Consider the following 72,089-nt stretch of genomic DNA (forward strand, 5'->3'; position numbering starts at 1 on the left):
AGTGTTATGTCTTGCTTGACAACGGTATAAGGATCTATACCGAAACGTCGCCTTTACTGTATTAAAGAAGTGTTATGTCTTGCTTGACAATGGTATAAGGATCTATACCGAAACGTCGCCTTTACTATATTAAAGAAGTGTTTTGTCTTGCTTGACAATGGTATAAGGATCTATACCGAAACGTCGCCTTTACTATATTAAAGAAGTGTTATGTCTTGCTTGACAGCGGTATAAGGATCTATACCGAAACGTCGCCTTTACTGTATTAAAGAAGTGTTATGTCTTGCTTGATAATGGTATAAGGATCTATACCGAAACGTCGCCTTTACTGTATTAAAGAAGTGTTTTGTCTTGCTTGACAATGGTATAAGGATCTATACCGAAACGTCGCCTTTACTGTATTAAAGAAGTGTTATGTCTTGCTTGACAACGGTATAAGGATCTATACCGAAACGTCGCCTTTACTGTATTAAAGAAGTGTTATGTCTTGCTTGACAATGGTATAAGGATCTATACCGAAACGTCGCCTTTACTGTATTAAAGAAGTGTTTTGTCTTGCTTGACAATGGTATAAGGATCTATACCGAAACGTCGCCTTTACTGTATTAAAGAAGTGTTATGTCTTGCTTGACAACGGTATAAGGATCTATACCGAAACGTCGCCTTTACTGTATTAAAGAAGTGTTATGTCTTGCTTGACAATGGTATAAGGATCTATACCGAAACGTCGCCTTTACTATATTAAAGAAGTGTTTTGTCTTGCTTGACAATGGTATAAGGATCTATACCGAAACGTCGCCTTTACTATATTAAAGAAGTGTTATGTCTTGCTTGACAGCGGTATGAGGATCCATACCGAAAAGTGGCCTTTACAGTATTAAAGAAGTTGTTATACAAAAAATTGTGTCTACTTTGACATGAAGTCCTAGAGTCGATTCCTCATATGGGAATAATGTGTGACGTCAATTCGGTATCCCCACCGTATGGCTGAAATGTTGCTTAGAGCGGTTGAAACCTTCCTCCTTCCCTCACTCACTCATGTTTATTTATACGATGTCTTGCTATTAATGGTGGACATGGGGGCCCCGTCGTCAAAAAACGCCGTAATTCGAGGCCCAGAGTTCCGTCACTTGGGCACGCTCAAAACCTATGATCGTGAGTTTGTATGCTGGTTCGACCTGATTACGTTTCGAGGTTTGCTCGTGGGTTTCACGCTCGAGGGCTGACGCGCCGTGATAAAAATGGAATACTGTTCAGAGCGGCGTTAAACCAAACTCACGTACTTACTCACTCATTCACTCACTCATAATATCAATGTCAATATGGAAATAGATTGCTTGTTTGTTGTTTAACGCCGCATTCAGCAATATTCTAACTATATGACAACGGCCTTTTAATAATCGAATCTGGACACGACATCGGACTTCAGTAACCCATGCTGGCCGCGCCCGGAAACTATGCTTGTCGTAAAAGGCGACTAACGGGATCGAGTGGTTAGGCTCCCTGACTTGATTGATGCATGTCATCGCATCCCAATTGCGTGGATCGATGCTCATGATGTCAATCTCTAGAATGCCTGGTCAAGACTCGATAATATACTGACCGCCGTCATATAGCTGGAATATTTCAAACAAAAAACAAACAAACAATAAAAGCGAGATCAAAATCCTCGCTTAACAATAAACATTCAAAAAGTGGGAAACTGATTACCACAATTAAAATCATTTACAGATCCCCGTCATACAGCTGGAATATTGCTGAAAGTGGCGTTAAACAACAAACAAACAACTGTCCGTTCATAATTAAATTGAGGCCATAGTGGGGTCACCCAAAAATTGTGTATCGGGATATGTCAATCTCTATTTGTCGTTTTTTATCATAAAAACCTGATCCTCAGCAAACTTCAAGTAGTATCTATTACCATACACACTTTGCCTGAATGTGTTGTCAGACAATGAGTTTATGATAATGTTCATATCTTCTCTGAACCTTTAAGGACAATTTCTAACCACCTGATTTTAGCATATTTGAAAGAAATCAGACTCTGTTGTTTACCTGGGAATGTGATATTTGACTAGAATTTGGTGATTTTCAACATCAATTTATTTTGTTTGCTAACATACAGTCAAATTGTTTTATTCATTGTAAACTGAAAGGCCATAGACCCATAGTTCAACGTATTTACAAGGTATGCGTGTTTCTTCCAACTAACAATTCATGATGTATGTACAATGCAATATTTTGTAATAAAGTAATATTTGAAGTTGACATGAGTATGCAAAACAAATAAATATTAGGGAAAGTTATAAACTTCTTTGGAGTATACGTGTTTCTTAATTGACGATGGAGTTTACACACAAACATAAAATGATACTCATTTTCTACAACATTAAGGTTACAAGATGTACAGATATTGTTAGACTTTTTAAATATACCTTTATAGATCTTTAAATCATAATATCCTGCTCTGAGCTGCGCTAGCGATACTCGATTTTTGTTATATATATTGTAACAGATATAAGATATTCTTCGAGTATAAATTGTTGTTTGAAGAGAGAATAGGTATATGTACATTTGATATTTCTTAGTTTTTCTCTCCACATTTGCTGAAAACAATCTTTAGCTCTTTGGAGTAATAATGACATAAACATCTTGACATTTCCAACACCCTGATCCATCCATGCGTATCCAAGGCCTAAACTGAAAAGGGTGATTTTGATATTTGTTGCCCAATTATTTTTATTGCGTGAGTGACATACAGTAAGATATATATAAATTATGATATAATAAAGTGTAAAGCAATATTCACTTGAGTGAGTGAGTGAGTGAGTTTGGTTTTACGCTGCTTTTAGCAATATTCCAGCAATATCACGGTGGGGGACACCAGAAATGGGCTTCACACATTGTACCCATGTCGGGATTCGAACCCGGGTCTTCGGCGTGACGAGCGAACACTTTCACCACTAGGCTACCCGACCGCCCTCTGAACACTTGAACCACTTGGCTGATTAAATTATGTTGATAGGCTTCCAACACATTCCTGATATTCTTCAAACATTAAACGAATTGTTGACATACACATCTGACATGAGTAATTGTGTTACATAGACAGGCATGTTTTAATCTTTCAAAGGAAATAAAAGCGACAAAATCATTTCCACAATCATAAGAAATTAACACCAAAAGCGGAGTCCACAAACGATTCCGAGTACATCATGTGTCAAACATTGAAGCTAAACGAAACAATATAGCGAGTAGTGAGATAAATGGAGTTTAACGTCGTGTTCAAGATCATTTCACTCATACAGTGACGTTTGTTTGTTTGTTTGTTGTTTAACGCCGCACTCAGCAGTATTCCAGCTATATGACGGCGGTCTGTAAATAATCGAGTCTGGACCAGACAATCCAGTGATTTATATCATGAGCATCGATCCGCACAATTGGGATACGATGACATGTATCAACCAAGTCAGCGAGCCTGACCACCCCATCCCGTTAGTCGCCTTTTACGACAAGCATAGTCGCCTTTTACGGCAAGTATGGGTTGCTGAAAACCTATTCTACCCCGGAATTTTCACGGGTGTGTCTGACTGATTATACTGGTACGGACTGGTCACTGTGATACCATGCCGCAGTCTAACATGAATTGCCCACTCAGACACAGTATACTGACTCCGAGTCGACCACTTCTTGTTTTATCCCCTTACTTCCGAGCGCCAGGCAGGGTAACAACAAGTCCCATCTTGGAACGTCTCTTAACCTGACCAGGGGATTGAAACCTTCCACTCTCTACACACCCTCTATTCACCAAACCATGGGGCCGGAGTAGTTAGCCAGTCTATGGGATGAATCTATGTAACTTTTGTTTGTTGTTTAACAGCCACAGTTACATTTGTGACGTCGGCCTGTAAATAATCGATATTGGAGCATACAAACCAGTGATTGATATCATGAGTAACTTCCTACGAACTCGGGGAAGAATTAAAAACAATTAATCAAGTCTGGTCACAAAGCCTGGTCACCCAATGAAAACTTGACATGTAAAACAACTGACTCCTATATATAAAACTCATTCGTGTCCGTGGTTGGTCCCATCTTGTTCAGTGGAGTTAAACATTGCACATCATCATCTAAAACTCTGTCCTTTCAAATAATCAAAATCGTACAAATTCTTTAATATACAATATTTAAAACAACTTTCAAGCTTCATCTATAGGCGTGGGTGCAAGAATTTAATGTATCAGGACAAAGACGACTTTAACTTCTTTTTTTTTATCAGAAGCCAACCTGGAACATTTATAAATGCCACTGCAAGTAAATAATGAGACAAAACCCTTTCCTTTTCCAGTAGAAATTTCTGAAAAAAAGCAGAGTCGGACTATACCATGAGCATGTGTTTATGGGACACAATCAAATAGTCATGATACATGGTGTTCGCGAAAAGGTGAGCGTATCCTTGCCCCACTGATGCCACCTTTACCGACATTGCATTGCAAAGTGTTTGTTAAAAAGTTTTCACTTAAAAACGAGTCCATTTCCTGTTTCGCTGCTGGTTCTATGATTATGTTATACAGCTTTTAAATTCTTGATTGTGCGACAATGAGGTACCTCCCTGGAGTATTACTGTCATCCCAATCCTTTGGCTCAAAGTCGTGCTGTGTTCCAGGTCCAAGTGAAATGGTGAATGCTCTCAAGATTCCCGCCAGAACGAGGGGAAGCTCAGGTATGGCGATAGACGCGTCGAGACAAACTCTCCTTCCGGCAGAGAATGGAAACCAGCTTTCTGGCGTGGGTCCCATCTTCCCCTCTGAGTCAAGGAATCGTTCAGGTTTGAACGTATTGACGTCCTCCCATTGGTCAGGGTCAAAGTGCAAAGCGGTGTAGTTGATGTAAACCAATGATCCCTCGAAAACATCGTATCCACCTGCAAAGACACGACTTCGTCATCATTTACCTCCTCTTTGATATACATACATATCTGGTATCATGACATTAGTTTTCTATGATAATATTTCCTCAGTTATATTCGTCAACAACAACATCATTACTTCTTTTTCTTTTACCAGCATTTGTTGGCTGGTTTGTTGTTTAACGCCGCACTCAGCAATATTCCAGCTATATAACGGCGGTCTGTAAATAATCCAGTCTGGACCAGACAAACCAGTGATTGATATCATGAGGATCGAACCGCGCCATTTGGATCGATGACATGCATCAACCAAGTCAGCGAGCCTGACCACACGATCCGGTTAGTCGCAACTTACGACAAGCACAGTCGTCTTTTACGGCAAGCATGGGTCAGTTGTTTAATCCGAAATCTAAGTTTGATGAAATACTATAATCAACACTCAAACAATTTATAGAACCGGATCACGGGTGGCTCAGTCGTCTAGGGTCGCTGTGCAGAATTGGGCACGCCAGTAACCTATGATTTTGGTTTCGAATCCCGGTTCGTCCAGAATGTCTCGCCATAGCCGTGCTCGTTGGTTTCAACGTGGTAAACGTCTCAGCCCTGCATCACTTTGGGCTTTCCTCTCACATCGGGCTGACGCGCCGCGATATAACTGCAGTACTGTTCAAAGCAGCGTCAGAACTCACTCTCTCACTTTATGGAACACACTTTAATACCAACCAATTGTGGTTCTGCGAAGGGTAACGTGGGGAACGCCCATGGGAGTTTCTGTCCTCATCCTCATGACCTCGTGTATCACTGCATCTGTGTATGGCAGTCTGTCCCTGTCCGAAACGTGGACGTTCAGATCAGGACCTGTAGCCATAGCAAGTCCATATTTATCAATATGCAAGGAAGCGAATTCATTCCACTTATCAATAGTATGAAAAACCCTTTCAAATTATATTTTCCTGTTATAAGTAGTATTTCCACAACAGCAAGAGAATCTAACTTTCACATGAATAATTGGTCAGCATCTGAGCACACCTTCATTTGGATGGTTGTCTGTCTTGTATCCAACTCTGATTTCAGTGCTATTTCATCTTGTTTTCATAAACGTTTGAAAAACATATATACCAAAAGGAATTAATTGACTACTTGGTCGATCTGCATCATGCAGGATATTTTCATATGATCCTGAAAAGGGGAAAACGGTGAAAAGATATAGCTGGGAGACGGGCAGGGTTTATAAAAAAAACACATCTACATACAGGTAAGAACGGTGAAAGGTCCAATATAAGCTTCTCAGCATTATCAGGTGAGGGTGGGATATCTGACACGATTAGAAAAGGGTTAAACAATATTCTTAAAACGCACCAACAACAGTGTCCACCTCATTCTGCACTTTCGTTTGTATGTCCGGGTAGAGAGCCATCGCTAGAAGACACCAATGGAGCGTATCCCTTGTGGTGTTTGTACCTGCTGAAATATTGAATGATTGAGCCCTAATTATTTGTGAATAATCTGTGAACCATTATATAACATTTACCATTTACTATTCTAATACTGTGGTGCTGCGAGCACCAGATGAAGTATTTGGGAGCATGAAAAAAATTGAACACTTGAAACCTTTTAATAGATATTATTAACAAGCTATTTATTGTTTGTGACATAGTGACTTCTTGTTTCAACTGATGGAGGAGCAAAAGGTAGCTTCGAAATGTCACTACAAATAATGAAGAAGTTGTTTTCCATAAAACAAAGTTTCTTGTCTTCGTGTATATAACTTCTACGTGCCCAACAAAGCATGTGATGAAAGTTCATATATATGACAGTTGTCGAGGGCTTAAAATATTACCAGCCATCACAAGGAGGATCCTACTGAGAGATAAGGCGTCTGTACCAGATTGTTGCCAATAATGGGATTCATGACCGGTCATCGCCAGGACAAGCCTACTGAGAGATGAGGCGTATGTACCAGATTGTTGCCAAGTATGGGATTCTTGACCGGTCATCGCCAGGACAGGCCTACTGAGAGATGAGGTGTATGTACCAGATTGTTGCCAAGTATGGGATTCATGACCGGTCATCGCCAGGTCAAGCCAACTGAGAGATGAGGTGTATGTACCAGACTGTTGCCAAGTATGGGATTCATGACCGGTCATAGTCAGGACAAGCCTACTGAGAGATGAGGTGTATGTACCAGATTGTTGCCAAGTATGGGATTCATGACCGGTCATCGCCAGGACAAGCCTACTGAGGTGTCTGTGTCAGATGGTTGTTAATTATGAGATTCATAACCAATCATCACCAGGGGAATGATACTGAGGCATGAGAGTGTCTGTGCATGACTATTATCAAGTAAGGGATTCTTGATAAATCATCACCAGGAGACTTCTACTGAGGAATGAAGAGGTGTCCGAACCAGTTTGTTGTCAAGTATGGGATTTATGACCAGCGATCACCAGCCCCTCGGGACGCGATTACACACAGACACGTTGTAACAACAAGCAAGAGCAACTGAGGACTCATCCTGTCCACGAATCCTAGGAAGAATCCTGTATAAAATGATGGTCAAGTACGACTTTCATGTACCTCACCAGGAGAAGCCTAGAGATGTACCTGAATCAGAATTTCACGATACGTGTTTTGTAGTATACATTATTCAAACTGTTCTAGCCTTGCCATGGCTCAATTTAGCACTCACCGAGGACCAGGTCAAATATTGCCTGAAGTAGGTGGGTGTCTGTGATCTGTGACGTGAGGGTCGGGTCGTCCTCCACTTCAACCTCTTTCTGAGCCAGTATCAAGGCGTCCGTGAAGTCCCGCATCTTATCTGTAATGATAGCATTTACATTTAATGTTACATTCCCATCAGCTTTAAGTCGTACTATTGTATTTATTTCATCGTCCTGATCTGCAATAGAGCTGGAAAATTGCCGATGCGACATTAAATCTTAACTCAATCACTAATCTAGATTTTCAATAATCCAACGTTGGGTATCTTTATAAATCTTGCTTACCGTCGAACATGATCACAGCCCATGCTTTAAACTGATATCAACTGTAAATCGTTAACCTTTGGGTTCCTAGAAAAATGCCCTTTTCTACACTGGTTTGGATGTTACTTCACATCTGGTATCACGTTTCAACCTTTTTGAAACACATCAATCTATATATTTCTCTTATTCCGTGATTAGTATGTAACAATTGTGTTCTTGGGGGCTCTTCATGGTGTGATAGTGAATATATAATATGTCTCAATAATCTTGTAATTTTTATCAAACATCGCTGGGAAAGTAACGATCATGCATATGTGCTTGTTCTCCTCATCCTTGGTACCGTCAATTAGGAGGGTTACTCAAAACTGCCAACCTTTTGCTTTTTCGATGAAAGGAACCCTAATGATTGTGGGTATGTGATTATTCTTGTTTCTTGTCTGCACTGAAACAGCTATTAAACAGCGAGGGAAGGCGTATGGTAAGGGCCTGTTTTTGCTGACTATAGATATGCGTAATTTAAACCGTAGTATTAGAAATCTTAGGGATTTTTACAGATGTGATCCGACGTTTTTGCTGATTAGAGTGTTCACTTGAGTCGACCTCCTATGGATCTGTTCTCGGGTCTTCACACAGAGAGGTATCATACTCTGTTTTTAATAAGATTGATTGTTGCTAAGTATAGGGTCACAATGGCATGTGTACGTGACGTTTCAGTATATGTCAACAATATTTAGTTTCATCAATCTATGCTTTCTGCCTACACTGGTGCAGTGACTCAGCTGAGTTTTACGCCCCTTTCAGCAATATTCCAGCAATATCACGGCGGGGACTCAAGCATTTGCCCATGTGGGAAATAGAACCCGGAATTTCGGCGTGACTAGCGAGATCTCAACTACGAGGCTACCCCCACCTGTAACTGCAGTAAACAGTGTTATTGAGTCTACCGTCGACACTTACTTTTGTCGAACGTATCTCTATGGGCTGCAATTTCTGTCCTGATGGCGTCTGCCATATCAGTGGCATAACCTTGAGCACGGTAGAGACGAGGCAATGGACACAGATGCAGCAGGGGAATTAGATCTTCGAAAAACGACTTTCCGCCATAAAAACATATTCTATCAAAGTTGTTAACATATGTTTGGTAGTTTTCCGAGTCTTCCGTTTGGCTGGAATAGGCGATATTGGTACAATATCAATAACGTTGAATCCCAGGGTTCAACCAAAGAAATCTTAAGTTCAGATAAAAAATAACGTATTTTTCTATTTAAAAAAAATCCTATTTATAAAACACCAGGAGTAAAATGTGTTAATTTTGCCAAAGTTTCATCACATCCAATTCCTTCCCTATTTATGCACGATTGTTTTCGCGATACACGTTCATTTCTGTTATGCCCAAAGTGAGTGAGAGGATTGTCAACTTGATGTAAAAGGAAGCCAAAAGTGATATGGGTCTCATACGTTGACCACTTTTATCCACGAGCACGGGCATGGTGCTGAAAACATCCAGAGACATCATTGGGTCGAATCAAGACAGATATCGTCTATCGTCACAGATAGATTGTATCTTTATCCAATGTTTGTATTAATTTGTTCAATAATCGAAATGCAGTGCCCTTGAAGAAAGAGAATATTGCAGAATAATTTTTGTGTTCAGGTACATGCTTCATGTGAACAAAATCGGTCGCACAGTTACATTCAATTATAACACTTTACTGTAAAAGTCCTAACTCTCAGGCACAATGATTATTCCGGAAAATTATCCCGCAAAGCTAATTGAAGATAGCATACAAAGGCGCTAAGTATTGAGCATCTAAAACTGAGAGAAAAGTCTGAAGAAAACAATATGGGGAATAATCTAACTCCAGTATCTACCTTCAACCCTAATCATGAAAAAAACATTATCCATGGTTCAACGATACCAGCCTATTGTGAATCAAAGTATTAAAATGGAGACGATATTGCGCAAATACATAATTATCAACAGCCAGAAGAATGAATCTTTACTCAGTGAACATTTAGATACGTGTGGAAGCAACATCTTTTTAGTTTTCCCACTACATAAGCTAAATTTCTATCATGAACCTGCATTGTTTCAAAAAGAGTGAGTGAGTGAGTGAGTTGGGTTTAACGCCACTTTTAACTGTATTCCAGTTATATCGCAGCGTGTCAGCTTAATGTGGGAGGAAAGCCCGAAGTGACGCAGGTCTAAGACGTTTACCACTTCGGTGAAACCCATGAGCACGGGTATGGTGCTGACAAACCTAGAAACATAATAATTGGGGCGAACCGGGATTCGAACCCACAATGATAGGTTTCTGGCGTGTCCAGGGGACGCAACTCTGCACAGCGAATCGCGGCGCCTTAGACGACTGGGCCACCCGTGCCCCCTGTTTCAAAAAGAGCAACATGAAACAAATACAGCTGGTTAAGAGACAGAAACAGAACAACGTGCCCATGACTTGGCAGCATGGCAAACATAATTACCTGATTTTATCAAACAACATTCCTGTCATCATGTTGGAGACCCCAAGTGATATAGAGTAGAAAGGGTTAAAGGCTTCTCGTTCCTCTCTCATCTGTTTCGTTATAATGTCGAGAGTTTGTGAAACTATCCAGCTGAGGTGATCTCCCATTAGATACTGCCTGAAATATAAATACATATGTTTTTGAAACAACATACCATTTTCAAACGCCATGGGGAATATGCTATGATGTATTTTCCTTTATCATCCAAAACTGGCTCCCACAGGAGACATCGCTTGGGTGAGATCAGGCGATATCTGGCACTCGTGAAGAGCAACCTCCCCCGTGGTGAGTGCTGGGTAACGCTAATAGCTCTTCCCCCGTGTGGACCCGGGGCAGAATGTGTCCTCAGCACCCCACTGCTGGTCGTAAAGGGCGACCGAATTGGGCAACCTGTTTGCCGTGGGTTGCGCCCCTGTGCCCCAGCTACATTGGAAAATAGTTCAAGATACGACCTTTATAAAACATTTAAATCCTGCTTATCTCCAGAACAGTACTTAACAGAAATAACAGACAGAAAACTTAGAGTGTGTTTTACACGTCTTAGATTAGGTTTGAACAATTTAGTACGTAATATGGGTCGTTTTTCCTCAGTTTAAAAAAATATGCGTTTTTGTCCTTTATTCATTGAAAATGAATACCATTTTATGCTTATCTGTCCATGTTATGAATCGCTCAGAACAAAATATTCCAAGGTTTACCCCAAAACATCAATACACTAATCAAGCTCCTCCGTTTTGATGAAATATCTAACGAGCAACAAAAGAATACTGTCCTATACATTAATAATGGTTTACAACTTCGCAACCGTCTTTGTACAAATTATGTTTAATTATTCTTGAGGTTATTTGCCTTTATTAATCAAATGCTTTAATCTCTTCTTGTTGTATTGTGATGTGATATATTTTTCACAAAACCACGTGCACATCTCTGTGCATTTAAGTCTGCATGTTTATACTTGTACGTGTACAAAATTGTATAAATATAATATTATTGTATGTATATGGGCCTTTGGCCTGAATACAATAAATGATGATGATGATGATGATGTGTCGGTGGAGGACGGGAATGTGGTGGTTGAGAGCACTGGAGCCAGGAACTGGTGTTCCTTTTGGCCAACACACCACTTTGACCTTTACTTCACCTAGACGGGGGGTAGAATTGGCCCGATTCTATCAATCGGCAGGTCACGCCATGCCCTGTGCACAGAATTTTTTCAATACATTTTCATCATGACAATGACTTTTCGATATGAAACAATAATTTTGATGTCATAAATTTTGCATAGAGTCCTATGCCAGAAGGCGGTGGCTCATGGGCCAATCTGGTTGTATAGACCTCTGATTTCTGTGCTCTTAGGAACTGTGTCATGGGCCGAACCAGCCTGGCACTTCTTCTTTAAGATATCATGGCTTTTCAAATCTGTATTTTCTGGAGTATGACACCTTTGTAGCCCTGATGTTGCAGACTGGCTTCCGCTGCAACATCGTCCTTGTTGACACTCGATGGCGGGTGGGGAGCAGGGGTGTTGAATTTTATTATTACACCATGTCTCTACAAACACAACCTGGTTCATCAAAGAATAACAAACGTAGACACATTGTCGGCATTTCATCTGACGATGAAGCTGCCTCTTCAAATACTGTTTCTTGGCCTCGGTTTATAGTCATTGCATCTGCTGATGGCAATCCATTGAAATTAAACCCATTTGCTGTCTCCAAGGGCATTGAAGGTGCCTGTGGAGTAGTAAAAAATGTTACACGCCTTCGTGGCGGTTCACTCCTGGTTGAATATGAACACAGACAGCAATCTGTTAACTTACTGCGATTACAGCAGTTTGTTAACATCAGTGTTATTGTCTCTGCGCACAGGACACTTAACTCCTGTCAAGGTATCATTAGGGATTATGCTCGTTGTCTTGCTGACATGAGCGGAGAAGAGATTGTGGCTGAACTTAAAGACCAAGGTGTTACTGCTGTCAAGCGTTTCACCAAAAAAACAAAATGACAAAATTCATAAAACTAACACTTGCTTTTTCACCTTTGATCTGCAAAAGACTCCAAAGTCTCTCAAAGCTGGCTACTTTAACATCAGAGTGGAGGTATACATGCCAAATCCACTCCGATGCTTCAAGTGTCAGAAATTTGGACATGGTTCTAAGTTCTGCACTCGCAACAATGTATGCATACTTGTGGCGGAGCTCATGAGAGCTCCGACTGCACGACTGACTCCATCAAATGTGCAAACTGTGAAGGTGATCATGTTGCTTCATCAAATGTTTACGCAATCTATGCACATGAATAAAAGATTCCTAATATAAAATACAAACAAAACTGTCATATTATGAGGCAAAACAATTTGTTCAAACTTTATCCCAAACTGATAAAAAAAAAAGCTAAAAAAACTATTCTGCCACAGTCCCTTCGTCAGCGCCTGTCAACAAAGTCTCTACAGTTTCAACGTGTTGCCAGACAAACTTATCTTGGGTGACTGACAAACAGATCACCCAAGATGATATCCCTAAATCACATCAATCACAGTCACAAATCTCAGCGTGTGCTTCTCAGACCGAGATTACACATTGTAAAGAACCAGAAAAAAATGAAAGAGTCCAGGTCAATGCCCACTTGACAAAAGAGAAAAAACAAATTAAGAAAAGGGCCAGGGCCCTCTAACATCTTCTTTGACATCCCCCGTGGAGGTTCAGAATCCGTTTGGACCTCTTGAGATATAGTTTTCACATTCACCTCATTCAAGATCACCAGTTGAGCCACCATGAACTTCTGTAATATAATTCAGTGGAACTGCAGAGGACTCAAAAATAATGTCAATGATTTACAGTTATTAATTCAAGATATTCAGCCGTCAGCACTTTGTATTCAGGAAACATATATAAAAAGTACCGATCAGTTTGATATTAGACTGTATAATTCATGTAATTTCTTCTCGACCCTCGGGCACTGTATGGCCATCTCACCAAGCCCTGTATCAGTATGGGCGACTTGAAGGGGCATAATCCCCTTTGGAGTAGTGCCAGTACAAACAGTAAAGGGAACACGTTAGAAGATTTCCTTTATAACAACGATTTATGTATTTTTAATAATAATTCTAAAACCTATTTACATCCTGGAACAGGTACCTACTCATCTCTTGACATTTCTCTCACAGACTCTGATCTTCTTAACGAATTTGAATGGTCGGTCCACTATGACCTCTGTGGAAGTGACCATTTTACCGGCGATATTAAAACCTGTTACCCCGTCTGACGTTCCTCCGTTCACAAGCTGGAACTTTTCCAAAGCTAACTGGCCATTATTTGAAATACTGTCTTCAAACAAATTATCACCTGCTATTTTTACTGACTCAATACAAATATTCTCAGATGGACTGACTACAGTCCGTTTGACTCCAAATGAGAACGATGAATTGCAAAATAACTCGAAATCCAGAAAAGTGTATGAAACATCAATACGGTACTTGACCATGAATACCCTGTACCCAACAAAATCTGATTTTTTTTTTATTTTAAGACCCATGACGGATGAAGTTCTTTAAGAAACTATCATGTAATTTTGTATAGAAATGTGTACATGACACGTAGGGGGACAAACCGTGGAAGGAACAGCGCAAGCACGGTCTGCACTGCAACCTGGGTCCCACTTCTTTTGCATTGGATCTCTGAATTTTTTCAGATTCACTTTCGTGCCTTCAGGCTATTAAAAATATGTCTTGTAAGTATCCACTTATACTAAAAAATCGTTGAATTAAACAATGATCTTGCCACTGGCCAATACGACATTGTATTTTGTTGGTTACCGAGCCGTGTTGGAATCATTGGTAACACAATGGCCGATGCTGCTGCAAAAGCAGCACTCAACAAATCTGTGACACAACTTCTGATCCCATACAATGATTATTAGCCAGTTATTAGATGTTACATCAGAGATCTAATGCAAAAGAAGTGGGACACCCAGGTTGGTATCAATAAATTACATTGAATTAAACCAAATATCGGTTATAAGAGGTCATAATACGACGCTGTCGTATTGGCCATATCAGGTACACACAAAATATTTATTGAAAGGTTAGGATCCTCCATTGTGTATCCCTTGTGATGAAAGAATCACTGTCAAGCATGTCTTGCTTGACTGTGTTGATTTTTCCATCACAAGGGATAAATATTTCAAAGTGTCATCAATAATGGATCTTTTTTTAATCAAATACATGCTCCTTTATCATCGGTTTTTTATAGGAAATAAAATTAATTCATTCATTTTGATGTACAAAGATATATATTTAATAAATTGGTAGTATATGATCATTAACTGAGATTGTTAGTGGCTATATCCTCGAAGGGGAATGAAGTAGCGAAAAATTATTGTCCCCTTGAGAGGATATGTAAGCCCACATTTCATGTTCGTAAAAGTACCATGATCTTAACATAATAAATCAAAATTTACCTCAGTGCTTTGGATGCAATTTTCCTGTGTATCTTCCATGCTGGGCCATACGGTGAATGGATTATTCTTTTCCCTCCTTCAGATAGTGTATGTGCTATGGACCATAAAAAGGGTTTATAATAGATCGAATATACTTTTTGCTCATGCTCGACAACAGTAGCATACCCTACATGCTTCGAAGAATATCGGGTTATCTGTACTGGATATGCTGCGACGTCATTAACGATTAATGACATTTATCGCATCACGTCATGTTGTGAGGTGTCGCTTCCAAAACAAAGAAACCAATGAAACAAAGAAAATACCTTATTAATGATTATCAAGTGAGACTTACTGAAACACCGATTTCAATGACCCCCTGGGCAAAATACGAAAATAATGTACTGGTCAATATTTCGATGTTTGGTTTCCAATGAAGACGTTTAAGCTCTGGTTTTCAGTATGCTGTTGCACACCTTTTCCCTGTAATGATTTCTTACCAGCAAATGCATCAGGTCTCCCTTCAAAGTCTGCTTGTCTTGTGATGAGAGCTTCTCTTACAACGTCGATTCGACTCAAAACAATTATTTCCTGATAATCTGTAATATTTCATAAACCTTCAAAAATAGGGATGTTTTAATTCTTAACACCATTAGTTTGACATGGTATGTTGGAGAATACCTGCATCGCATTATTTTCCTGGCAAATTACAGCCAACGCCATCTAATTCCCAGATCGTCTAATATCACTTGACAAAAGAGCATCATTGGACGGGGATGATTTCATTACGAGACATCCGCTTTATCTCAACTGATTATTTATTCTTAAAACAAGTTAAACACATAGTAATGACGGAATACGTTTTTAAATTAGTGAAATTATGAGGGTGACATAGAAGAGAATGATCTGCAACAATTGTGTGATAACAATAGTTAAGCAACTGTGTGACATTTACATAGTGACATAGCAACATTCCAGCTTGATGATTAGCATGTTACTCGGCGTATGGTAAGCTCCTTGACATAAGGTCACATTTACTTTGTCAAAGGGAGCTGAAACAATTTGCAGTGTTCACATGCAGCTGCCATGATCAAATCAACTTCATTAAGGATCCAATAACTTATTAATCAAATTACATGGGAATGGCTACTGTATTTTACATATAACTGGAATACTGATCAAACCGCCACACATTAACTGAAGAATCACACATTACCACTGTTAACACAACAACCACAAACAATCACTGTTAACTGAACAATCACACTCTACCACTGTTAACTCAACAACCACAAACAATCACTGTTAACTGAACAATCACAATCTACCACTGTTAACTCAACAACCACAATCACTGTTAACTGAACAATCACACTCTACCACTGTTAACTCAACAACCACAAACAATCACTGTTAACTGAACAATCACACACTATCACTGTTAACTCAACCAAATGCTTACCAATATGAACCAACATAACTGGGCCATACTTTTTGCTCCAATCACGGATGAACCTGAAGAACAGCCCTCCTCGTAATTCTTGAAAACCAAATAAAACAAGATTAATGCCGAATATTTAAAAGATAATATTTGTGTTGCAGACATGCTGCTCAGAAACGCTAACCGAAAATACTGGTGCAATCAAAGTCACCCATATTAGATACGATATTCCCGTATCGACTTAAATTCGTGTCACGTGACTATGCAAGTCAAGTATATTTGATATCGACGGATCCTGTTGCGGACGTCAATCTTTATATATGAAATACGTGCAGCCAGATAAAATGTTTCCCTCATAATTTTATAAAACGATATGCCCGATATGCCATATCGATTTCAAGGTGTCTTAAAATATTTATTTTTGTCTTTTATAACAATTATTCCATATACATGCCGGCAGACATAAGTTGGAGGATGTGTACAGAGATAGCCACAAGAACGTCAAGGGCAGCGACTCGGGGTTTTGCTATTTTAAACACGAAAGTGTTTTTTCACGCGCTATATCAAGAAATGTCCAACATTAGATACATTAATCCGATATTTGAGGTCTTTTTGAAATTGAGAAGGGGCGTCACAGCACAAAAAGGTAATAGTGTGACATTTAGTAATTCAAATGAAACCTTTACGGCAACCCTTTGTATAAAATACATGTTAACTCACGACTTAAGGTTGTATTTGCGTGAACTCTCAAACTTCAGCGTTACATCTTACAAAATGTTAATTAATAAATATTTAGAAGCATAGACTATAGGTAGATATCAAGCGTTAATTCCAAGAAACGAGGCTTACAAGTACAGTATCGTGCTATTTTCAGCGTAATTTGATTTTTTTTGGCTGGTCAAAACGTTCTAAGCCTATAAAACCTACAATTGTGGAAGTGTTTTTTAATTTTATTTTCAACATAATCTCCCTGCTTTTCAATACACTTCTCAAAATAGGAGATATCTTATTCATCTGAATATGTTCATGAATAATACTTTCAATAGATCCATGGCTTAGACCTGTGTCTTCCTCAAGTTCAGCAATGGTATAACGTCTATCTGACAGTATAGGTTTTTCTATCTCCTTGATTGAATCTTCATTGATAGAAAGTGACGGACGTCCTGACCTGACGTTCACCACCAAGGCTTGTTCTCCCAGGTTTAAACGCAGCTGCCCAAACGTATAAACAGTGGAATAGCTAGGACTTTCATCCCCGTACATTTGTGACATGCGGTCATGAATTTCTTGGGGAGTTCTTTTCTCTGAAGAAAAAAAACTTGATGACTCGTTCTTTTTCCATTTCTGTGTCCATTTGGACCCCCATCGCGTTCAACTGGCTGTCACTTATATACAAACGGTCTCAACGGACCAAATACAAGTGCAATGAATTATTCAAACAATGTACTAAAGTGACCAGATCATTTTGTTATGACCCATAGTTGAAAAATAGTCAGCCCTCGTATGTCCCAACTGGTACGTTTAACGATAGTGTCGTTTGTAGAAAGGGAATTTCATTGTGACTGATCAGGAAACGTGTTACTTCCTTCTTTTTTCGCTGGATGGTCTGTTTTAATCTCTTCACAATCCTCACGCAGCCGCTTATGTCAATCGAACCCTGGGTGACCATAAGGAAATGCTATTGTTCGAAAACGGGTGAATTTGCCTGGTGTGGCAAGTATTTGGAAATATATTGTCAACATCTCAATGGTTAACTTCTTTCAGTGGCATTTAGAAGTCGGTGTGATGAAGTAAGACCAGTTCTATGGATCAACAACTTCTTTATTACCATTAGTCCGACGTTTCGGTGGAAAGGGCTTCGTCTCTGGTTAAATTTGTGAAAAGATCTACCAGATCATAGCTGACGAGTGTGCATGGCTCGGTGATGGTGCTTATCTTTCTGCAGAATTCTGTGGAGTCGGTGATGAATGATTTGGCTGTTTTCCCAGTGGGGTAAGAAGGCGGGCTAGGTACTGAGCAGTGTTGTAATGAACAGTGTTTCTTGAGCAGACTAGGAGGCGGGCTTTGACTGGCTGTTTGTGGACCTTGATTGTCGCTCTGGCATAGGGTGGCTTGGGGTGAGGGACAGTCATCTGCTTGTGGAGGGTTGGGCCAATTTTTTTTCTAGGAGCTCTTTCAGCAAGGTTTTATGTTCTCTCTGGAGTCGGGGGGTGGGGTCTTTCTTCAGCTCTTGGTATGTGGTCTGGTCATCTAGGAGATTGCTGGTGATGGCATTGAAGTCACTGGTGTCCATGATGACAGTTGCTCTGCCTTTATCTGCTGGGGCTATGGTGATGGATGGGTCAGCTTTCAAAGTTTTAAGAGTTTTCCTTTCAGCAATGTTTAAGTTATCTTCTTGTAGTTTATTGTTTTCTAAAATGTTTGCGATCTGATGTCTCAAATAGTCAACTTTCAGCCTTTCAAAATCAGCCATCTCCGACCACACCCATACCCACCCCGACCACAACATCCAGTGGAACAACAACAAGACCCTGGCCAACAATCAATCAGACTACAAAATCAGGAAACTCCTAGAAGCCATCTACATCAACAGGATCCAGCAAGCAATGAACAGAGACCAAGGCTATTACATCCATTGTACCATTTACACTCAAGATACGAATTACTTCTGTAAACACACTGCCGAAACCTCGATACTGATATGCTTTGTATATCTATCAACTCATCTTGATATATTTGGTCTCGGATGAGATCCTATATTTATACCACGGCGTGTTAGCTTGATTTTGGAGGGAAAATGTCATCCAACTCTTACACGTTTATCACATGGTTTAACCAACGAGCACGTGAATGGTGTCGATAAACCTAGAACCTTGGATTCGAACCCGCGAGCATAAATGTCTGACACGCTTTGGGACGCAACTGTGCCCTGCGATTTCTGGCACCTTTGACGACTGGACAAACCGTGTCTCCTTTATTCATGTAAATACAATCCATTACCTGCAATAGTTCCGATCAGTGACCATCTTTTGGGTCCCGGCGGAGAGTTGGGTAGTTTTTTAAAGAGAAAAAAGCCGACCAAACCAATCACACCCCCAACAGCAAGAGCCAGGGATACCAAAGACTTGGGCCATAACTGCATTGCACCCTCCATCATCGTCCCTGTATTGTTGTATCTTTATGTGAACTTGTTTCTGAAACAAAGATCAAATTCTTCAAATATATAACTGGAGCAGTCGGGTAGCCTAGTGGTTAAAGCGTTCGCTCCTTACGCCGAAGACCCGGGATCGATTCCCGGCATGGGTACAATTTTGGTGTCCCCCGCCGTGATATTGCTGGCATATTCCTTAAAGTGGCGTAAAACCATACTCACTCACTCACTGAAATATATAACTATACATGGGTCGCTGTGAAACAAAGTGTGTATAAACTACATGCGTCGCTGTGAAACAAACTAGGTATAAACAACATACGTCGGTGTGAAACAACTGTGTATAAACTACATACGTCGCTGTAAAACAAACTAGGTATAATTTACATAAGTCGCTGTGAAACAAACTATGTATAAACTACATACCTCCTTGTGAAACAAACTAGGTATAAACTACGTGCGTCGCTGTGAAACAAAACTGTGTATAATCTACGTGCGTTGCTGTGAAACAAACAAGGTATAAACTACATATGTCGCTATGAAACAAAGTGTGTATAAACTACATGCGTCGCTGTGAAACAAACTGTGTATAAACTGCATGCCTCCTTGTGAAACAAACTAGGTATGAACTACATACGTCTGTTTGAAACAAATTTTGTATAAACTACATATGACGCTGTGAAACATACTGTGAATAAACTACATACGTCGCTGTGAAACAAACTGTGTATAAACTACATATGTCGCTGTGAAAAAAACCAGGTATAATCTACGTGCGTCTCTGTGAAACATACTGTGTATAAACTACATACGTCACTGTGAAACAAATTTTGTATAAACTACATATGACGCTGTGAAACAAACTGTGTATAAACTACATACGTCACTGTGAACATTCTGTGTATAAACTTATACGTCGATGTGAAACATACTGGGTGTAAACTACATATGTCGCTGTGAAACAAAGTGTGTATAAACTACATACCACCTTGTGAAACAAACTGTGTACAAACTACATACCACCTTGTGAAACAAACTGTGTATAAACTACATACCACCTTGTGAAACAAACTGTGTATAAACTACATACCACCTTGTGAAACAAACTGTGTATAAACCACATACGTCGCTGTGAAACAAACTGTGTATAAACTACATACGTCGCTGTGAAACATTCTATGTATAAACTTATCCGTCTCTGTGAAACAAACTGTGTATAAACTGCATACGTCGCTGTGAAACAAACTGTAAAAACTACATATGTCGCGGTGAAACATACTGTGTATAAACTACATACGTCGCTGTGAAACAAACTGTGTATAAACTACATACCACCTTGTGAAACAAACTATGTATAAACTACAAACGTCGCGGTGAAACATACTGTGTATAAACGACATACGTCGCTGTGAAACAAACTGTGTATAAACGACATACGTCGCTGTGAAACAAACTATGCACAAACTACATTCATCGCTGTGAAACAAACTATGTATAACCTACATATGTCGCTGTGGAACAAACTATGTATAAACTACATACATCGCTGTGAAACAAACTGTGCATCAACTACATACGTCGCTGTGAAACAAACTATGTATAAACTATATACGTCGCTGTGAAACAAACTGTGTATAAACTACATGCGTCGCTGTGAAACAAACTGTGTATAAACTACATACGTCGCTGTGAAACAAACTATGTACAAACTACATACCACCTTGTGAAACAAACTGTGTATAAACTACATACCACCTTGTGAAACAAACTGTGTATAAACTACATACCACCTTGTGACACAAACTGTGTATAAACTACATACCACCTTGTGACACAAACTGTGTATAAACCACATACGTCGCTGTGAAACAAACTGTGTATAAACTACATACCACCTTGTGAAACAAACTGTGTATAAACCACATACGTCGCTGTGAAACAAACTGTGTATAAACTACATACCTCCTTGTGAAACAAACTGTGTATAAACTACATACGTAGCTGTGAAATAAACTGTGTATAAACTACATACCACCTTGTGACACAAACTGTGTGTAAACTACATACCACCTTGTGACACAAACTGTGTATAAACTACCCGCATCAGTAATCCACATGGCGTCTCAAGCCTGTTTTGTGGGACAGGGTCAACCCCACTCCCACATAATCAGTGAACTCACCGCACATCACTGTGGAAAGTCAAGCAGTAGACTTGATAAAGTGTACCTTTGGTCGACTGACCTTGTACCTTTGGGCGATTGAGCTGATATCACGTTGGGCTTGTGCAATACCGGCTGTTCACTGTGTGCATGTACTTTCTAACACAAGGCGTGTTCATTATGCTTGTCCCAGACGAGTGAGTGAGTTTGTTGTTGGGTGGGTGAGTGAGTTTTTGGTGGGTTCGTGGGTGAGTGAATGTTGTAGTTAAAGGGTCCTGGTTAAAGGCTGGGAGTTACAGGGTTGTTATTAAATAATTGGAGTTAAAGGGTACGTAGTAGTTGCCAGGATGTAGTAACATTGATCTATAACTATTTGCACAATCAAACAGGGGATGGTTTTGTAATAGATAATCCACGTCCTGCTTCTCGTGCTCAGCGTGTTATTATCTTTGTTTGTTTGTTGTTTAACGCCGCACTCAGTAATCGTCCAGCTATATGGCGGATGTCTGTAAATAATCGAGTCTGAACAAGTGACAGACATGAGCATCGATTCACACAATTGGAAAACGATGACATGCATCAACCAAGTCAGCGAGCCTGACCACCCGATCCCGTTAGTCGCCTCTTATGACAAGCATAGTCACCTTTTACGGCAAGCATTGGTTGGTGAAGTCATGCATACATGCATTAACATTTGACAGATTACTTCCCGTTTAAAAAGTTTGCAGCCTTACACACATCAGGACATGTGCGCTGATTGTTTTCAACTTGCTAGAATGCCGCCCTGAGAAAATAGCAGAAAAAATAAATATTGTCATGTTTTGCAAATGCTAGAAATTGTTATTGGCAGTTTGTATTGGATGTGTGGTCGTTTATAAATCTTAAACAGATACTTGCAGCGCCATCTGAATAAGTAACAGATACACATTGCATTCTTCATCATTTAAAGATACAGATGCGTGATCCTTGGTGACACGAGAAAATCGTGCAGCAGGTGCGAAATCGCCAAGAACCGGACGAGTCTTCTTTTTATAGTGTATGGGACAGACAATTCAAATTGTCCACACTTGACTGTTAAATGTGATCGTTACTTTGCTGGATTAGACGCCTCCTCGCTTATATTTGGGATTGTTTACCCTCGAGATGAGAGCATCGGGAGTAAAAGATAAATGGGGAGGAAAATATATCATCTTCTCAACACACATTCCTCCTCCCACTCTCACATTCGATCCTTTAGCAGGGTATGTATTTGGTGATAGCACGTTACATTTAGCGCGGTTAGATCTACAGCTTACCTTGCTATGCATTGAAAACGAAACTCACTGTCGTCCCAAAAAATTGTAATACGCTCCCTCAGTCAATTCCTATATTGTTGGGACCGAAACTCTCCGTTTTCGTACCCGAAATTGTACAACTCATTAATTCAAAATGCCTGTGAGATTGAGAATGAATGAGAAAGAAGTTATTTTCCATAAATAGTAGCTTCCGCAGTGATGCAGTCGTCAATCAGCGTTTTGAATCAGAGGTTTTATTATTGTGATTTGAAACCTCTGACTGACCAATCAGAATCGAGCATTTTCCAAATTTATGGTGTAATCATAATATGATTCTTTGGCGAAATTATGTAAGTGCAAGAAACAATAGAATATATCAGAATTCCAATGAGAATGTTTTTTATATTGTGTATTGATTTTAAGTCAGCACAGTTGATGGATCTTGCAAATCTTAATGACTGACACTGATTGTTGATGACTTGTGTTATTTGACGAAAACTGCACGTGCATGTTCACATGGGCCACCATTTTGCACATTGTGTCTGGTGACAAGAGCTTCTCCAGACTTCTATATATCTCAATGAATACATTGTAAGAAGAAGAAATTACCATAAAGTAGTCCTTTGACTGGATTCCATGGCAAACTTACCACTCCATGTTGTGAAAAGGACATTGTTCAAATCATACTGAAATCCTTGAACGGGTTGAATTGTTCCATCTCACAGATAAAATGGAAGAAAAAGAAACACGAAAAATAACTGCGTTCCAAATTTTATTAATTTGATGTTATTGAGTGAAGCACCGCTTGGAGCGGGTACAATGCAGCGAGACGTGTCCCGACCTGACGCGTCGATATTAATCGGGGAAGTAGTATAAGGTGGAGCAGTGGAACATGGGATCTGGTCGCAGTGGATGAGCTTATCCTCTGTACCAGATTGTCCACCATCTCATGGAGGTCATCGCTGGTCCTCTTCAACAGAAATTATTTTCATCTGCGTCTTGTTACTATAAATATATACTTGTGCGAAATGTAACTGTGCTTAATATAAAGCGTTAATTTTATGTTATTGAAAATAACAACATAATTTGTGGTCATCCGTCTGGTCGAAGTTTTATCATAACAAATTCACAGACAAAACCCACACCTGGTAACAGGAGACAGAGCGACACGCCCTACAAAAAAGGTAGCGTGTAACAAGTTGTGTTCTCGCATGCGTTGTGATCCACCCTATACCATTTGACTTCCACCCCGAAATTGACGATGTTGAGTAACGCAAGCGTCACTAAAAGGTTCTCCTTGACGCCTGGACGTCAAAGCTGTTCAGATGAAACCTGGACTCATCTATGAACAGTATACAGTCCCAGACTTGTCTTCTGATCCTCAGATACTGTCTACACCAAGGTAGGCGTGCCTGACGGTGACGTGAAAGCACAAGTGGGCGTATGGCTGGACGTCGAGACCGGGTGTTGTGCTCCCTCAACCAGTTGCGTGCGGGTCTGCCCCTAATTGGTGAGTCAGGAGTGTTGCTTGCTGTAGATGACGTCTCCATAGATATGATAAGGTGTTTCGATAAAAATTATGTCTGGCAACTTCGTTTTTCACCACATGTATTTTTATTGAACGTTATGTGAAGCACAGTTATTGTTTCCCCGTTAGTGTATGTATGTATGTATGTATGTATGCATATTGCATGTGTGCGGTGTGCGGTGTGCGTGTGCGTGTGCGTGTGCGTGTGCGTGTGTGTATGCGACAGCACATAGAACTAGCACAAGCAGCCAAACACCGACACACACACACATACACGTGCATGCACGTCGCTATATAAGTGCAATAATCTTGAACGCCACATTAAACCCAATTACACCTCACCTCTGACTGATGTGTTTGGTGCTTAGTGTATTTTTTCAAATGGTTTTGAAAGGGGATCGTAAAAGTTTGGTGAAAAAAAGTATGCACAAGATATGTTGTTTACAGTTTCAATAAAGACTTTGCATATATTTTACATATGTTGTCACGCAGTGCATTGCATTATGGCTGTTTATTCATGTTCTGTATCATGTCATACGATTTGGTTGGTTGGTTTGTTGTTAAACGCCGCACTCAGCAATATTCCAGCTATATGACGGCGGTCGATCTATGTCACAAAAAATGAAACTTTGATAATCTCCTGTCTTATTATTACCATTATTTACATAACAAATTGACAGATTTAATGTCATAGTTCCTACCTTTAGAAGATAAAATATATATATACTTATTTCGTTCGGAGTGTAATATTCACTGTTGTAATTTCATATAAACGGTTAAAGGAATAGTCATTTCATCTGAACTTTTAAGGGCGGTCGGGTAGCCTAGTGGTTAAAGCCTTTCGCTCGTACCGCTGAAGACCCGGGTTCGATTCACGATATGGGTACAATGTGTGAAGCCCATTTCAGGTGTCCAGCGCCTTGATATTGCTTTAAGCGGCGTAAAACAATATAGCTCACTCACTCACTCTTATCTTTTAACTAAAACTATATGTACTGAACAAAAAAAAGTTCCTGTGACATACGGGGCGGTCGGGTCGACATGGGTACAATGTGTGAAGCCCATTTGTGGTGTTGCCCGACGTGATATTGCTGGAATATTGCTAAAAGCGGCGTAAAACCATACACAATCACTCACTCCCTCACTCACCCCTGTGACATACGATTTAATGCAAACTCTGTAAGTGTTCAAATGGTTTATTTTGCTATACTGACTTCAGAAAATGCGTGATTTCATATTCTACATCTCTACGTACTTTAATAGTTAGAGGTAGGCCCAGAGCTGCGCGACCGCAACTCAACCACAAGGCGACACAACGTTCACATTTCAGAATTTATTAAAATGTGCGTCATAAGAATAACTCTGCATCCCGTGGATTAACCCAACTGAAGTACTCAATTAATAGTTACCTTGTGAATTCTTTCCATATTGGTGTAGCCAAGTCGTAAAAGCGTTTGTTTGTCGATTCCCTGCCTTGGTATAATGGTTCTACTACACCAAATCAGAACCAGTTTGGACAGTGCGGTTTTCGTAGGGAGCCTTCAGTGCAGATAGAGAGATTTCTGCAGGCTGTGATTGGAGGATATTCTGTAAGATTTTTACGTCTTTCAAATGTACATCCATCCAGTTATTAAAACTGACCATGTTTTTCTATATTTAGTACTGTCTTTTTCAACACGATGACTTATGCTGGATGTGACCACAGCTATTTTCAAGTAGGTGACATTTGGTGCGAAACTGGGGGTGGTGTGTTTAGCTTCCTGTACTCGGAAAAGGAGCTGACTAAGCTAGTCATTTTTTTATTTTTTTATTGCTGCTCTAAGGCCAAACTGTGCACACACATACAGGTAATAGCTGTTGAATGCTTAGTTATTTTAAAAAAAATAATATAACGTTACTATAGAAGTCTATGGGAAATCATTTGGTTGTTTGTAACCTAATGTGTTGGGTCATTTCTAATGTGTCCCAACGTGATATTGCTGACATATTCATAAAAGTGTTGCACATGTTTCATATTTAGACTTTAATGAAGACCTTCCATCCATCTTCATCAATGGGATCTTTGGGTCTTGGTGTGTCCCTGTTTACAGAATGCACCTCTTGTCTGTTCCGTAGGCGTTGGCATGAAGCAACACATCCCAGAGATGACCTGGTGGACAGAGTGTGGAACACTGGTCGTGATATCCTCTTGTCATTAGCCTTATGTTTGAAGTGGGCACAGTTTGATGGATTGTCTTCTACAAACATAAAGGAATGCAGTGGTGGGAGAGATTCAAAATTTCTCTTCCGACGCTGTCGGGAATATTGTGACTTATAAACCTTTGTACCTTTGCTTCTCTGAGAAGTCTAATAGTGAAACAAAGTGTGAAAATCTGCAACCTTTTAAAGTTTGTATTGCTCTTTCTTTCAAAAACAGAACGCACGCTATCTGACCTCAATTACAAAATGGCCGCCATTGAAAACCATATTTTGCAATTGCTCCGCTCTCAGGACACAAAATGTCTAGATTTAAGTTCCCAATCTCATGTCTTCATGCCTACGAAATTCAACAGAAATAGTAAAAATACTCCATCTTAAATTTTTGTACTTCAAAATCTAACATGGTAGTCATCAGATAAAAACATATTGAAAACCCCTAATTTGGCATCCCTTAGCCCATGAAGTACACATTTGAAGATTTTTAGGTATTGATGATATTTGACTATGATCATAAATTAGCAGCTTTAAGATTGTACAGCCCATGATAAATGATGTTATCAATGTTGCTTTCTTCTAGAATATGTTATTAGTAAACAATCACATATGTTACCGCCCATGGCTGACACTCTGAGGATAAGACACTGTTCCCTGACCCCTGAAATTTCTACTCTTGCAAATAGTTATGTGTTCAATTTGAAAGACATGGTTATGTTTGACCTTCTGCATTGAAGGGTGTGTATTTATGTTCACTGTTTGGCCTGTGGAAAATATTGTCCACAACTCCCCTCCTAGGAATGCCTAGGATTAGTTTCACGGGACATTCATATCTGTGCTCCAGTTTCCAACAAAAGACAAGCCAGAGACTGACAGAGATTCAATATACTGAGTAATAGCACAGACATTGCCGATAAAACGACAGTGTCTCTATTGCCAGCATTCGGAAATAATCCCAACTGCATTGCCTCAGGCAGAATTATTCCGTCGTACGTCTTTATGACAGGACAAGTCGATACACCCAGGTCAACCAGGTAAGAAAAGTTTTGTTTCCCCAAGGGCAAATCATATACCATCACAGAGGCTGTTCAACTGAGCATATTAAGAGGACTACACATACATGTACCAAGGCGGCCATATCTTAAATCATTCACTGGACGCTAAACAACAAAGAACCAATTTAGGGATTCTGATAACTTGCATATTTGATTTTAGAGTTCACACATTAAAGAAAGAGTATTTTTACTACTTCTATTGAATTCCTTGGAGATGAAAACATTGGATTATAGCAACTTAAATCACGTCTTTATGTGTCCTGAGAGCTGAGAAATTCAAGATTCAAGCGGTCGTAATTGAGTGTCCTGTGGTTTTTAACGGAAAGAGCATTAAAGTGCATGCAAATTTTCAAACGTGTTTTACATTTTAAACGAATCAGGTAGAAATTTGATCAATTAGACTGAACCTCTTCGCTAAATACGTGCCTGTCACAACCATACCATGTTTCAGCGTTTTGGAATCACTTGGAAGATGGGGATTACAAACTATAACGACCATCAAGCAGTTCAGCATTTTTACCTTTAGCACAGTATTGATACGAGATAACTGATCACATGGGCTTGTTTCCGGATGCTCCTGGTAGAACTAAGGCCATAGTGTTAGACGTGTACGTGGGCGACGCCAAGCAAGGTCAAGCAGCATCCAACTCAACCCTCACAAGAGAGCCTTTCTGAAGATGGAGATCGACACCATGCTTCCACAAGGAGTGATCGAGCCCAGCGTGTCTGTGCCGACCTGAGACAGGCGAATGCTCACGTGAGCGACGACTCACATCCTCTGCCACGCATCTACGACTGCATACACAGCATTGGTCACACCACCGATATAACGAAGCTTGGCCTCAATAAGGATATTACCAGATACCACCCTCTCAACATGTGAAGAGGATACTCTCAATAGCCACCCCAGCCGGTCAATACCAGTATCGCATGATGCCCATCGGCCTGAGGACAGTGGCATCGCTTCCCACTTCTGAAAAGATCACAAAGCCACTCTACGCCAGGTGTTGGATTGGCTCCAACTAGCTAACTTCTCGGTGAACTTAGAAAAGTGCAAGTCTGGCTATGCTAAGGTGACATTCTTAGGTAACAGGAATGGGAGATGGGACTGTCGCGCCTGAGACAGCTAACGTGGAAGCCATCAGGAACTTTCCCAAGCCACAGACAAGTGCTCCTGGGTATAGCAAGATATGACCGTCATTTCTGTCCAAACATCACCCATTCAAACTTTCTGAACACGCCATCAACACAGGATGTGGCACTGTCCCTATTTCAAGAGGACGTTAATGTTTTGACCAACCGGTCAGTTATTTCTCCAAGAAGCTCAACCCGCACCAGGTCAACTATTCAAAAGTGGAGAAGGAATCCTTAGGCTTAGTGCTGGCCCTGAAACACTTTGAGATCTACCTGAAAAAACTAACAGTTCTGTAACTGTGTTCACAGAACATAGCCCTCTGACGTTTATACACCGTATGAAATACACCAATCAACGTGTGATGCGTTGGAACTTAATTCTTTACGAGTACAATCTCGAGATCAAGCATCTCAAAGGAACGGACAATATGTCAGCTGACTCTCTGTCACGGATGTGAATTCCTAGGTATGAACATTCTCATGGATATAGGTAGTGGTTGCGCCTCTTACTCCACTCCTGAACAAAACACGAAGTTCGAGCGAACTGAGCCGTGTGACATTGCTTGTCAAAATTCTAAGAACATTGTTGTCATCGAAACCAGTTCTAGCAACATCAACCATTCAAGTTCACTGAACACGCTAGCAACAAGGGATGCGGCGCTCTCCTATCTTAAATGGATGTTAATGGTTTTGACCAAACGGTCAGTTATTCCTCCAAGAAGTTCAACCGGCACCAGGGTCCCGTTCCACAAAGCGATCTAAGGGCTAAGTTGATTGTAACTCACTAAGTACGCGATCTTAAATTTTTGTTACGATCTATCGCCCGTTCCGCAAAGCAATCTTAACTAAGAGAGTTGTAAGTCGAAATCAAAATGCTAAGTTGCTCCGGACCAACTTAGGATCGCTAAAATCGATCTTAAATATTGACTTTTATTATGATGTGCAAGCTAATGGATCGTGTCTTGCACAAAGAAAGGCAGCTGGATACGTTATCTGACGATGAACTGCATGCGCGATATCGTATGCCACGACACGCCCTCTTGAAACTGCTGGAAGCAGTCTCTCCGTCCATTACACCAGCAACCCAGCGTTTGCATTCCCTGTCCCCAGAAACGAATTTACTCCTGACTTTGAGATATTTAAGCAAGGGTGTTTTTTCCGTTGAGTTTGGCTACCTTCACGGGACTGTGAAGTCTAGTGTGTCCCGGGTGTATCGACTTGCCGGATTCCCCTGTGTCATCGGAGCCATAGACGGGATAATTGTGCCATCAGGAGGCTAGCTACCGATGAGGAAGCAGCGTGCGTAAGCCAAAAGGGCTTCCATACCATTAATGTGCAAGCCATTTGCGATGCAAACCTGCGGTAATTCATGCAGTGCCCCCTCCCCCATACCAGAGAATATAAAGAACAAGCAGATGTATAAGAATAAAGACAAATGTGGCGATCAAACCTTAGCCTATTTCTACTAATTTACTTCCTGTTTACATTAGATACGACCTTGGTATTGTACCTGTCAGTAGACATGCCCATGATATCTATAAGCCAATAGGCAATAAGCATTTGTTTAGAGGGGTACGTTTTGGGTTACTTGAGGATATCACACATGTAAAAGTCATACTTAGAAATAGCATTTGGAGTTCCAAAGTCTAGGTTCATGTTGCAAAAATATTCATAAATTGAATTCAGTTTTGAATAAGTTCACGTATACTCTTGACTACTGTAATGTTTCAATAATTTAAAATTTATTGATGATGAAGTTGAAGATTCATATGTAGTGTTTTCGGTATGAATTTCTGCTCAGGTCATCAAAAATAAATTAATTTAGACACAACTACATTTTCATGTCTTTCTTCAAGTTCGTTAAAACTATCTCTTTTATGTAAAACAGGTGTCTTCAAAAATCTACCAGCAAGAACTGTAAAGTGATCATAGCTGCATTTAAGTTGCATAATTTCTGCATGGATCAGAAAGTGCCATTGCCACAACTGCTAGAAGACCAGGAAGCCCACGTCATCTATCAGGGCAATGTTCAAGATGGACATCAGGCCAGAGCTCAGTTGATTGCTCATTATTTCTCACAGTCATGAGTGAGTGAGTGAGTGAGTGAGTTAGTGAGTATGGTTTTACGCCGCTTTTAGCAATATTCCAGCAACATCACGACGGGTGACACCAGAAATGGGCTTCACACATTGTACCCATGTCGGGAATTGAACCCGGGTCTTTGGCGTGAAGAGCGAACGCTTTAACATCTAGGCTACCCGACCGCCCCTCACACTCCTGAACTGTCTCTGATTCATAATTCTTAAGAACATAACAATAATGACAAGAGCAAGTGACTATCTTGTATGTAACTGATTTAATACAACTGATAAAAACATTTGAATTTCAAACTGTGTGTACTTGTACAATTACAATTTTCGTTCATAATTTAACAGATCTTTTTTTATAATATATGTACACTGTCCATTCATTATTGTTTAAATGGATTGTCTAACACTATTACAATACTACAAAAATAAATAATTTGTTTCCAAGAAAGGAGACAGTCCAATAATAGTACCTACCTTCCAAATATTACATGGTTATCATATCATGTTGTCTCCACTCTCCCTCCACACACTATTTTAGTTAACATTTTAGGATGTGAATTGTTGGTTTCATGACATCAGTGTCTTGTGGCATATTACGAGGGGCGTTAAATAAGTTTTGCAACGTCAATATAAGACCAAGTCGCAGAAAATCTTTTGCACTTTTATTTTTCAATATAATCTCCATTCAACTCAAAACACTTATTCCATTTGTCCTTCAAGATTTCAATACAACTTTTATAGAAATCCACAGATTGCCTCTCTAACTTCGCCTCTGTGGCAGCCTTAATGTCCTCGTCATCCTGGAAGCGTCTTCCACGTACGGCAGATTTCATTTGCTGGAACAGGAAATAGTCACTAAATCACCCACCCTACAGCCCAGACTTAGCCCCCAGTGACTGTTTCCTGTTCATTCTCTCTCCAATGCCAACCCCTCTCTCTCTCCACCTAACACCTGTGTTGCTGGATTGAAACAAGCTCCCTTATTGCAGATAACTAGTTGGTCTCCAGATCAACAATTGTAAGGACTTGGTAAGGACGCGGTCGGGGATCGAACCCCGGACCTTCCGCTCTCCGGGTGGACGCTCTACCACTAGACCACGGAGGCGGTCCGATACAAAGAAACCTGCGAGGCTTTGCCGAGACGGTTACCTTCTATCGGACGCGATGAATCTGAAATTCATTGCAAATGTACATGTCTGATGAAAACAATTCACCTTGACAATTATTGAACATCTCATATCACATCTGTCGACATTGAACAGTTTCATCAAAACGAAAGAGGAAGTGAATTTCGTGACTTTTTGTGGTATTAACATGTTTGTTTGTTTGTTGTTTAACGCCGCACTCAGCAATATTCCAGCTGTATGACGGCGGTCTGTAAATAATCGAGTCTGAACAAGACAACCGTGTGATTAATATCCTTAGCATCATGACATGCGTCAACCATGACAGCAAGCCTGACCACCCGATCCCGTTAGTCGCCTCTGACGACACGCATGGGTTGCTGAAGGCCAATTCTAACCCGTATAACGTGTACACACCAGCTTGACGTTTGTAGCTCTGGATAAGTGACTACCGCGAGGGTGCTGAGATGGTTTCATGACATTGCATCAGACCGAGGTACTGGGTCAATATATTGATTTCTTTTCTTGAATCATGCAGACACCAAAAGTTTTTTTCGCAGCTTATAAAGATTCGTCGATTGTAGCTAACTAACGAGAAAAGGTGATATAAATAATTTAAAACTATTACTATATACTCGCCTCCGTCTGATACTATTTTTATGCCAACGCTTATATTTTAAAACTTATATAAAAAGACTCAGTTTCCCTCGTTAGAAAAACTCTGTGTCATAAAAACCAGTATCTTAACGGGACTCGTTCAGTATATGAGTCATTATCAGATTGAAGAATAATTCTTTTCCTCGTATGGTTAATTTATCAAATCTTGTTCAGATTTTATGGGGGCGGTTGGGTAGCCTAGTGGTTTAAGCGTTCGCTTGTCACGCCGAAGGCCCTGGTTCGATGGGTACAATGTGTAAAGCCCATTTCAGGTGTCCCCCGCCGTGATATTGCTGGAATATTGCTAAAAGCGGCGTAAAACCGTACTCAGTCACTCACTCCAGTCTGCTGGATTCAATGGAAATTTTATTCAATTTTGTTGTTATATCTGACCAATTATTATTTGGGTGATTATCTGTATATAATGGTATATGTATTAGAGCCCATAAATGTTGAAATACAATTAATTAATCTTTAGGGTATGTGACAGCATCTCGCCCCGATTATGTTTCTAGGTTTGTCAGCACCATACCCGTACTCGTGGGTTTCACCGAAGTGGTAAACGTCTGAGACCTGCATCACTTCGGGCTTTCCTCCCACATCAAGATGACCCGCCGTGATATAACTGGAATACTGTTAAAAGCGGCGTTTAACCCAACTCACTCACTCACTCATTTCATTAGTTCCCCGTGGGGACCCAGTGAAGATAAACAAGAATGTGTCCTAAGAAACATTATACAGATGGTTCTAATCACTGCAGACTAATTACTTTTATAAGTAGTTTTGGAAAAAGGTGATAAATGTGCTAGATCTGATTTCCGTTATCGTTTTGAACAGGGATGTCGAACTGTAGATGCTATATTTATTTGGTTAGATAAAAAAACGAAAAACTTGAATGTCCTTTTAACAACAGCCAACATGCATTTGATAGAGTTTATCGGAATGGTATATGGTGAAAGCGAATTAAACTTATTATGGAGGGGGGAGGGGATACTTTTGACGCGCAACATATAATAACAGTGTAACAGTGCCCTGCGGAGAAAATTTATGTTTTAACCATTTATTCTTATACGACACTACACTCTCTTTGCTCAACCATTCCCTTATTATTCCTAATAATCTTATTCACTATCAGTTCCACCTTGACATTTTGAATTGTGAAGACGTATTTTGCAATTTGAAGTGAGAATCGATCGCAGTCGTCTAGAAGGTCTGCCTCCCAAAGACAACTACAAACAAGATGCTGCCTCTAACAAGAGTTGGAACACTCATTGCGATATATATGACAGGTTAGTAAATATATACGAGTTTCATCCGCCAAATATTTTGACTTACAAGTGTACATTGTAGTATGTTGTACGTTGGTGGATGGATGGTGCGGTTAGATAAGGGTCTTTTTGCCCACTAGAAATGTGAGACAACAAGCCCAATGTGTTTATCATAGTTGCCAGTTTCAAACTTTTAAAATGATCACATACCCAAGTATAGACATAACGGGAACGACGCCTAAGACGGGATCGCCTCTGGGTACTCGAGGATACATGGATTGCATTTAGTTGTTGATTCTTTGCGTGAATGCTTAATGGACATATTTTCCTAATTGTCTCTGATCAATTGAGTATATATATATACTGAACCAAATTAAAAACTTCACAATCCTAAAATTTTAACATTTTGACCAGTTATCATTGTGGGCCCTTATTGTGTATTTAAACAGTAATGGCCACGTATTGTCTTCAGATAACACCAGTTTTTGTGCAGGTGAATCGATCAAAATCATGTGCACAGCATTATAGTGGCAAAAGTGGTTTTTCACGTGCAACTGGTCACGTGGAAATAATACCGCACGTGTTTTCAGCCATACTTGTTAGCAGTCATTAACAAAAAAAAAGAAAAACACAAGAAAACAAAAGTCTTTCAGGCCATTAGTCATGCCACGCCTTTCAAATGTGCAACGTGAACCTGCCATCGGCATGTTGCAGACGGGAACGTCCGTAGCTGAAGTCGCAAGAACGATGGGTTGTAGTCGACGGACTGTTTATGATTTGCAGACGCGTCTTCAGCAAACGGGTAACAGCGCTGATCGCCCTCGGCAAGGTCGACCACGTGTGACTTCACATGCAGAGGATCGTCAGATTGTCTTACGTCAGCTCCGTAACCGAATTTTGACGGCTACATCAATCAGAAATGAACTGTTTAGGGGTAGACTGAGTGCGCAAACTGTTCGAAACCGCCTGAGAACTGCTCACCTTCAAGCACGACGGCCATACTACGGGCCGATTCTGACTCAATTACACAGACGTCAACGTCAATTGTGGGCACAGAGACACTTACGATGGACTCAGAGCAATTGGAATCAAGTCGTCTTCAGTGATGAATCCCGATTTAATCTTCGATTTGCTGATGGTAGGGCGAGGGTGTGGAGGCGCCGTCATGAACGTTACGCCCAGTGTTGTGTACAGGAAGTTGACTGATTTCGAGGCGGAAGTGTCATGTTGTGGGGTGCTTTCTGTGGCAATGCACGTTCCAGGCTTCTTGTCATCCGTGGCAACCTTAACGCTGCTGCTTACCGCGACCAGGTACTGGCACCAGAACTTCTGCCTTTTATGGCAGCACATGGACCCGGTTTGATCTTCCAACACGACAATGCCAGACCCCACACAGCAATTTTGACAAAGAATTTCCTTCAGAATGCGGGAGTCAACGTCATGGACTGGCAAAAGGTCTCCCAACCTTAATCCCATCGAACACGTCTGGGATGCTCTTTGCAGAAGTCTGCGCACTCTCCAGGCGTTGAGTGGCAGTTGTCAACACACATGGTGGCCATACACGCTACTGAACTTGTGTGCCATCAGATTTTCGTGCTTGGGACTTATGATTTAAACTGTTGATGTTATTACCGAATACCGTAGGTGCTTGGAACAAATTAGGGTTACCACCGTTAATTAAAGTCCTTCTTTGGACATTAATGATTAAAAATTACCTTCTCTGATACATTTGCATTTGTCCGTTGTATATCATATATGGGATTACTTTTAAAAATATGAAGTTTTTAATTTGACTCAGTATATATACCGAGTGATTATTATAATCATATTTCTTAATGTTACGTGATCTTAGGTGATCATAATTATTTTGGACATTTAATTACAAAATGCAACTCATCTTCTAAATCCTTGTCCTTACAATTTGTATACAGCCTTTCCGCTTGAGGAATCCTGTTGTTATCATGTCTACTGTTCATAGTGCATGGTGCATTAGATGGTAGTCTTAAGATTGTGATAGCAACTCTATGTTTATGAACTTAAATTATTTCTACTAACACGTCTCATTTATATTCTGGAAACACATTTGTCCAGAAACTCTCCATACTGTGGTCAGTCTCTGTCAAAGGCATTTTCAAAATTTAACATGTTGTTCGCATGAGTACATAAAAAAAAGAAGAACAAACTTTTTTTGATAACTCAATTTATTTTCACCATTTTCCCTATACCATTCCATGCATGTTTTTGTTGCTTAATCTTATTGCTCATGTTCCCAAGTATTATAAAACGCTTTAATGTTTCTCCTTCCTAATTTAATGTTATAACATTTCAGGTCATTACCATTATCTAATGAACAAGAGATGATACCAAGACATATTATATTCGCTTCTATGGTCTATGCGGTCTTAAAATTAATTTTATTAGTCTTTAGATCTGGTGAATATTTTCAACAACAGTGCCGTTAGCTGATATAAGGAATGTAACATCCAGTTGGTTTTTCCAGTTAACGTAATTACTATCCAATGGCATCATCAAGATTATACAACAGGCCATATACAATTATTGAGAAGGCGAAAATGATCATAAATACTGAAAAAATATCTTTCAGTACTAGATAAACTTTAAATATTTGAAAACCATAGTCACAAAAAACATTTTCAACACATGAATAAGGCAGTAAACATATATGAGATAACATACATCAAGTCAATTCATGTTAAGAGTGTGCCAATAAAGAATGCAATGACACTGTACAATGATGAGCGCGGCTTTTGCCGAATGGTCGGAAATAAGGCGGTTAAGGCTGGGGAGTGGTGCGGTCACTAGTCCGTGACAAGAATGGTTCTATGATACGATGACACGACTCCCCACCCCTTAACTCTAAGACAATTGGCTACATAAAGACACATGTAGAAATCGACTGAATAATATATGAAACATATATACACAGTACACTATTTCCACATGGTCATGAGAATGTTCATGAATGACACAGTTCGATAGAAGGCTGGATAAGTTCATACCTAGGAATTCACATCCGTGACAGAGAGTCAGCTGACAGATTGTCCGTTCCTTTGAGATGCTTGATCTCGAGATTGTACTCGTAAAGAATTAAGTTCCAACGCAACACACGTTGATTGGTGCATTCCATACGGTGTATAAACGTCAGAGGGCTATGGTCTGTGAACACAGTTACAGAACTGTTAGTTTTTTTCAGGTAGATCTCAAAGTGTTTCAGGGCCAGCACTAAGCCTAAGGCTTCCTTCTCGACTTTTGAATAGTTGACCTGGTGCAGGTTGAGCTTCTTGGAGAAATAACTGACCGGTTGGTCAAAAACATTAACATCCTCTTGAAATAGGACAGTGCCACATCCCGTTTTGATTGCGTGTTCAGAAAGTTTGAATGGGTGATGTTTGGACAGAAATGACGGTCATATCTTGCTATACCCAGGAGCACTTGTCTGTGGCTTGGAAAAGTTCCTGATGGCTTCCACGTTAGCTGTCTCAGGCGCGACAGTCCCATCTCCGACCCTGTTACCTAAGAATGTCACCTTAGCATAGCCAGACTTGCACTTTTCTAAGTTCACCAAGAAGTTAGCTAGTTGGAGCCAATCCAACACCTGGCGTAGAGTGGCTATGTGATGAAACGGATGCTCTAGTAATGATAAAAATTGAAACATGTTAAATCAACCATAATGAGAATTTAAAAATCTGGACAGTGGACAGTGGACAGTGTACTGTAAAAGTCAGTAACATCAACATCGTTTCAGTTTTGGCGCTACTGAGCATGTCGATACTTATTTAGTCAGGGGTAATGAATTTGTATCAGTAGATACACAGATCAGTCACTTCTTCACGCTTTTAAAACATTTATTTATTTGGGTTAGGTACAGGTGAGTTACACATTGTCTGTATGGACGGATGTATAGAGAAGGATATGTTTAGTGTACTGCTCCAAGATACCAGTATACAATTAAATTACGTTTTACTTTTCTCGCAATTTTGGGAGCAATCATCTTCAATCCTAGGCACCCCCAATTCACACCAAACAGAAACTACATCCCCCCAAGAGCATATAATCAAATGGTCCGTCTGTTTCGTTTCTCACTTTTTGGTTTCTCTTTCCAGCGATGTGTCAATGATCATTTCCAAATTTATTTTCTTCTTTCAGCAACATGGCAATTATCAGGTATGGTAACCATAAAAACACCCGGCAAATTTAAGCACATAAATACCGCAGAATACGGCATTGACATCCTTGGTACGGAATGGCAATATATCCGGGTTCGTTGCTGTATGGATGCCTTAGTGCTCCTATTTTCACAAGACCGAAGCAAGAAGGCAGAGATATGTCTTGGAGTAAACACTAATTCAATCAGCAAATTGAAAGCATGCAGGAATTGTGTTTTATTTAGTTCAAAGTTTCATCGATACCTCAGCTGTGTTGAGAAAAGGCCATTCTGGATCAGTTGGATCGGCGGGACTTTCAAACTAGGTCGCGGACACTATGTTGGCGAGGGGGCAATCCTAACCTCTTCTGAAAGGGAAATGACCTTCATGCCATCATCAATGGTGTTCATTTCCGGATTTGGAATTGGTTATTGGGATATTGGTAAGTACATGTATGTCATTTTGTAAATCCTCATTTTACAGTTATGTGTGGTTCTCAATATACAGCTCTGCACGATGCAGGCAACGTATGCTGGTCATAAAAGGCGACTAAATTGCTCGGATAGTCAGCCTGTCGTGACTTGGTTCATCATGTGTCATCGTAACCAGTAAGCGTTGCTCGTTGCTCACACAATCAATCACTGGATTGTCTGTTCAAGACTAACTTATTTACAGGCCTCCGTCATTTAGCCGACTGTTGATGAGTGTGTTAGACAACAAACTCACGTGTCGATACTGTGCCTAAGTTAAGTCAAAATGCTGAAAGTCAGTTGAGCTTAGGTTCTGAACTGCTTTTCCGTCGTTGTAGTTTGTAATCTCCCAAGTGAATCCAACACACTGAAACATGGCATCTCTTTCTAATTGAACACATAAACACATAAAGAGTCGAAATTTCGTATTGTGTCTTATCCTGAGAGTGTCAGCCATGCGTTGAACCATGTGTGATTGTTTACAAAGTACAGCTAATTACATCTCATTCCAGAGGAAAGCAACATTGGCACATCAGTTGTCATTGCCCGTACGTTCTTATAGATGCTAATTTATGATCATAGTCAAATATCATCAATACCTTAAAATCTTCAAATGTGAACTTAATGGGCGAAGAGAAGCCAAATAAGGGGTTTTCCATATGTTTCTATCTCATGACTACTAAGTTTGATTTTGAAATACAAAGCTATAAGATAGAGAATTTCTCAGGCATGAAGACATGAGATTGGGTTTTCAATGGCGTCCATTTTGTAATTGAGGTCGGAAAGCGTGTGTTTAGTTTTTGAAAGAAAAGCAATAAAAACAGTAAAAGTTTGCAGATTTTCACACTTTATTTCACATTCTGAACGAAGTTTACCTGATCGACTGTACTATTATTCTTCTCTGAGAAGCAAAGGTACAAAGGTTTGTTTGCCAGAATAATTCCGACAGCGGCATAAGAGAAATTTGAATCTCTCTCTCCACTGCATTCCTTTATGTTTGTAGAAGACAATCCATCAAACTGTGCCTACTTCAAACATAAGGCTAATGACAAGAGGATATCACGACCAGTGTTCCACACTCTGTCCACCAGGTCATCTCTGGGATGCGTTGCTTCATGCCAACGCCTACGGATGTGCAAGAGTGCTAACTACAAAGGGACAGACAAGAGGTGCATTCTGTACACAGACACGCCAAGACCCAAAGATCTCATTGATGAAGATGAATGGAAGGTCTTCATTAAAGTCTAAATATGAATAGATTGAGTGAGTGAGTATGGCTTTACAAATCTTCTATGAATATGTCAGCAATATCACGTCGGGACACACCAGAAATGACCCAACACATTATACCAAGGTGGGGAATCGAAATCGAACCCGGGCGTACCGCGTGACAAGCAAACGCTTTAATGACTTGGCTACACGAGAGAATTCAATTAGTGAACAGAGTTATTAATCTGACACACATTTTAATAAATTCTGAAAAGTGAACGTTGTGTGGGAATTGCAGTCGCGCAGCACTGGGCCTACTTCTACCAATAAAAGAATGCAGAGATGTAGAATATGACATTTCCTATCTGCTGGTGAAATCTGGTTTGGAATGCACACAGTGATAAGTGTCGTCCATATGTATTCATCAGAGGGGGTTAAAAGAACTGTGCGACTATTTTTTATATATTTGACACCTTTATATAAACTGTTATCGAACACAATACTACCTAATAACATTATAATATATCAAATGGATATATTACACTTTTAAATATATGAAGCACATTTTCTATTTTTACGCAAGTAACAGGAAGCAGATGAAAATATTTTCTGTAAGCAAAGGTACAAGAGGACGAGCGATGACCTCTATGAGATGGTGGACAGAAAATAAGCTCCACCCCGGCATCATCCACCGCGACCATGTTCCATTGCTCCACCTTATACTACTTTCCCGATTAATATCAACGCATCAGGTCGACGTCGGGACACGTCTCAATAATATCAAGTTAATAAAATTTGGAAGGCAGTTATTTTTCGAGTGTCTTTTTCTTCCAATTTATCTGTTAGATGAAACAATTCAGCCGATCTCAGATTTCAGTATTATTTCAACAATGTGCTTTTCACATCACGGAGTGGCACGTTTGCCATGGAATCCACATGAGGTTCTATGTTATATATACACATGCACAAAAGTTAAGCGCCACCATATTCATAGTCTCTTGATTTCACGTGTGGGAATCAGAAATACGAAATATGATGATGTATGACTGAATTAGGCTTCCATAGTTTCATGAACCCATCTTGTCCAGATACCTCAAAGAAAGCGTGCTTTACGTGTTGCTGCAGTTCCCCTACCCTATAAATAGTGAAATTCAAGTTTCAGACACATGGGGGGCGGTCGGGTAGCCTAGTGGTTTAAGCGTTCGCTCGTCACGCCAAAGACCCGGGTTCGATTCCCGACATGGGTACAATGTGTGAAGCCGATTTCTGGGGTCCCCCGCCGTGATATTGCTGGAATATTGCTAAAAGCGGCGTAAAACCATACTCACTCACTCATTTTGCTCCAGTGTGAGATTCCCCTTACAATAGAGGTTGAAAATCAGCCATGGTGATTAGAAAGTTAACGAACCCTGGAAGATTGCAAGTGATAGGCATGACAAATGCTGGCATGTCACGCAGGGCCATTGCAATACAATGCGTCGTCATCATAGTGTTATCACTCGTTTGATTGTCAAACATGGTCAAACCAATGATGTCAATGACAGGCACAGGTCTGGTAGACCAAGAAAGACCTCTAACAGAGAGGATAGACGTCTTTTCAGGATAGTCAGACGAAATCCATTTGCCACTTCAGCAGATTTAAGACTGCAATAGATTACCCATCACAGTCTCTGGACCGTAAGGCGTCGCCTCAGAGCGGCTGGTTATAACGCCAGAAGAACAGTAAAACGTCCTCAACTGACTGAGAGGCACATGCAGAATCGTCTGATATGGTGTCGTGCCCGTAGTCGATTGAACGTGGCCAACTGGAGAAGGATACGTGGAGGCAAAGTAACACTCGTTTTGCACCAAGGAACATCCAGAAGGGGGGGGGGGGGGCGGGGTGTCTGTCATGATATGGTGTTGTGTTTCCTACGGCTGCAAACTTCCGCTGGTGACAATTCGTGGAAAACTGATCTCGGGCAGTTTTGGCTTATTTGCGTCAAGAAGCTATTGCCACCTTGGCCGGCCTGTAGTCCGGATCTTAATCCGATTGAGCTTCTCTGGGACATTCTTGGCGGGAAAATCAAACATCCTGATCCCCCAGTTCAAAATCTCGGTGGACTTGAAGCCGCACTTCATGAAGAATGGATCCGTTTGCGCCAGAGAAGCATTCAACGACTTGTAATGAGTATGAGGCGTAGGGTTGAAGTTGATATCATGACAGTTACGGGACAAAAAAGGTTTTTCAATCTTTTCTAATCCTTCAATTTCTGGTCTTCGGTAAAATTCCTTTCTGCTTATATTCTTTTGGGGCACAAGATAAACTTGCTTTGGGACAACTTTTGCATCACATGACGTTTACATATACGGCTTATAACAATCGTACATCTCGTTATAATAGTCATCATCAAGTGCCAAAAGTAACAGCTAACCTTATTACAATGGTCTGGACAAAGTCAAAGTTTGTTTTCCAACGCCGCACTCTGCAATATTCAAGCAATATGAGGACGGTCTGTAAATAACCGAGTCTGGACCAGACAATCCAGTGATTGACATGAACATTGATCTACGCGATTGAGATGCGATGACATGGATCAACCAAGTCAGCGAGCCTGACTAACCGATCCCGTTCGTCGCCTTTTACCACAAGCATTGTCACCTTTTACGGCAAGCATGTTTTGCTGAAGACCTATCCTGACAGGGATCTTCTTGGGTCGTCTGGACAAAGACTGTTAGCGGGTTCTTTTATGCGGAGAAGGGTATCCCTTTAAACAAACTAAAACAGAAAATAAAATTCCTCCCTTAAATTTTCAAATAATTTTGATAAAAATCTAATCATTTATTATGGATTTCAAAGAGAGGTTTGGCGCTTGCACAACATCAGAAAGGACAATGTTTCCTTTCGGTCATCTTCCTTTGACAGCTATGGGGAATTTCGAAATGGATTATGACTCAATCTAATTTAAATCAGGTCGGAGTTCTCGCTATCGCTGAACAAATATCTCAGGACATCTCATTACGGGTCACGTCAGAACGACCTTTCATCCGACTAATCTAAGCGTCGCTTACCAGATCATGAAAGTGACAGTCGGAAAGCGTTTTCTCATCATGCAACCTCGAACACGTTACACGATGTATTCCGAACGACAGTTACGGCCCGTACGACTGATTCCGTTCAAATTATTGTCAACCCCTCTCTTCCGTGGAATAAACATTTGGACGGAGGAGGCGTTGCACAGTACGTGGAAAGCACTTCCATACAATCTCAACCATGTATTAGACATTCCGGAATGTTCGTTTGTTCAGTTTTCAGTATTTAAATCGAGAACTGTTTCAACATGTTTTTCAAGCGTAGTCTGAAATGGAAGTCGCCAGGTGTAAACGAGTGCCGTAAAGCTCGAGAAAGCTGCTTTGTTATTGGCTGATGTCGACTTCTTGTTAGTCATTTCAATGGTCGGTCAAAGTTCGCGAAAGGTGAAAGTGACAGTCGGGAAGCGTTTTCTCATCATACAACCTCGAACGCGTTACACGGTCGGTAAAAGTTCGCGAAAGGTCGTTCTGACGTGACCTGTAAGGGGATGTCCTCAGATCTTTGTTTAGCGATAGCGAGAACTTAGATCTGATTTTATGTGGCATAAAATTTCATTGTGGCATTAGTATCTACATTGTTGATATCGGTGCAGTGAAATTGCCTATCAATGCTTTGCAGACCATTGTTACATCATTGTTACCCTGACGTCACAATCAAATGACATCCCAAATGGCTCTTCTACTGACGCTGTTAGCAGTACTTTTTACACGTAAGACGCTCCCTATTACTGTCTACAAACTGAAAAAGTTGGAAGAATGATGTTGGATGATAAATAAAATCTCATCCTCGCGATCGTATCTTTTGATAACAAATATATCAACACTTTTGATATCAAAAGACACGAGGGTGAGATGGTTTGTTTTTTTGTTTTTCTGTCCCTTGTTGATGCTTCTGGTTATTGGGTCCTTCTCGACACCGTAGGGATTTCGGGTTACAATGGTCGACTTAATGGACAGGGTGGTCAGGCTCGGTGACTTAGTTGATAGTGTGGCATTTTACATCATAATATACATCACTACTTTGTCTGGATTGTCTGATCCAGACGCGATTTATATGAGATCGTCATAGCTGGAATATTCCCGAGTGCGACGCTGAACAAAAAACACGCACAATCATTAACCCTCTTATTTAAGATCGGGCGATACCTTGGATCATTGCTCATTTTATCAATCACTTGTTTGCACGTTTGCCATGTGTATACTCATGTGGTAGCTGGAATATTGCTGTCCAAGAGGGGCATTATTTTGTTCTCTTGCTCTCGAACCCTCGCTTTGAAGTCGAATAAAATTTAAAATACATAACGCACAAATATACACTAAACAGTTTTGTGAAGACGAACGCTGTGCTCGGAAAACTGCACTTTATATTCATTATTGTATTTACATATAAACTGGTTAATGAATAGCCATTTCATTCTATTTTAAAAATAAAACTGAATATATTACTTCAAACAAAATGGATAAAATGTTTGTTAAATATATATGAACACATTTTAGGAAGTAATTGTCTTGTTCTTGTTATTTATGTCGTTCGTTTTGATTAACAGAATAGTGATGACTATTAATTCGCCAGATACGCGTTAGGCACAAACGATACATTTTCGAATTACTCCCCTTGTATTGTATGATATAATCATTTGGTTCATCACTTTTTTACAATTTTGTTATCACATGTTTACTTCATTTCTCCAAGAATTTTGAGATATGAAAATAAAGCGTGCAATGTACTCCGTTGGTCGAACCATGTCCGATCTTCCTGATAACTCCATACATATGGTGCTGACAAACCTAGAAACATAATCGGGACGAACCGGGATTCGAACCCACAATCAAAGGTTTCTGACGTGCCCAAGGGACGCAACTCTGCACAGCGAATCGCGGCGCCTTAGACGCCTGGGCCACCCGTGCCCCCTAATGAACAATACATGTCCAATATTGATTCGTTTTGTTTGTTTTGAAATATTCTTTTGGCTATTTGATTTATATAAAATGAATGCTAAACAGGTGCGTATCTTGTCCAAGTGTGTTGAATAAATGCGCCATCCATTTCGCTGTCTCTTCCTTTGTTATGCAGTACAATTTCATCATTTCTCTGCGTTATACCTAAACGTATATATGCTAGGGCTGGGACAAGTCCAAAGTTACTACCCGGGTACCCCCCCCCCCCCCCCTAACATTACCCTACCCCCTACCCTACCCCCGCGTACCCACTGTAGGTCTCAGGGGATGTCTCAAAATGTCCGCTTGGGAACTATTTTAGCACAGTCCTGGCAAAACCTATTTAGATACATGTATTAAACAATCTGGTAGTGCATACACTGAAGTTGACATAAGTTTTATCTTTATTCATCCATATGACAAATCAGAAGGAATGGGTGCATAGTCAGAAGGAAAAGCGAACATTAATGTTTTGTAGTGTAACCATAGAGTTCCAGATAATTTTAGTCGTTAGACAATATATCACGTGACTAGCCACGGGTCCGGTAATCCTGTGGGTACCCGGTTCCTACTCAGTACCCACCCGACCCTGGTACCCGAGTTACACGTCCCAGCTCTAACATATACAGTTTCAAAATTGACATTTGAGCTGGAATAGTTTTGTTCTTCGTAAGCAGTACATCAAGAAACGATATTTTCCTTATCAACAGTAAAAAATTGACAAGTGCAAAGCGGAGTTATGCCCCATTTTGTTTGTTTGTGTGTAACCTCTCTGTCGTCGTTTTTTCGTATTGAATGTATAATGTTATACATAAGCATACAGATCCATTTGATATATAATTATATCGTATATAGATTAGGCCGTATTTTGTTCGTACACAGTTTCCATAAAGCTGTTAAATGACAAAAATCGTCGAACAGTACTTTTATCGATGTAAGATAAAAAGTGGCGACATTTCCTGTATCTGGACGCAAAGTTTCGGACAACGCATAGCAATGTCTGTTTTTAAACCAGTTTGATATTTGCAGTTAATTTTACACCATCAGACAGGAAAATTAATATTCTACATTCTTGCATAAATTTATAGCCGGAGGTTGACCCTGTGTCGCGCGAGTGCAATTTCCCATCATTCTAAACTAATTATTATTAAAAATCAACATAATCTAAAATAAGCGTGAAGATGAGGGACAGAAAGGGTAATGGAAGATACATGTAAACTCCAGTATCTAATGTCATTGTTCGGACACGTTGTTGGGAAAGACTGTAGACTGACATGGTTATAGACTAACACTCAATGTTAATGCATTACTTTTCACTAAAATCCTAGGCAAGTCAAGATCAAACTAAACAATGACTAATTCCTTAGATTTTTTTAATCCAAAATAGCAGAGGAGGAAATGTTCTTTTGAAAAAACCCAAAACAATAGTTATAAAGCAATGATTTCATAGACTAGTCTATAGTCTATAAACATATGCTTCTAGATTTCAATGTTTTTCCCTGAAGGGAGCAGAAAATAACAAAACCGGACAACGCATTTTTATATACATCCAGCGAAAATGTTAATTATTGCAAAGGCAGATCAAGCATTTTCTGAAAGAAATGATGTCTTTTATATTTTATGAAATGATGTAACATCACCCCACCCACATACACAATATGAAATGATCGGTTTTCCTTAAGGTGTCACTTTTGACAACTGTTTTCAGACCAAAAACCTTTGTAATTATGGTAACAATTAAAATTAAAAATAATTAAGACATAAATTGAACAAAGAAAAACTACCTAAACACCATTTTAGGGGTCTATTAACATGATTGTCCAGATACATGTTCCATATATATATATATTAGTCACCTGGGGATCTTATTCCGTATTAAAAATGAAACCCTGTTCAAAATGGCATTAAATCCAAAGCACTGATTTATACTCTCGATTTCACCACAATTTTGTATGTCCCTGGACTATTAACCAACCCCGAACTCCGTGGCTCAAAGTCGTGCTGTGTTCCTGGGGCAAGTGAAATGGTGAATACTCTCAGGATTCCAGCGAGAAAGAGGTGGATCTCGGGTTTGGCGACAGTCTCGCCGAGACAAACTCTCCTTCCGGCAGAGAATGGAAGCCAGCTTTCTGGCTTGGGTCCCATCTTCCCCTCCGAGTCTAGGAATCGTTCAGGTTTGAACGTATTGACGTCCTCCCATTGGTCAGGATCAAAGTGCAAAGCGTCGTGGTTGATCATCACCATTGTTCCCTTGGGAACATCGTATCCACCTGGAATGACAGAAGCATCAAAACGCCATCCATGATGCCGTAGGCGCACGAGATACATGTAGCCGCAGCAAACATTTATCCACGACCCAAGAGCAGACAAGCTTTTTAAGTATAGATGCCAAAATAAAACATAATAAAGTTACTAAAAAATGAGAGACGTATTTGATTGAATACTTTTAAAAGAAACACAACTCTTACACATCAACACATCACCATCCATATTAACACCCTCTTCCATTAAGAAACCTCACTGGTATGAAGAAATTACTTTTCTCTGATGCTATCGTCAGTCCTATTCTTCATCAATAACATGTCCACTCATCAACACTGTTGTAACAATCTTGCCAACAGACAAAATCCTCACACTGTCATACTCACCATACACGTGGATACGTGACACAGCCAAATGCATCTCAACTATTTAATCCGAAATCTTACTTTCATCAAATACTATGATCAATAGTATCAAGTGTTTTGTGCAACATGCTGTAATACCTACCAACTGTGGTATCACGAAGGGCGGAATGAGGAACGCCTAATGGAACCACTGTCCTCATCCTCATGACCTCGTGTATCACTGCATCTGTGTATGGCAGTCTGTCCCTGTCCGAAACGTGGACGTTCAGATCAGGATCTGTAAGCATAGCAAATACCATCATCAAGGAAACATCGACAATATTCCCCTCAATGCCCCCCTGTTGGTTATAGCGTGACTGTCCCTGACATATTAATTTCCTATCATTTGAACTTGAAAGAAATTTGAAGGCACCATGGCACCACATGTTCAATATGTATGCACATGTAGAATAATGCCATCTTCAACATTTTCTGAATCAAGAAAGGATGTGGCAGACAGCTATTTTTATTCATCCCATGTAGCGTCGGTGAATTTTTCTGTGTGTATCGGATATTGCACAGTGTCCTTCATCAAACCCCTCTTCGCCATTGGCAAGAAACTGATCATACATATCTGACAGTATTTGAAGAACTCTTATGCACACATCATTTTCAGTCTCATCATGTTCTTCTTTGGTTTACTGAGCCGTACATATTCCTTTTTATATATGTAGGTATGGTGTACACTTCAGCTGTTATGTTAAATATTTCTTTCAGTATATGCATTCTTAGAATTCCGGGGCGGTCGGGTAGCCTAGTGGTTAAAGCATTCGCTCGTCACGCTGAAGACCCGGGTTCGATTCCCGACACGGGTACAATGTGTGAAGCCCATTTCTGGTGTCACCCGCCGTGATATTGCTGGAATATTGCTAAAAGCGGCGTAAAACCATACTCACTCACTCACTCTTAGAATTCCGGAGGTGCATTAAAATTGAATTTTCAATTAATGTCAAGACAATGTGCCAACTGTCCTGTCCAAACCTTTAATAAGTACTGTATGTTTGATGCCGTTATTATATTAGATGTGAAACGAGGACTGATCAATAAGTTCTGAGGCTAACATAGAAAGACTTGACCTAACGACATTAAAATGATTTATTTTTCAACGTCATTCCTTACTTGGCGGATGATCAAGACTGATTTTTTTCTGGTGTTTTATATTATTTCTATGTGAGGCTCAGAAGTTATCAGTCAACCCTCGTATGTAAACATGCCATTAAATATCACGTTGACTCGACTCGTACGGAGCCAGCTACAATATTTATTTTAAGAAGCATCATGAAAAGATATTAAACAGGTTTCTAGTTTTGGAAATAGTGCAACTGCCTTTCCTAAAACGCACCGATAACAGAGTCCACCTCTTTCTGAACTTTCTTTTGAATGTCAGGATGGAGAGCCATCGCCAGGAGACACCAGCGGAGAGTGCCCCTGGATGTGTCTGTACCAGCTGAAATGTTAGATAAATTAACCAAATTAAATTAATATATGTCTCTACCACAGCAATGCAAAAGGAAGCATATGTGGGTGTGATACGTTTTCTGTAACTTAACGGCGAGAATTGTGTGTAACAAGAACGTGAGTCAAGACCTTCTATGACAAGATTAGTCCTACTGTATCGTGTGTTATGTCTGTTCAGAAAGACTGCTTTCATCGGTGAACACTTGCTAATGTAGAGGTATCTGTGTCTGAAGGTAGATAATTTACATTTTCATTCCCATCTATCACAAGGAGAAATCCCACTGATTCGTGAGTGGTGTCTGTTCCAGTTGTTAATTAGGTATGAACTTCTTGACAAACTGAGAAAACAACTGAGATCAATGCATTTAGTTTGTTGATTTAGGACAGGGAATTTTCTCCAAATGATGAACTACATTGCCAATTTCCTTGTTAATATGATAAAAATATTGCGTTTTAACCAGGGAATTGGAACGTTTGTTCTGCTACCCCCTAACAACATTGGAATTGGCCTTATAATGGGGTGACATTATAACAGGGAATCTTGCACTGCAGAAATCCGTTCTGAAAAATAACCAGGGTGGCATCATATCCAGGGGCATTATAACCATGTATTACTGTACATATAAAGAGGTCGGAACCATGGACTTATCTTCACATGGTGTTGCCATATATGGTGTATGCCATGTTCTCAGCCAGTAACCATTGTCTTTTGATGGTTATAATAACATTTACTATTTGCTGTAGTAACATGACTAAATAAACTTTCCTTGTTTGCTAACGTCTCACTCTTGCACAAACTCGACGACTCACCGAAAACTAAGTCAAAGATTGTCATGACCATGTGTGTGTTCGTTATCTGTGACATGAGGATCGGGTCATCCCCTTCTTCTGCCTCTTGCTGAGCCAGTATCAAACCATCTGTGAAGTCCCGCATCTCACCTGTAATAGTTCCAGCAATCAGTCAGCCTGTGACTTAGTCTATATTCGAGTAAGCGTACTTTTCCAGGAAATCATTATGCATCAGCCAACAATGTCCGCAGATTATGCTTTTGAATGGCGTTTCTATTTAATCATAAACATGACCAGTCATCTGGAAATTGACTGAACATATCTATTGATAATCCATGGTCTCAACTCAAATGAAACAATGATGTCCATGTATATTTGTTCTGTTTTCATCAAATTCAACATCTTGTTGTGCAAAAATGTTTATAATGGGGTTCCAGAGTGACTCGGTATTGGCTATTATATAATTGTAGTATCATCGAACCTACACTCTTAGATGTATTTACCTTGGTTGAACGTTTTTCTGTGGGCTGCGATTTCTTTCCTGATTGCATCTGTCATTTGAGCAGAGAGTCGCATAACACGCCTGAATCTAGGCGTTGGGCACAGTTGAAGCAGGGGAATGGCATCTTCTAGAAAACCGTCTCCAAAATCTTTCATCATGTTGTCTATGCCGACGACGTACTCCTTATAGTATTCAGAGTCTGTAGTTTGGCTAAAATTTAATAGAACTCTGGATGAGTTTGCCGCTTTAAATGGTATTTTAGTTGACGCTTTGATGAAACCTACGAGCATGTGTATGATGGTGAGAATCTTAGCAAAATACTCAGGGCGAATGTGGAATTTGTAAACAATGATCATAGGTATCTGGCACGTCTAAGGGACGCAACTCTGTGTGACTAAATAGAAGATCATGTCATACATGTCAAAACGACCAAACCCAAGGGTTATTCTGTTATACATATAACTTAATCAAATGATGTTCCATAATCTACTTTATTACTTGCCCGTGAAGAGATCACCCGTTTAATAAACATACAGCTTTATTACACATTGTGTAATACCAAAACGCGTGCTTATGTACTCTCGGAACACGTTTCACGAACAAATATTGAAAGCTCTCAACATCCCCTGGCGTATTCAACGACATTGTATGTGGAGATGATAGATCACTGGGAGGAGCTTATGCACACTCGATGACCCCAGCAACCTTGTTGCTAGGCTGACGTCACATGGCATTGTTTCGCCGATGGATCGTGCAACAAAATTCCACAAATTACGTCATCGGGTATTGTGACGTCAATGTAAACTTTGAGGTGCAAGGCCCCGTTCCACAAGGCGATCGTGCGGTAGCGCAACGACAGTCGTTGGTCTAAGTTAAATTATGTGAGTTGTGATAGCCTTAGCGCTACGATACGTTTGTGGGACGAACGCCTGAATCCTAAAGGTGGACCATTGTATGATATTAAATTCATACGTTTCAACTTTTGACGTGTTTGAAGTATTATTCTGTTAAACTCAATTGGATTATGCCATTAGGATCGTGTAGGTGTCAGCCTATTTACACTCAACAGTATAATTCTAAAAACATTATAAATGACAAGTAATAAATAAAATACTAAACTCGCTCTCGTGTAAAACCAATTTTATGAAACTCGTGAATAGTTGTGGTATCTGACTCGCTTTCGCTCGTCAGATACCAGAACTATTCACTCGTTTCATAAAATTGGTATTACACGGGAGCTCGTTTAGTATTCTATATTTACTGACGTAAAAAGATATGTGAACACATGAATGTATTGCAGAGGAGAGTTAATTGGTGTGTTCAGTAAAACCAGTAAATTTAAATACATGAGGGAAAGTTTAGTAATTGTCCTGTTTACTGCATCACCAAGAATTCTCGGGAGTGTCTTTGAGACACATTTAACATTTTCAAAGAAATGACCAAGGAACAGACTGTGTAAGGTGAGAGAATTATCTTGCATCGGTATCGACCTATCCATATTCTCATAGTAAAAGTTGAAACAAATTTAAAACAAGTACAGGGAAATGAAAAGGTTATGTTCCGACTGAATTTTCAAATATCGCAAACAACAATGTTACTTTTTGTATAAAAAACATGCATATTTTTAAAAACACAGCAAACATAATTACCTGGTTTTATTGAACAACATTCCTGTCATCATGTTGGAGATCCCGAGTGAAAGGTAGGGGAAAGGATCAAAGGCACCTGGTTCCTTACTCATCAGCTTTGTAGAGGTTTTGAGAGATTGCGACACTTTCAAGCTGAGTTTCTCTCCCATTAGATAGTGCCTGATACATAAATTAAATAATACTTTACAAAAAACTATATTAATTTTTTTTTAAATTTAGCTCCGACAGATTTTTCATTTTACAAAAACTGATTCCCTGGACCATGGTCCCAGTATTGAATGATAGTGTTCCAGCTCATTTCAAATCAGTTTAAAACACTTTTAACATTTTACAGACTATATTATCTATTAAAACATGCGTTTTATGCGTTCTTAAATTTTCCTGTAGGATGACTTCAAATATTTCAGTTTTTGTATAACTTCTAAACAGAATAAGCAGTTGTTTGTAAGTTACAATTCAAGTTTGTAGAAAGGTATCTTATTTGGCATCTTAACGATTACACGTAAATTTTACATAATAAGTCACATTTTACCTGAGAGCTTTGGATGCAATTTTCCTGTGCATCTTCCATGTGGGGCCGTACGATCCTTGGACAATGTCTTTTCCTCCCTCGCTTATTGTTGTTGCTATGACACATACAGAGTGTTAATTGACTAAATATATGCACAGCTACAGTAACATTTGCTCAAGTTGAAAACATTTCCTTGCTTTACACAACTACCACTCATGATAAAATGAAAGAGGAATTCTATTCTCTAAAGAATAGGGGTCTTTAAACCTGACGTTGTTGCACTTTTTAAAGGGTGTGGTCAATTACAGAAGACTACAAATAACTCTGGATAGAAATATTTAGATACTCATTTGTGTGAGGTGTTGGATTTCCTGATTTACAATATCTTTATCATTTTGTGAGGTATCATTTCGAAAACAATGAAACCAATAAAACAAGCACGAAGCACATAATAATTAGGAAAAAAACCTACTGGTTTTTGTATAGTTTAATGTAGTCCCACTGTAGCTTAGACACATTCTATTTTGATTTGAAACCATGCACTTTAGGGTGAGGTTTCAAATGATTATTAATGGCATTTACTTACACCGATTTCAAAGTCCCTTTCGTTAATATTCAAGTGTAATGTAGTGGTCACTCAAATATCTCAATTTGAAAGTTCAATATTTGGATGCGAATAAAAATTGTAATGTCTTTGTTTTAAGTATGTTGGTGGACACCTTTTGAATTGAATAACGTTACATCTTACCAACAAATGTATCGGGCCTTCCTGCTAAGTCCGCTTGTCGTGTAAGGAGAGCTTCCGTTACAACATCAATTCGACTCAGAACAATTGCAAGTCGATTGCCTGTAAAATCATTATGTCCACTTCTATATTTGAAAATGAAAATATGTCTCTTCTTTTCGGGAAATAGATATGCATATATGTGTTAACTATGGGGGACAGTGTTACTGATCCAATACTCGTTGGAAACCACCCAATGCACACAACCCAAATCAAGAATGACCATCACAGGAGTCCACTATACGACTGTACTATATCAGAAGCATGTGTATATGAATCCCTATTAAGTAGTGTTTTCGAAAAGTTGAGCTTGTCCTGCCCCACAGGTGACACCCGTCACAAACATATGCAGTCAAAAGACAAGGAAATTGTTCACATGAAAAAATCACATAGTACAAGACAAAATAGGAAATTGCATTAGATTTAATATTGGTCACTGATGCCCTAAACTTAGAAATGTCCTCGGTGCACATCGGCTGCAGCGTGAATCAGGCAACCTTACCTATCTGAATCTTCATAACTGGACCATACGTTTTGCTCCAATCACGGAATTTTCGGAACAGGAGACCTCCTCGTATGGCTGGAGAAAATAAGAACCATCCAAATGTGAAGTGGTGTAAAATGGGGTTCAACGTCGTGTTCACGATTACTGCACTTCCATAAGGACGCACATGGCACAAAGTTCAGTGACATGTCCTTTATTTGTTGACATTGTAAATTGATGAATTATTTCATATTTTGATGACCTGTTTGAGTTGCGTCTCTCCTTAAGGATGTCAGATTTGAAATCATAACCTTTGTTTTGATATGACATGACAGGCAAAGTGTGTTTTGGTATTTTAGCACTAAAATTCGTTTTTATTAACGAGATCGCTAATCATGGGTATTTTTCTTAAATCAGGTAAATCATTAACAAAAAATGAGTTTTAATATCAAATAAAGTACAGAATCACCTCGGTTAGATGTGAATATTTAATAATCATGGTTCGCTGAGATTTGATCTCAAATTGTGAACATGTATAATAAAATGCTGCAAAATGGTTGAACGTTCAATGTAGTAGTTTCAGGGTAATGGTAACAGGACAATTCAGGGCTAGTTTCATACAGTCTAGTAGTTCGGGGTTCTAGTTACAGGGTATTAGCCGCGGGGTTGTAGTTTGAGGTTTGTAATTAAAGGACTTTACTTATGCGGTAGATATTTGGTGGTTGTTACGGGGTAGTAGTTACAGGGTGGTTGTTACAGGGTAGTAGTTACAGAGTGGTTGTTACAGGGTAGTAGTTACAGGTTGGTAGATACATGGTAGTAGTTACAGGGTGGTTGTTACAGGGTAGTAGTTACAGGGTAGTAGTTACAGGGTAGTAGTTACAGGATGGTAGATACAGGATGGTAGTTACAGGCTGGTTGTTACAGGATAGTAGTTACAGGATGGTAGATACAGGATGGTAGTTACAGGATGGTTGTTACAGGGCAGTAGTTACAGGGTAGTACTTACAGGGTGGTAGATACAGGGTAGTACTTACAGGGTGGTAGATACAGGGTAGTAGTTACAGGGTGGTAGATACAGGGTAGTACTTACAGGGTGGTAGATACAGGGCGGTAGATAGAGGGTAGTAGTTACAGGGTGGTAGGTGCAGGGTAGTAGTTACAGGGTGGTAGATACAGGGTAGTTACCAGGTAGTTAAATTGAAGGAGTAACATGGTAGCGGTAAAACGGCTGTAGTTGCAGGGTAATGATTACAGGGTATTATAGCTAAAATGGATAGAATTATCATTAAACCGCCTGCATTTTATAAGAAATGAGCGGGCCACTGTCACTTGATAATGCTCTCATATTGCTTGACGACGGGCCATTATCACGCACGTTGTTAGGTTACGTCATAGGGATAGGAATAGATGACGTCACGTTTAATAGTGACGTCATCTGGTTTGTTCTATGACGTTTCCATATTTTGTTAAAGTGGGTCAGTGACATTTCTTGTGTGTTGATTGCAGTAAACGTTTCAAAGCCGATATTGTTGTTTATTTATATTGGATAACAAATCCATTTTAGCTGTAACAAGGGTAACGCTAGTTTCCAGGGCATTATCATTTGCAGAAGCCCTCGGTCTTTTGAATGGAAGACCTCGGGCTTCTGCAAATGATAATGCCCTGAAAAATAGCGTTACCCTTATAGTATACTGGAGCGCAAAAGAAACGTCACCATGGATAGATATATGAGAAACCATATTTGTCTAAACACTGTAAACATACTTTGAGACATATTAAATGATGAAACTTGGCAAATGATCATCATGGTTGAAATTAAATTGTCAAATGTTCTTAAGGTGAAACACAACACTAGCCTCTGAGAAAATGGCATCACATTTTTGTTGTGATACAGTAATGGCTCTCGTCTGAGAAGAGGACTCTTTTCCACTGCTGCTGGCGCCATGGTGCCACTGAAGACGGTCCCGGCGATGACGTGGTGTCAGAATTGGTCCTCGGTGTGGCCTGTGACAGTGGAGGTGTCTGCTCGTCAATCGTCGACGCACGGCCTCCACACCAATGTGTCGCTGGTGTGTCCCCATGGTCTGTCGAACAGTTTCCGCAGCAGCAACAAAGCGATCTTGAAGATGCTGTCGCGCAATCTGACGATCCTGACGTCGGGTGGTGACCCTTGGTCTTCCGTTACCTGGTCGGTCATCTGTAGTGTTGGTGGTCTTGGTCCTTACGTTGGCTTGAAATGCATTGGCAACTTGCCGGGCGGTTTGTCCACCCGATCTGGGTGGATTTTTATAGGGCAAGAAATGGGGGAACGCATGTGCATTTCAATTTGCACGGAACTCACGTGCATCGGATTATCATGGCGTTTGGGCGATCGGTTTTATTGTCATCTGCTCTGCATCTCAACTTTGACAAAAAATACCCAGATATTTAAATGACATTTGTTTATGCAATGTGTCTTATGGTGACGTTTCTTTTGCGGTTCAGTATAGTTAATTAGTTACAGAGTGGTAGTCAGTGGAAGTAGTTATAGGGAAGTTGTTACAAGGTTGTAGCTTCAGGGTAGTTACAGGGCTAGATTCATACACTCGAGTAGTTAAAGGATTTTTGTTACAGGGTATTAGCTGCAGGGTTGTAGTTCGAGGTTTGTAATCACAAGATTTAGTTAGGGGGTTAGAGGTATAGGGTAGTAATAATTACGGGGTTGTAATTACAGGGTTGTAGTTTGGGGTTTGTAATTACAGGATTTTAGTAAGGGGTTGTAGTTATAGGGTGGTAGTTCATGGATTTTGTTACAGGGTAGTGGTAACACGGTTGTAGTTGTAGTTACAGGATTGTAGTTGCAGGGTAGAAATTACAGGGTGGGAATTACGGGGTTGTAGTAGTTACAAGGTAATAATTACAGGGCGGTAGTTACGGGGTTATAGTTACGGGGTCATAGTTACAAGGTAATAATTTCAGGGCGGTAGTTACAAGGTAATAATTACAGGGTTGTAGTTACGGGGTTGAAGTTACAAGGTAATAATTACGGGTAGTTACAGGATTGTAGTTGCAGGGTAGTAATTACAGGGTGGTGGTTACGGGTAGGAATTACAAGGAAATAGTTACAGCGTTCTAGTAAGAGGCATATATCGATTTGCGATTTGTGATTATTTCATTAAGATTTTCGCTGGCTATCTTTGCGAGGACGTGGTTATCCAATCAAATATATACAAACAAAGATATCAACTTTGCAGGATAGAACATATATAATTGGATTAATATGAAAGATATAACATGGTGATTATTAACAATTTATATGTATAATTTAATAATGTCAAGATCCCTAAAGTACCGACTTTAAACCTTTAACGTAATAGACATATTGAGAAACAAAATATGATTCACGTCACTCATTGGATATGGATAAATACATGACTTACTTCAAACAGATAATACATACATATGAGAGTCAATTACCTAAAAGGTTTCCTATTAATGGCCATCCTTTGGGTCCGGGTGGCAAGTTGTATCGTTTCTTGAAGAGGTTATAGGCGATCACACCAACCACAGCCCCAACAACAAGAGCCTGGGTTACCACAGACTGTGGCCGCAACTGCATTAAACACTCAAACATCGTCCCTGCTTAGAATATCCTGAAACAGAGTGAAGTGTTAAGTGATAACATGCTTTAATTATAAGAAACATACATGGTACATTTTCTAAACCCAACAAATCAATGGTGGCTATTCAAGACACGTAGGATGTGTTCAGCACATGACCAAATACCTACCTTGGTGTGTACGTAACAGTGAATAGACTGAACGAGCTGAAGTGGATGTGACTTTATACGAGAGGTAGGTATTGTGCAATACCGACGTCTGCTTGCTCCATGCACTGACCTGAATGTTATCGCTGGGGAACACGAAGTTTTATGACCTACATTTGCGCAGATGTCCCCTGCCTGTGATATTGAATACCTAGTCCAGCGAACAGAGGAAGCACAGAGCACATAGTTAGCTCACAAAGAGCATGATATTTGCCCAGCGAACGAGGCGTTGCCCTATTTACGCCGCAGCTAAACAGGACAGTCATAACAGAAGGAGGAGGAAGGATCAGTACGTTTCTTATCACGAAACATGTTCAGATGCCATTTGGGGGCAGTGCTTAAATTAAACGTGGTCATTACGGGTAGAATATAGTACCAATAATAGCATCCGACTCTACTACAGTAGTTACAGTGTGTGTCTGGCTGATCCAAGGTCATTTTACAATCAAGTGGTGGTTTCAAAGTAGACTCAAAAACTTCTTTAATTAACGTTAAAGGCGACGTTTCGGTATGGATCCTTATACCGGTGTATAGTCTTGCTTGACAGCGGTATAAGTGAGTGAGTGAGTATGGTTTTATGATGCTTTTAGCAATATTCCAGCAATATCACGACGGGGGACACCAGAAATGTGCTTCACACATGTCGGGAATCGAACCCGGGTCTTCAGCGACAACGGCATAAGGATCTATACCAACACGTCAGAAATTTAAGAAGTTGCTATCCATACTTTGTGTCACCTGTCAACTTCTAAGTAATGACTCTCAAACAATTTTGCAGAGACTGAAAAAGCTGCCGTGAATTGTTTGAGAATTTCTGACTGACGTAAAACAACATTCACTTTCACTCTCCCGTTTTCTGGGAACTATTTGGACAGATGAGTTATGAATGGTGTTTGAGATTTTAAAGCTGGGGTATATCATGCTTTGTTTGAGAGTAGTGGATGTACTGGTCGTGTTCCTTTCGGTAAGTGAATATGTTTGGTATTTTAGTACTCACTAGCCAGTAACTATTACTTTGTAGACCCGTGAAGATCCGGGGTAGAATAGGTCTTCAGCAACCCATGCTTGCCGTAAAATGTGGACCCGTGAAGATCCGACGTAGAATAGGTCTTCAGCAACCCATTTTTGTCATCAAAGGTGGACCCGTGAAGACCCGGGGTAGAATAGGTCTTCAGCAACCCATACTTGCTGTAAAAGGCGACTGTGCTTGTCGTAAGAGGCGACTAACGGATCGGGTGGTTAGGCACGCTGACTTGGTTGAAGCATGTCATCGATCCCAATTCCGTAGATCGATGCTCACGATGTCAATCACTGGGTTGTCTGGTCCAGACTTGATTATTTACAGACCGCCGTCATATGGCTTGAATAATGTTGAGTGCGGCGTAAAACAACAAACTATCCAACCAACCACTCTGTGAATATATCCTTGTAGCTACTGCCCTGTAACTGCTTCAATGTAACTTCTATCATTTAACTAATACCCTGCAGCTACGCCCTTGCTGCTGCGACTACTTAAGTACGACCCTTTCACTATCAACCTGCAACTACAAACCTGTGACTACTACACTGTAACTATGGCCCTGAAACTGCAACACTGTAACTGCAGAACTGAAACTGTGACCCTGTAACGACATTCGGTAATTACGACACTGTAACTATCATTATGTAACTACTACCTTTTACCTGCGACCATGTTACTACTATCCTTTAACTATTACCCTGTACCTGCGACCTTGTTACTACTATCCTTTAACTATAACCCCGTACCTGCGACCTTGTTACTACTATCCTTTAACTATATCCCTGTACCTGCGACCTTGTTCTACTATCCTTTAACTACAACCCTATACATGCGACCTTGTTACTACTATCCTTCAACTATAACCCTGTAACTGGGACCCTGTTACTACTATCCTTTAACTATAACCATGTACCTGCGACCTTGTTACTACTATCCTTTAACTACAACCCTATACAAGCGACCTTGTTACTACTATCCTACAACTATAACCCTGTAACTTGGACCCTGTTACTACTATCCTTTAACTATAACCCTGTACCTGCGGCATTGTTACTACTATCCTTTAACTACAACCCTATACATGCGACCTTGTTACTACTATCATTCAACTATAGCCCTGTACCTGCAACCTTGCTACTACTATCCTTTAAATGCAACCCTGTACCTACAACCCTGTTACTACTATCCTTTAACTATAACTCTGTACCTGTGACCTTGTTACTACTATCCTTTAACTGTAGCCCTGTACCTGCGACACTATTACTACTATCCTTTAACTATTACCCTGTACCTGCGACCCTGTTACTACTATCCTTTAACTACAACCCTGTACCTGCAACCTTGTTACTACTATCCTACAACTATAACCCTGTAACTGGGACCTTGTTACTACTATCCTTTAACTATTACCCTGTACCTGCGGCCTCGCTACTACTATCCTTTAACTATAACCCTGTACCTGCGACCTTGTTACTACAATCCTTTACCTGCGACCCTGTTACTACTATCCTTTAACTATTACCCTGTACCTGCGACCCTGTTACTACTATCCTTTAACTGCAACCCTGTACCTGCAACCTTGTTACTACTATCCTACAACTATAACCCTGTAACTGGGACCTTGTTACTACTATCCTTTAACTATTACCCTGTACTTGCGGCCTCGCTACTACTATCCTTTAACTATAACCCTGTACCTGCGACCTTGTTACTACAATCCTTTACCTGCGACCCTGTTACTACTATCCTTTAACTATTACCCTGTACCTGCGACCCTGTTACTACTATCCTTTAACTGCAACCCTGTACCTGCAACCTTGTTACTACTATCCTACAACTATAACCCTGTAACTGGGACCTTGTTACTACTATCCTTTAACTATTACCCTGTACCTGCGGCCTCGCTACTACTATCCTTTAACTATAACCCTGTACCTGCGACCTTGTTACTACAATCCTTTACCTGCGACCCTGTTACTACTATCCTTTAACTATTACCCTGTACCTGCGACCTTGTAACTACTATCCTTTAACTGTAACCCTGTACCTGCAACCCTGTTACTATATCCTACAACTATGACCTTGTACCTGCAACCATGTTAGTACTATCCGTTAACTACAACCCTGTACCTGCAACCTTGTTACTACTATCCTACAACTATAACCCTGTAACTGGGACCATGTTACTACTATCCTTTAACTGTAACCCTGTACCTGCGACCTTGTTACTACTATCCTTTAACTATAACCCTGTACCTGCGACCTTGTTACTACTATCCTTTAACTATAACCCTGTACCTGTGACCTTGTTACTACAATCCTTTACCTGCGACCCTGTTACTACTATCCTTTAACTATTACCCTGTACCTGCGACCTTGTTACTACTATCCTTTAACTATAACCCTGCTACTACTATCCTTTAACTATAACTCTGTACCTGCAACCTTGTTGCTACTATCCTTTAACTATAACCCTGTATCTGCGACCTTGTCACTACTATCCTTTAACTATAACCCTGTACCTGCAACCTTGTTACTACTATCATTTAACTATAACCCTGTACCTGCAACCCTGTTACTACTATCCTACAACTTTGACCTTGTAGCTGCAACCATGTTACTACTATCCTTTAACTACAACCCTGTACCTGCAACCTTGTTACTACTATCCTACAACTATAACCCTGTAACTGGGACCTTGTTACTACTATCCTTTAACTATTACCCTGTACCTGCGGCATCGCTACTACTATCCTTAATCTGTAGCCCTGTACCTGCAACCATGTTACTACTATCCTACAACTATGACCTTGTACCTGCAACCATGTTACTACTATCCTTTAACTGTAACCCTCTACCTGTGACCCTGTTACTACTATCCTTTAACTATTACCCTGTACCTGCGGCATCGCTACTACTATCCTTAAACTGTAGCCCTGTACCTGCAACCTTGTTACTACTATCCTACAACTATAACCCTGTAACTGGGACCATGTTACTACTATCCTTTAACTATAACCCTGTAACTGGGACCTTGTTACTACTATCCTTTAACTACAACCCTGTACCTGCGACATTGTTACTACTATCCTTTAACTGTAACCCTGTACCTGCGACCCTGTTACTACTATCCTTTAATTATAACCTTGTACCTGTAACCATGTTACTACTATCCTTTAACTATAACCCTGTACCTGGGACCCTGTTACTACTATCCTTTAACTGTTACCCTGTACCTGCGACATTGTTACTTACTAGCCTTTAGCTATAACGCTTTACCTGTGACCTTGTTACTACTATCCTTTAACTGTAGCCCTGTACCTGGGACCCTGTTACTACTATCCTTTAACTGTAACCCTGTACCTGCGACCCTGTTACTACTTTCCTTTAACTATAACCCTGTATCTTCTGATATGGGGGTCTCGGTCTGATAGTGGGGTCTCGGGCTGATATGGGGGTCTCGGGTTGATATGGGGCGTGATATGAAAACTTAAATTTATTAACCTCTACAGATTAGTAGTTACATAGTCGTATACAGGATTGTAGTCGGGGGGTTAAGGGAATATGGGTGTATTAACTGGGTTGTGGTACAGGTTGGTGGTTTACAGCGCAGTTGCCACGAGCATATCCTGAGCCTATTCTCTATTACCGATGAACTTATAGACTTTATTTCAGACACAGGCGGTGGGAACTTTTGCATTTCTTCTGTACTTGGGGAGGGGGTGTTGGAGGAGAGGTGGGGGAGACAGGAGTCCTGTGGGTGCAGATGCTGCCATGAACTCTGCAGTGGCAGGAGCAGCACAACAATACCCGTGCTCGCGGATTTTATAAACTTAATCTAGGTTTACACATCTCTTCAATATTAGGGGCGGTCGGTAGCCTAGTGGTTAAAGCGTTCGCTCGACACGCCGAAGACCCGGGTTCGAATCCCGACATGGGTACAATGTGTGAAACGAATTTCTGGTGTCCCCCGCCGTGATTTTGGTGGAATTTTGCTAAAAGCGGCGTAAAACCATACTCACTCACTCACTCGCTCACCTTCAATATTACCTCACACAGCGTTATCTAGCTGACATTATGATCTCATGGGCGTTAACACCACCACACACACACACACACACACACACACACACACACACACACACACACACACACACACACACACACACACACACACACACACACACACACACACACACACACACACACACACACACACACACACACACACACACACACACACACACACACACACACACACACACACACACACACACACACACACACACACACACACACACACACACACACACACACACACACACACACACACACACACACACACACACACACACACACACACACACACACACACACACACACACACACACACACACACACACACACACACACACACACACACACACACACACACACACACAAGCACAAGCACACACACAAGCACACATACTCACACAAAAACCCACCAAAAACAACATATATATAATTTCCCCTACAGGGAGCATGTTAACAAACAAGCGTAGTGCTACGACAAATGATATGGAAGAAGGCCGATGTATACAAGTTATACAGGTGTGAGCACAAACTACGTGATAGCCCGTGTACATCGATCTTTGACCTATTTTCACCGCAGCAACACAAGGAATATAAATAGAGGATGTCTCAGTACGGTTCGTATCACAAATCTTGCTCACAAACCATATTTGGGCAATGCTTACAAAACGAGTAGTCATTGCGGGTAGAATAACTCTCCTGTACCATATATAGTAATGTGGAGCTCTACAACAGTGTATATAAAGTGGTTAATTCTGAATCATGCTATCAAGTGCTGGTTTGTTTGCAGAAGCTGCCGTGTGCTTGACAATTGCTGACAGACGTAACACACGATTCACTCAGCCACTCACTCACTCCTCCTCTGGGGACTGTCTGTTCAGGTGAGTAACGAATGGTATTTGACGTTTAAGAGCTGGAATATATTTATGTTTTAGAGACAGTTTAGTGAGTGAGTATGGTTTTACGCCGCATTTAGCAACATTCCAGCAATAGCACGACGGGGACACCAGAAATGGGCTTCACACATTGTACCCATGTCGGGAAACGAACCGGTTCTTCGGCGTGACGAGCGAACGCTTTAACTACTTGGCTACCCGACCGCCCCTTGGAAACAGATTAAGGTGGATAATATTTGTTGTACTGGTCGTTTTTCTCTCGGGTCGGACTTCAACCCTTTTACAACGGCCCTGTAAATACTACTCCGTAACTATCACTCTATAACAGCGACTCTGTAACTACAGCCCTGTAACTTCATCCCTGTAACAACATACACGTAACTACCACCCTGTAACTACTACCTTGTACCTGCAGACCGCTTCCGTGGTCTAGTGGTAGACCGCCCGCCCCGGTCGCGTCATATCAAAAAGATGGTACTTGTTGTTACCCTGTCTGGCGCTCGGCATTAAGGGGCTAAAACAAGGACTGGTCGGATAGAAGTCAGTACTGTGTCTGAGTGGATTATTCGTGTTAAGAATAAGGTATGGAATCTCAGTGGCACGCACGCAGGCACACACATGTACGTCGCTATATAAGTGCAATAATCTTTGGCGCGACGTTAAACCTCATATCAACTGATCTCACCTTGTACGTGCGACTCTGTATCTACGACTATGTAAGTACTAAATGTAACTACACCCTGACTTCAACCGTGTCACTACATACTAGCCACTCACACCCTGTAAAGATGTCCTGTATCTATTTACCTGCAACTACGACCCTGCACTACAACACAGTAGCGACTCTCCTGCGTTGACGATAAACAGGGCAGCCCTTGTCCGTGATTGACAGACACAAGTTCACTGCTGTATGACTCAGATAAACTCGAAAATGCCGAAGCAAACAACTCAGGTATGTCATGCTATCTGTGTAGCCGTAAAAGGCAAACCTGGTACACACTGTCCTATGAAATAGTACAATACTGTATAACCTCGACTCGTCACACATACTCGATGTGATTGGACTGTGTCTATATTAAGATCATATTTTCTGTCACGCCATATAAGGATTTAAGGCTAACGTTATATATATATTTATCATTGATGTTTACCATTGATACACGTCAGGTGCCGGGCACCAGCTAACCTCACACACACTTTCGTCACGTCTCTTTCCTTGAGATTCTGATTTATTAGAGTAGAAAACTGTTGGGTCAGCTTGACTAGCCGATCAATACCATTATGTTACCGCAAATGTAGGTCAATCAGATACCTGTGTCGCTTAGCGTTCGGGTGAGTATATAGAACATGCGCCGGTATTGCCCAATACCGGCCCCATAAACAGACACACCACACCAGTTGACTGTTCGCCCTGAGGTAATAGCCAACTCATTTATTTCTCTCTCGAAAATCCACTGGTATGTGAGATTATTATATATATGTAATTATATACAATTTTTAATGTGTAGGATTTCCTCTTTTGTTTTATGCTATATAACTGTCTATTTGACAATTCAGCATTTGTTTGCATAGACAATAGCCTCAGTGCTAACATCATATTGCAAATGGTCCCAGACTGATCCCCATTATACTTACATCAAACAAATGAAGCCAAGAGGCTTGGTATTATCAAATTAATCACTGTTAAGATGGCTTTGTGTAAGGGATGCTGTACGTCCCTTGTCTGTAGACGTAATTTTGACCACAAAGTGAAATCTAGCATAAGTGCAGTATCTATATGTATTTCTGAGACATGCTTTGACTAAATGATGCACTTTGTTTCAGAAACAAGCACAGCTGAAGTGACTTCTAAACAGGGACGATGTTTGAGTGGTTACTGCAGTTGTGGCCACAGTCGGTGGTAACCCAGGCTCTTGTTGTTGGGGTTGTGGTTGGTGTGATCGCCCATAACCTCTTCAAGAAGCGATACAACTTGCCGCCCGGACCCAAAGGATGGCCACTCCTAGGAAACATTTTGGGTGAAAGACTTTTTATGCTCATTTTTCTTCAGCATCATTGGTCAGCTTCAAGATGTTTAGATGATTATGTTTTGTTTGACATCGGTAAAGAGATCATTAAAGAAACTAAGCCTGATATCTGTGTGTTCAAAACTTAAACTGGTTTTAATAACCTATCACTGCATGAATTATTTAACTTGACGGGAGGGTAAAATATACCAACTGTGTAACTGATAGAATGTATTTTGTTTAACGGTTGACTATGTGTCGATGATTTATGCTTCTTTAAGGGTTTGCGGTTAGGGTAATGTTAGGGTTAATCATATTAAATGTATTAATAGGTACCGACAATTAATGCTTCTTTTATGAAAGAAGTCATTCTATCATATTTATTGGTTTTCACGTCGGGGATGAAAATCTAATTATGATAATCTGTATTGCTGATTTTATTATTTGTTTGTTCATAAACCCATATCTATTCCATTTTGCAAATATCAGCAATATTTTATGATAATTATTTGAGGAAAAAAGTCTTGTTCATAGTCTATAATTCATGATTCAGAATGCTTGAATGAATAATGAATCTGAACGTGTCTTCTTCCATGAAAAATGTCAACTCTCTTCCATAAATGTTTTGTTTGTTTGTTTGCTGCTTAGCGCCACACTCAGCATTATTCCAGCTATACGGCGGTTTGTAAATAATCGAGTCTGGACAAGACAATCCAGTGATTGACATCATGATCGTCGATTCCAACCCGGATCTTCACGGGTCCCATAAAAGTAGCAACACTCAGAGGCAGAGCTACATTACCGACTCATGTTAACTGGAGAGAATCCCTATATATCACAGGGCAGCTGACACGTTTATGTGGGTTGCTGGCTTGTGATCCATCCCCCTTGTGACTGGGACATGTTAACCTTTATCACATGTTACAAGTATGCGAGGTTGAAGGTACTATCAGTGTACATGGCTTTGCCTGTACACATCGTCACGGGAAGGGTAAATTGTAATGACACTCATACTTCTATCAATTTGTTCAATACTTGTGCAGTCTACGTGTAGAAGACGACGGCTCAGCGAGTGAGTGAGTGAGTGAGCGGACACCAGGATAGGCTACACGCACATTACAACCGAGCATTTGGCGTGACGAGCCATAGCTTTAACCAGTAGTCTACAAAACCACCCCACGAAATTTCGGAATATCATGTTTTTCAGAATTACAAGGGGGTCTCCTGTTTCGGAAATTCCGTGATTTGAGCAAGACGTACGGTCCAGTTATGAAGATTATGTTGGGTAAGTTTGCCTGCTTGACGATGGTGCAATAATTTTGACGAGTGTCAAAAGTTAAGTAGAGTACTGTGATATTACGGCTAAAGTCCATGTCGAAAGAGCTTGTTAGGATTGGACGTCTATCGTTAGCGTCTTGTCATTCGAACCGGCGTATTGATTCAGGATATATGTCATAACACAATATGTATATCATACGCTGCATAATCGAGCAATAATGAAGAAATGCGTCTGCAGTTTCCGTGATGTAAATGCTGTGGGTTATCACGGCTATACCTGAATGGTCAGAAATAGCATTGAATCATAATATATACTATGTAAGTTTTCACATACAGTAATAGAAGTTGACATAATAATTTTACAGGTAATCGGATTGCAGTTGTTTTGAGTCGAATCGATGTGGTAACAGAGGCTCTTGTTACAAGACAAGCAGACTTTGCCGGGAGGACTGACATTTGTTTTGGTGAGAAACTACAGGAAGATATACGTGAAAACAGATGTTCTTTAACTTCCTTTTATAATATGCTTTGAAAGAGAAAATTACAACCACAGCTAATTTCCTTCGAATATAATATGCTTATTATCCATAACGACGTTGGCTTCGATAAACATATTTCAGTCAGTCTCAATAACCAGTATAATGTTACCTTCACGCTTATTGGCAACTTCGTGAGGTCACAGAAGGCATTTCCACAATTAACTCACTCGGGACAAACAATCCGGACTTTCTCATAATATGTGGTAGCTGTTCGGCAAATATTTGTGATAGCATATCAGCCATACATGTATGATGCTATTTAAAGGAAGTACATTTTTACAGTTAATGTGATTACTGAGGGAGGAAAAGACATAGCCAATGCATCGTACGGCCCAACGTGGAAGTTGCACAGGAAAATAGCATCTAAAGCCCTGAGGTAAACGTTCACCATCATCACCATCATCATTATCGTCGGCGTCATTATTATCATCATATCATTATTATTAATATTTTCAGTCATAGTGGTTGACGCCTCACACAATAATGTTTTTCTGCTAACCTAGAATGACACGGTGAAGACAATATAGCAAATATTTTATGCAAAAATGTTTTCACTGTCTGGTATCCTTATCGCACATGTCATGTCAAAATGAAATCTTGACACTTGCAACCGTTGACGTTGAGGATCAAACGGAGACTAGTATCAAACTGATATCGTGGCCGTAATAATATAATGTTATGTTAAACGAACCAACGCTTGTTGATGAAGAGAATGAGACAATATATCCTAATATTATTTCAAGATTAATCCTCAATTTATATAAATGAAATAGTTTGTAATACCTTTATGTTACATGAGTCCATCACAGCATAATACCCTGTGTTACATGTCGATTCTCAAATTGAAACAAAATGCTAACCCAGAAATCCGTACATGAAAGAACTTAGTGTGAAACCAAGTACTTTACAATCAATGATTACATTAAAAAATTTAACTAGGTTTACAAATAAATACAAATTACTGCACAGCAAATACAATGGCAGTACACAATAGGGTGTTATTACAATATTCAATGACAGTATGTAATATGTATTATGGCAGTGGTCAGTATCAAATACAAAAATACATTGGTGATAGCAAAGGTCAGTGATAATTGTATGTTCACCCAGCGGCAACAGCGGTCAATATTACGAGATGGCCGATGCAGGAAATCCGAGGTGATGAGTGATCCTCACACGAAATTTGGCCTTAATGTAATGAAATGTGTAAGAGATACGAGAGGCACGCTCTTGCCCCTTATATATAGTCTAACTAGCTACTGGAAATTTCCACATAGTGCCATCACAACAGTCACAATCATTGTTTAACTACAAAATACATTGGAATTTAACACATGTTAAGATTTGGAAATAGGTTTATAAAAAATAATTTATATTTTAGGCACTATCTCAGGGGAGATAACCTGAGTCGTAAAGTGTCCCAATCCCTCAAAACATCTACAAAGTTGATGAGAAAGGAACCAGGAGCCTTTGATCCTTTCCCCTACCTGTCACTTGCGATCTCCAACGTGATGACAGGAATGTTGTTCAATAAAATCAGGTAATTTTATCTTTGCCACTTTTTTAAAACAAAAAGACAGAGGACTTAGATGTGCTTTTTTAAAACAAAAAGTAACGTTGTTCTTTGGGTATTATCTGAGTTCGAACACAATGTTGTCTTTTTCATGTACTTGTTGACACAGATAAGTTATAGTTCTAAGTCTGTTTTTTTGGTAATAAGTTGTAAATTTCATGTTTTTTGATGAAACTCCAGAGAAACTTGGGTGATGTAGTAAACACAACAATCACAAATGTTTCATTCAATTATATATTATTGTGTCTTACTGAACACACAAATTAACTCATCTGTAATATATTCACGTGTTACCGTATTTTGTTTAACATTAATATTATTTAGATTAAGGAACATCAATTGATAATGTAATATGTATGACAGAGATACGAATATGAATCAAGTGCTTTCACGTTTTGACATGTACTCCATGATCACCCATCACCCACGTCTTCTAAGGCAACGCAACTCGCTGTGTTGAGTAACGTCCCTTAGACGTGCCAGAAACCTATTATCATGGGTTCGATTCTCAGATTCGCCCTGAATATCTTTCTTGGATTGTCAGTACCATATCCATTCTCGTGGGTTTCGTCAAAGTGGTAAACGTCTGTGACCTGCATCACGAAATCAAACTTACCAACACTCTTTTTCAATTCTAGCGAAAATACAGACTCTGAAATCTATAAAACATACGTTGTCAACCTAGACAATTTCATGAAGGAATCGGGAGATGGTTTTCTCGAAGATGTAATTCCCCTGCTTCATCTGTGTCCTACGCCGAAATTTAGACGTGTTGTTGGTATGGCAGGAAGGATAACAGAGGCCGTCAGGATCGAAGTTGCTGCCCACAGAGAAACGTTCAAAAAGGGTTCGGCAACCATACTTAATTGCACTTATATCAGTGTTGACAGAAATTAATTGATTGGCAAATGGATAATTTCTTTTCGTCATAAACATGTATATGTACTCTGAAAATGCAACACTTCTTATTAACAATTTATTTTGCTTCAATAATTCTATGATCTTCTGTGAAATGTGTGTTGAGATTTAACTAAATGTGGAGTACAATACCAAGGAAGGTTGGTATTGGTTACATGACCTTAAATAATAACACCATATCTCTACTATTTGCGTTAGTGGCATAGACAGATGTCCAAACAAAATTACATTTTAAATACTGTTTAATCATGTAGCTCCCTCCTACTTAAATACTAGTAATTGATTGAGGAATACAACATAAATATATATGTTTGGAGAAACACCGAAAATTACATTTTTCAGTGTTTCAGTGTAAAGAAGAAAAGTAACACAGCCAAAGTTGTTAAGTGGTAGTTCTGCGATCAAGAAAGAAAGGAACAATAAGAGTAAAACATATGAGAAAACAAATAAAAAAAACGGGGTTCTCAAGTTCACACGGAAAATACAGATCACTTATATATGAATTAGGGGACAAAATAAGAATCTGATTGTTATTGCTGTTACAGATGAGATACGGGACTTTACAGACGCCTTGATACTAGCTCAGAAAGAGGCTGAGGAGGAGGACGACCCAACCCTGATGTCACAGATCACAAACACACACATGGTCCAGACAATCAACGACCTGGTCGTTGGTAAGTGCTAAATGGGACATCATAAAACTGTGACAGTTTGAATAATGTATACGACAATACACATTTCGTGTACTGGTTGAGATACACTGCAAGTTTTTGTTTTCTGGCTAGGTTCATGAACATCTCACTTGACGATCACATGGTAGAGACATACCGGGATTCCGAGATTCCGAATAGGTCCTCCGAGATTCCGAATAGGTCCTCAGTATCACATGCTTGTTGTTACAATTTGTATTTTGGTTGACTGCGTCATCGTGTCCCTCTTCCGTGTGTGACCATGTTGATGATGGAATTAATCAGATATGTCTTGATGGTAGATGGTAAAACGTACTTGAAACCTTCCCCTGACATGGGTCATTCGCAGGTGCACATGTATTCCCTACGATAAATGTACAAACAAATTGATAATGTACAAACAATTTCCTGAAACAAAAGGCAGAACAATGCAAGTAACTCATACCTTTCTACAGTCGGAACCTACGCCACGGTAAACTTGTGCCAGGTGTCTTTAACAACTGTATAGAGAATCCTCTTATGCCCCCTCTTCCTCCTCCTGGTGAAACCCGACCGTGAAAATCGAACACGACAACCTCTCTTGAAGAGATTCGTCTCACTTCTCAGCATGATTCTCAGGGTAATATATCAATATATAGTATATCATCCTAAACAATCATCTATAAAAGAATCCTTTAAATCATCAGTAGGATTCTGCCGGTGATATCTCACCATAGTGATCACCCTGAACAATTATCTATAGAGAGAATCCTTTAATCCCTCAGTCGTCCCGTGACGATTCCGGGTTAAAATTGTTTTTCAGCAAGTCATGCTTGTCGTAAGAGGCGATTAACGGGATCGGATGATCAGGCTCGCTGACTTGGTTGATGAATGTCATTGTATCCCAATTGTGTGGATCGATGCTCATAGTGTCAATTACTGGATTGTGTTGACACAACTCGATTATGTACAGACTGCCATGAAACAAAACATACAAACAAACAAACACAGAATAATCAACCAGGCGGATTCTGCTGGTGATATTGCACCACAGTAGTCATGCTGAATAATAATCTTTATAGAGATTCCTTTAATCGCAGAGTAGGATCGTCCCGGTAATTGGTACTGGATAACCAACCATATACTTCAGACATCTCTTAGGATTGTCCTGATTGATCTGGTCATGACACTTGTACTTGACGGCTGTCTATCGTTCTATTGTATGGCCTATGACGCCTCGTATGGTTTTCACGACGACGTATTAACAGAATTACAAAAGGTATTTATAAAAAAATGATCATAGCTCAATAATCTAATATTTCAGCTGGAACAGATACCACCAGGAACACACTACATTGGTCTCTCCTCACCATGGCTCTACATCCTGATATTCAGAAGAAGGTACAAGCAGAGGTGGATTCTGTTATTGGTGCGTTTTCAGAAATCTAGTGCTAATATTGCCAACAGTTAAATCTGTAGCACATCTTGAAAGGTGTGGATTGGAGATATGGGTGGAGCATTGGCTTGGGGATTGGGTGAGGGGTGGGGTGGTATTTTGTTACCGGTATTAACTCTTATTATTTAGATAATCTCACTCATTCATTTACATCTTCATCTCAAATTAATACATTGTTTCTCCATGGTTGGGTTCTTTGGAACAGACCACAAACACCGTTCCTCA

The 72,089-nt window shown here is 40.1% G+C and overlaps 4 protein-coding genes across 7 annotated transcripts in view; 2 read left to right on the top strand and 2 right to left on the bottom strand.

Moving 5' to 3' along the window:
* Positions 1-4,450: 4,450 nt before the first annotated feature.
* LOC139445843 (cytochrome P450 1A5-like) lies at positions 4,451-21,563 on the bottom strand. Its single transcript, XM_071227073.1, has 11 exons — positions 21,515-21,563; positions 19,297-19,490; positions 16,318-16,395; positions 15,356-15,454; positions 14,877-14,970; positions 10,378-10,536; positions 8,851-9,059; positions 7,599-7,727; positions 6,269-6,373; positions 5,633-5,767; positions 4,451-4,924 (listed from the first exon to the last, which is right to left on the bottom strand). The coding sequence occupies exons 2-11, from the start codon at positions 19,451-19,453 to the stop codon at positions 4,578-4,580; spliced, it is 1,512 nt and encodes a 503-aa protein (XP_071083174.1). The 5' UTR covers positions 19,454-19,490; positions 21,515-21,563; the 3' UTR covers positions 4,451-4,577.
* A 2,760-nt stretch (positions 21,564-24,323) lies between these two features.
* LOC139445863 (uncharacterized) lies at positions 24,324-39,813 on the top strand. Its single transcript, XM_071227093.1, has 3 exons — positions 24,324-24,390; positions 38,097-38,537; positions 39,569-39,813. Exons 1-3 carry the CDS (start codon positions 24,324-24,326, stop codon positions 39,811-39,813), a joined length of 753 nt encoding a protein of 250 aa, XP_071083194.1.
* A 5,267-nt stretch (positions 39,814-45,080) lies between these two features.
* LOC139445844 (steroid 17-alpha-hydroxylase/17,20 lyase-like) lies at positions 45,081-57,513 on the bottom strand. The gene is made up of 11 exons (XM_071227074.1): positions 57,400-57,513; positions 57,087-57,262; positions 53,646-53,723; positions 53,108-53,206; positions 52,381-52,474; positions 51,849-52,007; positions 50,201-50,409; positions 49,719-49,847; positions 48,793-48,897; positions 47,554-47,688; positions 45,081-47,054 (listed from the first exon to the last, which is right to left on the bottom strand). The coding sequence occupies exons 2-11, from the start codon at positions 57,241-57,243 to the stop codon at positions 46,708-46,710; spliced, it is 1,512 nt and encodes a 503-aa protein (XP_071083175.1). The 5' UTR covers positions 57,244-57,262; positions 57,400-57,513; the 3' UTR covers positions 45,081-46,707.
* Positions 57,514-63,318: 5,805 nt separating this feature from the next.
* Positions 63,319-72,089, top strand: part of LOC139446750 (cytochrome P450 1A5-like) — a 13,799-nt gene continuing 5,028 nt past the window's right edge. Inside the window, exons 1-9 of one of the 4 annotated variants that reach the window (XM_071228057.1) lie at positions 63,319-63,411; positions 65,251-65,444; positions 66,640-66,717; positions 67,076-67,174; positions 67,532-67,625; positions 68,631-68,789; positions 69,461-69,669; positions 70,286-70,414; positions 71,733-71,837. In XM_071228057.1, the coding sequence (XP_071084158.1) occupies positions 65,288-65,444; positions 66,640-66,717; positions 67,076-67,174; positions 67,532-67,625; positions 68,631-68,789; positions 69,461-69,669; positions 70,286-70,414; positions 71,733-71,837 (1,030 nt within the window). In that variant the 5' untranslated portion in view covers positions 63,319-63,411; positions 65,251-65,287. Of the gene's footprint in view, positions 63,412-64,153; positions 64,379-64,801; positions 64,884-65,250; positions 65,445-66,639; positions 66,718-67,075; positions 67,175-67,531; positions 67,626-68,630; positions 68,790-69,460; positions 69,670-70,285; positions 70,415-71,732; positions 71,838-72,089 lie in introns of those variants that run through there. The other 3 variants (XM_071228058.1, XM_071228059.1, XM_071228060.1) reach the window with 3 other exon arrangements.

This window comes from Haliotis cracherodii, unplaced genomic scaffold (assembly GCF_022045235.1).
Source record: "Haliotis cracherodii isolate W230 unplaced genomic scaffold, xgHalCrac1.p SCAF_6, whole genome shotgun sequence".
Taxonomy (NCBI): domain Eukaryota; kingdom Metazoa; phylum Mollusca; class Gastropoda; order Lepetellida; family Haliotidae; genus Haliotis; species Haliotis cracherodii.

Excerpts from the sequence above, each read along its gene's own strand:
- LOC139445843 (XM_071227073.1), bottom strand. The coding sequence starts at position 19,453 with ATGATGGAGGGTGCAATGCAGTTATGGCCCAAGTCTTTGGTATCCCTG. Across the intron at positions 16,396-19,296 it reads ACTGATCGGAACTATTGCAG|AATTACGAGGAGGGCTGTTC; the intron begins GTAATGGATTGT and ends TTGGTTTTCAAG. Across the intron at positions 15,455-16,317 it reads AGTTATGTTGGTTCATATTG|ATTATCAGGAAATAATTGTT; the intron begins GTAAGCATTTGG and ends GAAATATTACAG.
- LOC139445863 (XM_071227093.1), top strand. The coding sequence starts at position 24,324 with ATGGCTGGACGTCGAGACCGGGTGTTGTGCTCCCTCAACCAGTTGCGT. Across the intron at positions 24,391-38,096 it reads TGCGGGTCTGCCCCTAATTG|CAACATGGCAATTATCAGGT; the intron begins GTGAGTCAGGAG and ends TTCTTCTTTCAG. Across the intron at positions 38,538-39,568 it reads AATTGGTTATTGGGATATTG|AAGACAATCCATCAAACTGT; the intron begins GTAAGTACATGT and ends TTATGTTTGTAG.
- LOC139445844 (XM_071227074.1), bottom strand. The coding sequence starts at position 57,243 with ATGTTTGAGTGTTTAATGCAGTTGCGGCCACAGTCTGTGGTAACCCAG. Across the intron at positions 53,724-57,086 it reads ATTAATAGGAAACCTTTTAG|CCATACGAGGAGGTCTCCTG; the intron begins GTAATTGACTCT and ends TATTTTCTCCAG. Across the intron at positions 50,410-51,848 it reads ATGTTGTTCAATAAAACCAG|CCAAACTACAGACTCTGAAT; the intron begins GTAATTATGTTT and ends ATTAAATTTTAG.